Source organism: Vulpes lagopus, chromosome 23 (assembly GCF_018345385.1).
Source record: "Vulpes lagopus strain Blue_001 chromosome 23, ASM1834538v1, whole genome shotgun sequence".
Taxonomy (NCBI): Eukaryota; Metazoa; Chordata; class Mammalia; order Carnivora; family Canidae; genus Vulpes; species Vulpes lagopus.
Window position 1 is genome coordinate 55,484,311 of NC_054846.1, and position 71,346 is coordinate 55,555,656.

General features: G+C 43.5%; 3 protein-coding genes across 6 annotated transcripts in view; 1 reads left to right on the forward strand and 2 right to left on the reverse strand.

Annotated features, from left to right (window-relative positions):
* Positions 1-9,062: 9,062 nt before the first annotated feature.
* Positions 9,063-36,481, reverse strand: VPS35 (VPS35 retromer complex component). 4 transcript variants are annotated; one of them, XM_041738528.1, is made up of 17 exons: positions 36,344-36,481; positions 30,202-30,300; positions 28,676-28,772; positions 27,813-27,936; positions 26,966-27,148; positions 24,479-24,692; positions 23,078-23,161; positions 22,123-22,232; positions 19,284-19,380; positions 19,029-19,177; positions 17,422-17,629; positions 16,669-16,824; positions 14,713-14,835; positions 12,264-12,443; positions 11,541-11,780; positions 10,917-11,060; positions 9,063-10,045 (listed from the first exon to the last, which is right to left on the reverse strand). In XM_041738528.1, exons 2-17 carry the CDS (start codon positions 30,214-30,216, stop codon positions 9,866-9,868), a joined length of 2,304 nt encoding a protein of 767 aa, XP_041594462.1. In that variant the 5' UTR covers positions 30,217-30,300; positions 36,344-36,481; the 3' UTR covers positions 9,063-9,865. The 4 variants fall into 4 exon arrangements, with proteins under 4 accessions (XP_041594462.1, XP_041594460.1, XP_041594459.1 ...); XM_041738526.1 differs by lacking the exon at positions 36,344-36,481 and adding an exon at positions 36,141-36,240; XM_041738525.1 differs by lacking the exon at positions 36,344-36,481 and adding an exon at positions 33,211-33,876.
* A 237-nt stretch (positions 36,482-36,718) lies between these two features.
* Positions 36,719-42,895, forward strand: ORC6 (origin recognition complex subunit 6). Its single transcript, XM_041738529.1, has 7 exons — positions 36,719-36,951; positions 37,695-37,824; positions 39,810-39,973; positions 40,204-40,293; positions 40,878-40,990; positions 41,447-41,515; positions 42,350-42,895. Exons 1-7 carry the CDS (start codon positions 36,719-36,721, stop codon positions 42,469-42,471), a joined length of 921 nt encoding a protein of 306 aa, XP_041594463.1. The 3' UTR covers positions 42,472-42,895.
* A 3,757-nt stretch (positions 42,896-46,652) lies between these two features.
* Positions 46,653-71,346, reverse strand: part of MYLK3 (myosin light chain kinase 3) — a 39,726-nt gene continuing 15,032 nt past the window's right edge. Inside the window, 11 exon segments of the mRNA XM_041738885.1 lie at positions 46,653-48,558; positions 49,432-49,564; positions 50,517-50,669; positions 51,739-51,867; positions 58,503-58,573; positions 66,077-66,218; positions 67,168-67,277; positions 67,667-67,760; positions 68,244-68,349; positions 70,233-70,368; positions 70,371-70,664. Of these exon segments, the coding sequence (XP_041594819.1) occupies positions 48,499-48,558; positions 49,432-49,564; positions 50,517-50,669; positions 51,739-51,867; positions 58,503-58,573; positions 66,077-66,218; positions 67,168-67,277; positions 67,667-67,760; positions 68,244-68,349; positions 70,233-70,368; positions 70,371-70,664 (1,428 nt within the window). The 3' untranslated portion in view covers positions 46,653-48,498.

Genomic DNA, 71,346 nt, shown 5'->3' on the forward strand with positions numbered 1-71,346 from the left:
TTTATTGTGGTAAAATACAAATATAATGAAATTTACCATCCTATTTTTAAGTGTATAGTTCAGTGGTTTTAAATTCATAATGTTGTGCAACCATCACCACCATCCATCTCCAGAACTCTTCATCTTGCAAAACTAAAACTCTATACCAGTTTAAAATTAACTGAGCACTATGTTACTCAACCTTCAGAAAAATCCTATTATCCTCATTTCACATTTGGGGAAACAAAGTCTCCAAGAAGTAAACCAACTCACCCAATTTAACCCAGCACAGCCAAGATTATAAACCAGCCTTATTGGGCAGCACCTGCCTTCGGCCCAGGTAATGATCCTGGGGTCCTGGGATCGAGTCCCACATCAGGCTCCCTGTGGGAAGTATACATGGAATATTATGTGATCGTTAAAATAGCACTGAGGAAAATTTACAGCAATGCTCCTATAGGTCTTCATATGAAAAATATAGAATCCAAATTTCAATGTACACTGCACTGATGATGATGATTAAACTGGATAGATTTTTTTTTTCTCTGCCTATCCTCTAGCTTGGCTAAGAACTGCACCCTCATCCACATGGTTTCCACAGGAGCAGCTGGGTGAGTGCACACATGCACGTACACAAGTGCAATTCACACATGTGCAGGCCATAGCTGGTAAGGTTTTCCTGAGACAACACAACTTTGATGTATGGGCCCATTCAGCAATGCCTCCTTGTAGAAAGATTTTCTCTTTGTCACTATACCATCCCACAAATTATCTGCTTCCTGTGAGTCTTAAATTAAAAATGGGCCACACACAGTCTGGAAAACAGGGGAGAACTCCCTGCTTCTCCCTCTGCCTGTGTCTCTGCCTCTCTGTGTGTGTCTCTCATGAGCAAATAAATAAAATCTTTAAAATAAATAAATAAACAAACCAGCCTTACTCCAGAAGCCACCCCGTTAGACTTCAGCCGGGCTCTGACTCGGGGCTGTGGTGGGCAGGGGACAGCAGAGATTACCAGCACCAGGACGTGGGCTGAGCCACAGAAAGCCAAGAGCCTGGTTGTAACAGGCTGTGCAGTCTTGTCACGGGGAAAATGTACCCACTTTCTGCCCTGAGGGTAGACCTTGGGCTGGAGTCCCTCGGATGCCTTATGACTGAAAGGAATTAGAGCCCGGGGAGGCAACTGTGGAAACCTGCACTTAATTCCACTTGCTTTTTCCAAGAAATATGATTTCTTTGACTTTTGTGTGCAGCGCCTGACCTAACATTTATTCGTTCACTGAGCAAATATTGAGTTCCACCAGGTGAAAACACACAAAACAATAAAATCAAGACAAGCATCAGGCCTTGAAGACAAAGCTAGCTTTCTCATCATTGCCCTTTTAACCCTCCCACCCGCAAATGCCACAAGTAGCAAGATTTCTCCTCCCTCAGCCCTGGAGCCAATATAGCTCTCTTCTTGTTCAATTACCAAATATTTCATCAACTGTTAAGATATTACCTGAACCAGTGCTTCTGGGAAAGTTTTAGAAAGGAGTAGGAGGCCACAGAGCCGAGACATAATACCTGTGCTGCTGCAAACTCCATTAAGGATAAATTATTTATTAAATTGGATGCATTTCCAAACATGCATCAGTGTTTATTCATTACTTATGTAACTATATGGAAAGTTTTTAGAGCTTTCCCCTAAATGGAGACCTAGAAGGTGTACACATTCCTTGGGAGTTTGCTTTCCCTGCCCCCTCCCCCTTATCCTAAGGAAAGAATTTTTTTACTTCTTACTTTCCACTTGTGGCCCATCTCAACCTTCCACCTTCCCTAAGTTGGGATGGCATCCATTATTCCCGCTCTTTTTTTGTATCTTTGCTCTCTTTCCCAACACCAGGTCCTTATGTTATGTCTACACAAGGGCTCAAAACTAACTGCCCTCCCCAAAATCTTCCCAAAGCGCAGTTGCAAGCCTAAGATAGAGCCTACATGCCTTCTTTCTCTGTAGTGCCTTCCTCTCCTGCATTCTTTTTTTCTTTTTTCTTTTTTTTTAAGATTTTATTTATTCATGAGACAGAGAGAGAGGCAGAGGCAGAGACACAGGCAGGGGAGAAGCAGGCTCCATGCAGGGAGCCTGATGTGGGTCTCAATCCTGGGACTCCAGGATCATGTCCTGGGCCGAAGGCAGGCACTAAACCGCTAAGCTGTCCAGGGATCCTGCATTCTTGAAGGCCAGTGGCTCACTCCATCGCCCTCCACTTCCCAGGAGCACTGAGTGCCCAGCACCTCACCTCTGTAGTCTTTCTTCCCTTGGCTTCTGGGTGCTCATTCTCCTAGTCTTCCTTCCTGCCCTTGTGCCCCTTCCTTCCCCTCTGGTTCCCTAAACCTAGGGGTTTCCCAAGGGTATGTCCTGACTTCATCTGTCTCAGGAGGTACCCCAAGTGTGTGAAGAGGGCCAAGTGTGGACTGTGCCAATCACTGTGAGCACATGGGAAAGTGGATTTGCTAATTCACTTGACAAATAATAAACAGAGAATATAGGCTATGTGCCAGGCACTGCTCTAGATTCAAGGGAAATGGGCAAACAAGACAGGTAAGGCCTCTGCGTGGAATTCATCGTCTACTGAAGATACAAGTAAAAAAGCAATTAAGAGTCTATTAGGAAAATTCTAAAAATAAAATAAAGGGGCACCTGAGTGGCTCAGTCGGTAAAGTGTCTACCGTTGGCTCAGGTCAGGATCCCGGGGTCCTGGGATCCAGCCCCACATGGGCCTCCTGCTCAGCAGGAGCAGGAGTCTGCTTCTCCCTCTACCCCTCCCCTTGTGCTCTCTCTCAAATAAAAATACATACATAAAATTTCTTTAATAAAAAGGATATTGCCTGAATCATGAACCATTGAATAATGCCCATAAGATCTTTAAGGTTTATTCAGTTGAATTTTGTTTTTTAACAAATGTAATATTACGATGCTATAAGCCAAAGGCTCAGGGTTAGAATCAAGTGGTTTAGACCATTCCTACCGTGTTGCTACCCAGAGGCCTCCTGCAATCACAGATTCATCATTAGCCTATTTCCTGAGTCAGCGTCACTGAAGGCTACCTGTATTGGGGGCCCCTGCCCCTAGACCAGCCCACTAGTTTCCCCAAGGACAGAAACACGTCTAAGGTGGTGGGTGATTCATGGTGTAGCTGAGAGCTTTGACTCTCTGGGAGACAGGGGCCCACTGTAGGTCCACTATCCCACACCACAGAATGTAACTGCGCATCCACATGAATGAGTTTCTGGGAGCAGACATAAATCAAGGTAGACGGGCAGATTCTGACCAGCGCAGAAGGGTAGGGAGGGCCCCCAGAGCCTGGGAGGAATCCCACTGGGGAAGCTTGTCCCTCTACCTGCTGCTGTAGGAAGCCCCCCGTGGGCCCAGGGTGCGCAGGGATCCCATGATGTTCACTCTGCTGCCGGGAGAGGTGAGATGCTAGTCTCTGCTAATTCTGATTTGAAAGTCTGGGGCCCCATTGACAAAAACAAAGACCAAGGAATAAAGCCAGACCTGAATTTTGGGTTGTATTCTCCACTAGAGGGCGGCTTAAACTTTCAAAAGAAATTAAACTCTTCAGCATTTGGTAAAACGTGGAGTTCTTTATGCAAGTTTCCTCTTGAGATTCCAGGCCTTGTGGGAGGCTCTAGGGATGAGAACGGAACAAATCAATGTAGCTCTTCCCCATGGAGCTCACAGACCAGTGGGAGGGAGACACCCTAAACAAGAGAACACCCGGCAACTGTAGAGTCAGAACCTGCAATCATCGCCGTCTAGGAGAGAGACTCCCGGAGCAGGAACCCGTTTGCACTGGTAGACCTCACTGAGGGGAGGCTATTGGGCTGAAGCCTTCAGGAGAAGACAGAGCAGCCATGGTGGCAGGTGGCAGGGGTTTCAGGAAGATGAGGGGAATCCAGGAAGGAGAGTTGGGGATGCAAGGGGGCGGTCCCCGCTCCGGAGGCTCTGAGGCAGGAGAGTTCCGTGTGTTGCAGAAGCGGAAGATGGTCCGTGAGGCTTTGGCAGAGTGACGGAGGAAGTGGCTGCCAAGAAGACTGCTGGGTAACACAGCCTCAAAGGCTTATGAAGGATGCTCCATGGAAAGTTTAGATATTATTCAACACGTAATAGGATGTCATTGATAAGCTTCAAGGAAGAAGAGGTGATTTGACTGGTGCTCTGGCAGGAACATTCTGGCTGCTATGTGGAGAATGCCTCGTAGAGAGACTTTGGTGTTTGGGTACATTTGCTACCTGCCCACACAGATTGTGTAAAACTTTAAACTTTGCTGCAGTCTTGAGGCAGAATTTCTTCTCTGGGAAACCGTAGTGTTTGCCCTAAAGGACTTCAGCCAATCAGATGAGGCCCCCACCAAGGTGACCTCTTTCACATGAACCCCGGTGACTGTAGATGCTAACCACATCTTCAGAGTGCCTTCACAGGGACACTTACCTTAGGGTCTAACTGAATGACGGGTACCGGCCACGGTGGCGCACACACCTAATCATCGCAGCATAGGCCCCGATAAAGGAGCCAACTACTGGCACACAGGGCAACTGGGAGGACTCTCCGCGGAATCTTGCTGAATGAAAAAAGTCAATATCAACAGGTTATATGCTGTATAATTCCATTCATATAACATTTTTGAAATAACAAAATTTCAGGGTGTCAGGGTGGCTCAGTCGTTTGAGTGTCTGCTCAGGTCATGATCTCAGGGTCCTGGGATCAAGTCCCATTTTCAGGCCCCTGCTCAGTGAGGAGGCTTCTCCCTCTGCCCCCCACCCCTGCTCCCCGCCACCCCGCTGCTCATGCTCTGTCTCTCTCTTGTCAAATAAATAGATAAAATCTTTAAAAGGAAAAAAAAGAAATAACAAAATTTTATTTTATTTTTTAAGGCTTTATTTATTTTTTCATGAGAGACACAGAGAGAGGCAGAGACACAGGCAGAGGGAGAAGCAGGCTCCCTGCGGGGAGCCCGATGCAGGACTGGATCCCAGGACCCCAGGGTCACGACCTGAGCTGAAGGCAGATGCGCCATCACTGCCACCCAGGCGTCCCTAAAATCCATTGACTTTAAATTGATTTTCCCAGTTTTACTTATGCTCATCATGTGTGTATACGTTTGTGTGCGCACATACTAAGTTCTATAAAATTTTATAAGCCATGTAGGTTCATATACCCAACACTGCAGTCAAGATACTGACCAGTTCCAACATTGCAAGGCTCTCCCATGTCACCCACTTAGAACCACACCCCCCTCCTTCCTTTTCTCTTTTCTCCACCCCACCCCCACTCCCAGTGCCCATCTCTTTTTACCACTAATTGCTCTTCCATTTCTATAATTTTATCTTTTAGGGACCCCTGGGTGGCTCAGCGGTTGAGCATCTGCCTTCAACCCAGGGTGTGACCCCGGGGTCCTGCGATCCAGTATCGGGTTCCCCACAAGGGTCCTGCGATCCAGTATCGGGTTTCCCACAAGGAGCCTGCTTCTCCCTCTGCCTGTGTCTCTGCCTTTCTCTGTCTCATGAATAAATAAAATCTTAAAAAAAAAAAAAAAAGTAGGGGGCAGGCCCCAGGGGCAAAAAGAGCCAGGGTCGTGAGGAGTGGTCCACTGTAAACTTTCAAGTTGGGAGGGGGTTAGGGAGAGCGTAAGTCTGAGGAATTTTGGAAGCAAGGCTTCCAGGACCTTGAGGGTTAGCTGTTGTTGGGAAAGGGTCATTTATTACTGTCTAGTGAAACCTGAGTCATGAGACCCTTCCGACGTGTATCGGTGGGTCATATGCTTGGGGTGATTGCCAATCTGTATCTGGGGGGTGGAGATCAAGAAGTTTCCAAAGGGACTATTACATCTTAAAGCCGATTTACAGGATCCTGGAGGGTACGCTCAGATTGCCTTTGGCCTTAGCCAAGCACCAGCCTCAAGGGAGGCAGCCGAGCCCCTGGAGGAATGTCACTCTGCCTCCATCCAGGGGTCAATGGGCCATGAGCAGTAAGGAAACTTAAGAATTTCTCTTCTGCCTTTGTTTCCCACATCAACGAGATCGGAGTTTGTCTCTGCGTCTCTTCGTGTGCTTCCCTCTTTGTCTCTCTGTCCCTGCCTCCTCTCCCACTTTGTCTCTCTCTCCCACGTTATCCAGAATCCTGTTTGGAGGGTGCCTGACCCCAGCCCCCAGGAAGAGGCTTGCCATTCGATATCCCAGCAGAAACCAGCACCTGGGGCCTGGTCACAGAGGAAGAGCCCAAGACTCAAATACCATGTTTCCCTTGCAGTTTGAAGGCTGTTTGTCAGCCCGCACCAAGCACCTGCCTTGTACCCTGCTTGTCATCTTCATGCTGTCCTCATTTATCTGTCCAGATGGAGCAATTCCAGGAGCATTCTTTGGCGTTCGGTGCATCTTTTTAACTTAGTCCTTTTTTCCCCCCCTTTTTTAAGCTGTATGTCTGCCGGACCCCATCCACGTCTTTTTCAGAGAGGTGGTTTTGTTTCTTTTTTTTTTTGGTGGTGGTTTTGTTTCTATGGCAACTGAGGGTCTATTGTAATCAAATATGGAGCCCCATTCAATCGCAATCTTCTCATCCCCCTGCGGTTTGCTCTGATTTTTATGTTGTATTGTGCTGCTTTTCTTCTGCATCCTCAATCAGGCAGTGGCATTAGTTTTGCTGTATTAGGCAGAGGCCGCTCAGAATGCCACCTTAGATGGCTTAAGAATAGGTACTAAAAACTTTGTCTGTCTGGGGCACCTGGGTGGCTCAGTGGTTGAGCATCTGCCTTTGGCTGGGGTCGTGACCCTGGGGTCCCAGAATCTAGTCCCACATTGGGCTCCCTGCGTGGAGCCTGTCCCTCCCTCTGCCTGTGTCTCTGCCTCTATGTGTCTCTCATGAATAAATAAAATCTTTTTAAGAAAATGCTTGTGTCTAATTGCCCTTTAAAAGAGCAAAAACCTCCAAGAACATTTCCCTCAACAACATTCTCTTGTCCTAATAGCATTTGATTTACATATCTGACTCCAAACTGTTCTAGGTCTTTCCAAGCCAACAATAATAGTAATAATAATACGCTACCATTTACTGAATCCATACTATGTATTCTTGTGCTCTCAAAAAAACAAAACAAAAAAACCCAAAACCAAAAACTAGAAGAAAAATGAGGCCAAGGGAGCAGACACACAAAACACAAGCCCCAATTCATTATATTCCACGGACATAAAATTGCCAAACTGGCAAAAGTGTGTCAATTCTTGGTTTCTTTTCTTTGTATTTCTTTCATACAGATAGGTACAAGTTTAACTTATTTCAGTTCATGGAACACACCTGGATAGCCTAGCTCTAGCTATAAAATATGGGACTGCAGCGCAGGTCAAGCATTAGCTTTACGAGGCTGAAAAGGCTGCCTGCCTGTGACTTGAAGTCACACGAGGACTCCTAAAACTCTCTCCAGGCTTTACTTGGACACCCTAGCTCCTTAAGCCCTTCTATGCTTTCTTGGACGTACTCTTATCATTTCTATTACTGCTGGTCTGTTTTTGCCACCAGATTAAATTCTCAAAGCTAGGGACCTTATCTTGTTCACCTTATTCCCAGTGCCTAACTGTGCCTGGCACCTAGCAGGGGTTCAGCTTTTGTTCAATAAAGAAATCTGCAAATTAAGATTAAACCAGAGCTCTGCTTAAAAAAAAAAAAAAAAAAAAAGCAGAGCTTTGGTTTCTTAAATGTGGTCTCTTCACCTCACCAAAAAAATCTGAAATACTTTATACCCCATGCTAATTCTTTTACCTCTGAACCTTCCTGAGCTCAATTCAAGTATTCTTGAGTCACAGCTTTACCTTTCCAGCTGTATTTCACAGAACATCTGAGTAAAATGAACATGTCAACTTCTATTCCACAATCAGGTTTATACAGAATAAAGTGACACCTGCAAAGTACAGAGAGGGTTTGCTGGAATAACATTCTACAAAAAAGCTTAGCATACTTGGTAGACTTTAATGGTACCAATTCTGTAACTTTATAGGGACTTGTTCCTATAAAACCTGGCACCTGTTTAGGCTGCCATAACAAAAAGCCTTAAGCTGGGTAGCTGATAAACACAAGTCTAGTTCTCACAGTTCTGGAGACAGAAAGTGCAAGATCAAGGCACTAGCATGGCTGAGGGAGGGCCCTTTCCCAGGCTGCTTACTGCCAACCTGTGTCCTCACAAAGTAGAAATGGGCAAGCAAGCTCTCTGCCTCCTTTATAAAGGCACTAATCCCATTCATGAGATTCCACCCTCAAGACCTAAGCACCTTTCAAAGACCCCACCACTCAGCATTATCTTTGGGGGTTAGGACTTCAACATAGGAATTTTGGAGGGTCAGGAGGGGCACAAACATTCAGATTATAGTGTTTCACAAGGGCTAGACATTTATGAATGAGGGACGGGGGACAGATGTTGAGGTGTTAAGTGAGGTGGTCATTTGAGAATGTAAGTTTGCAACTTCTCGTACATGGTGTGCAGCTTAATTCCTCTTACCACTGAGTATGAGCTAGACTTAGTGACTCCCTTCTAACAGAATTAACAGTATGTCACTTCCAAGGTCAGGTCATAAAAAGGCATGTGGCCTCCTCTTAGCCCTCTCACGTGGGTCCCTCTGGGTTATCTGCTGCTGTGTCATGAGGACACTCAGCTACCCCTTTTTAAAGGCCCACAAGAAGAGGAACAGAGGCCTCCAGATAACCGTCATGTGAATGAGCTAAGAAGCCAGCCCCAACCAAACTTTCACAACGACCAGCCAAGCTGCTTGCAGATTCACCCAGAAGATGGTGAAATAAATGCTTGTTTCAAGACACTAAGTTTTGGGATAATTTATTATATCATAGATACAGGTGGTGAGCCTCCTGAAAGTTTATGTGGAGGCACCAGCCCGAGAACAGGATAAGGCCAAAGAAAAGCAAATGGATCTAAACAGAAGAGTAGATGGTGCCTTTGAAGAAGCAAGTGCTGTAACTCAACCATGTCTTTATATTAAACTCCACAGGCATTTTACCAGCTCCTTCTACATATTTAATACAAAAGGGTAAAAGTCCAAAATTGTTAATAGCAACTTTATTGTTCCACTGGTGCAAAAAAAAAAACAAAAACAAAACAAAAACATAATTGTACGATGCATTTCCCCCTAAATTTACAATAATGAAGGTTATACATAAATTATATTGATCACAAATTTTCTATTTTATACTAATATTTAGAACAAAATTATTTGGATAAATATGCCCAGAGGACAACATAAGTTCTTAATGGATGATTGAGTCCAAATATGCAAAATATAGCTTTTGGTATTGACCATGGTGTTTCAAAATTCTCAGACATGCAATAATATATTCTAGTTTTAGGGAAAATTTTACACATGGCCTTATCTTGCATTTAGGGAAAAGCCCAAGCTGAATTTCACATACATAGTATCCCTTTCCTCTAAATTATTCTCAAATTGGACTAGAGAACAAAGAGACAGACACTTTCAGGTTAGTACTCCCAAGTAATGAAGGAAATTACACAACCAACAAAACAGAATAAAGGAAGAAGAGCTTCATTAGTAGCTAAGAGGTGGTTTGTCTTTCCTTTTTTTTTTTTTTTTTACAGACCACATGACTTTTAAATAGCAGATCAATCATGCCACCTGGGGTGATAAGACAGATTGAACACTTATGAAGTGAGTAACTTTATTAAGGTCCTGAAGGTGAGTGTCCGGAGGTGCTGGGTAAAACACATCACAGGTAAGAACGGGAAACCTACCTCAGCATTTCTGAAAGGCACAATCTATGGAAGGGAAACCTAGTATAATAAAACCCTTACTGGATGTACATGGAAAAGAGTAGGGTGAGCCTGCTTCCTTTTCAAAGGACGAGACCTTCATAAATTGGACCCTCAGATTCTGGTGATTCCCGCCTCAAACGCAAATGCTCCAATGTGTTATGAAAATGTTTGTTGATCTGCTCTGTTTCTTCACTGGACTCAAGATTTGGGAGATCTTCACGAATCTTTTGGATAAGCTGGTTCAAAACCTGAATTGTGACCTACAAGAGAACATGTACAGTTACAGAATCTAGCATGTACCATATAAAAAAGAAAAGATAATCCAGTAAAAATTTTTGAGGATCTTGTGTTACTCTCACAGTCATTAAAGTAATTATAAAAAAAGAGAGATGAAAACATGATGCCTGGTTCGAGCAACAACTACTGACAATTCACCAAAAAAAGACAAAACAACAAAAACAAAAAGAAAAAAACCAAAAGCTTAACAAAAAATAGAGCATCGTGTACCAATACAAGAAAAGCAAAATTTTATTTAACTGATAAATCTTGACCAACACTGTATTGGTGTTAAAAGGGGAACCCAGGGCAGCCCGGGTGGCTCAGCGGTTTAGTGCCACCTTCGGCCCAGGGTGTGACCCTGGGGTCCTGGGATCGAGTCCCACGTTGGGCTCCCTGCCTGGAGCCTGCTTCTCCCTCTGCCTGTGTCTGCTTCTCTCTGTGTGTCTCTCATGAATAAATAAATAAAATCTTAAAAAAAAATAAAAATAAAAAAATAAAAGGGTAACCCATATAAGGAATTATTATAAACTTACCTGATAACCAATAAGCCTACTATATTTATATATTTTTTCAAACAGTGACTAAAAAATATTCCATAAATATTATAAAATATTCATGAACAAAAGAGATGAGAATTTTCTTGCACATATGAGTTCTTCCCTTAGAGAGATGCATCTATAAACCAAAGAATACTAAAGAATGAACAGACTAGTAGGTGCATTCTCCAAACTCTGACCCTTGTAAATAAAAAAAGAAAGCATCAAGATAATTAAGTTTTTTATGTATCACATCTCTGAAGAGCAGGAAAGAAAAATATTAGTTCAGTAACAATATTTTATTACAGTTACTTACCGCATCATTTTCCTTTTCATAAAAATAGATATATCTGTTCAGAATTTCTATAAAAAGTTGCACTTGTAAAGAGGGGTCCATGCACTGATTTGCTATTTTCAGAGCTTTCTTTAGGCATTCCATTACCCTCTTGCCTCCATGAAGCTAGAATAAAAGGGTGAGGTGGGGGGGAGGGGGAGAGTATTAAAGAGATTAATGAATCACAAATGTCCCATTTCACACAAAGAAATAAGCACAACACTACAGTGGCTCTTTTTTAAGGTGCACAACAAATTTAAATCTCATTTCTTTTTTTTTTTTTTTTAAAGCACGCAGCTATAATTTACAAATAGAATTTATTTTATGTATTTATTAATTAAATGTTTTGGTTTAAGATGTATATTTTTTAAAAAGCAGTGTATAAACTTACTGTATTACAATATACTCAAAGTGAAGCTTCACCATAGGATGTAACTACATCACCATAGGATGTAACATTATACATTACTGTCCATTTCATTTCTCTTAATAAACAAGGCAACTTTGTCAGGCTTCCAAGCCCTCCAGATGTTTCACCTCTAGTGCACAAGGCCGTGGCAGCTATCCCCTTCCTGCAGCATGGTCGGGAATGACCTCCCTCCTTACCTCCTCCCCATTTTTGTCTGTGTTTCTGCCAGACCAGAAGAGATGTGCACAGGTGCTCACAGCTCGGCCCTGATCGGGTTTCTTCAGAAGTTTGGATGCAGCAAGTGCACACTGAGTTCTCAAAGGTTCATGATTCTCTTCACTGAAGCACTTCATCCTCTCAAAAGTACCAATGATCAAGGTGATGGCAGCCAGCTGTGCTTTGGAATCACTGATTTCATCTTCATACAGAGAAAATGCCTGGTGAACAAGAAATAGAAGAGACCTTTACCACCATCTATTGGAGTGTTTTCTAAAGTACTTCCCACCAAAAGCCCATCTGGTGACAGGCTCTGTACTCCCTTCAGATCACACGTTGACCCCTCTCATGGAGAGTCCTAAGACACAGCTCATGCAGGAAAGATACTGACAACCTGCAACAAAGTTGTTTTAACTTTTCCTTAACCCAGAGTTCACAAACTAAATTTAACAAAGGAGCTTTTCACTCCAGGAAACACTTATACCAAGACCCACCCAGAAATCTTAAATCTCATTAGCCCCTAGTGGATGGTCCATTTTCCTGCAATCATTGCAACTAGAGCATTAAGGAGTTCCAAGACGGTGGGAAGGGGTGGTTATACATTCACTGAAGAGGAAATCCACGTGCACTATATCTTACCTACAACAGGTGGCTGCACACAGCAAAACCGATCAGACAACACAGAAAGGAGAAAAGACAATCACCTGGGACATAAATTCATATGCTACCGTTTCATGATTTTCAAAACCAATTTCTCCAGCAGCTAGAGCCCCTTGAAGGAAGAGTCTCAAGGGTAATTCTGCTAGCTCTGCCTTGATCAAAGCACTGATAGTCTGGTGAGCGAATGAAAAAATCTTCTGGCATTTCTTTTCCCATTTGTCATCCTAAAAGAGAAAAAAGTTTAAATTACCTTCCTTTCAAGATGAGCCAGCTCAAGAATATTCATTTTCTTTTTTTTAAGAGTTTATTCATTTATTCATGAGACACACATACAGAGAGAGAGAGAGAGAGAGAGAGAGAGAGAGAGGCAGAGACACAGGCAGAGGGAGAAGCAGGCCCCATGCAGGGAGCCCGATATACGGAATTCGATCCTGGGTCTCCAGGATCACACCCTGGGCCGAAGGCAGGTGCTAAACCACTGAGCCACCTGGGCTGCCCAAGAATATTCATTTTCTTTCTTTTTTTTAATTTTTATTTATTTATGATAGTCACACACAGAGAGAGAGAGAGGCAGAGACATAAGCAGAGGGAGAAGCAGGCTCCATGCACCGGGAGCCCAACGTGGGATTCGATCCCGGGTCTCCAGGATCGTGCCCTGGGCCAAAGGCAGGCCCTAAACCGCTACGCCACCCAGGGTTCCCGAATATTCATTTTATGAAGCTTCTATAGAACAAACAGGGAAAGCAGGAGCGCTGAGCTCAAGGTTCTCCTGTTATCCTCCTTCATCTCATTTATGAAGCACACAAGTCCATCAAGCACAGTATCTTCTCAAACATCCCTTTGTGGTTACTGGCTGTATAATTTTTGAATATTTGGCATTTTGTTTTTACTCATCAGAAACTCAAAACACACCCCAACTGGACAGAATTAGGAAGATAAGCAAATGGATTTTAAACACTGAGATCATCCCTAAATCCACCACCCAGCATTGATCACTGATAACATTCTGATGTTAACATCTTTTTTCCTATGCAAATGTATTATAACTGGGATCGCTATTCTGGTTTTGTTTTCTACTTTATAGTAACTCATCAGAAGAGTTAAATTGGGTTCATACTGCATATACTTGCATCAAACTTCTTTTCCTTCACTTATTTTGTCATAACAATCTCCCTCATGATACTAAGTTCCTGGAAATCACTTTAATGACTAGAAAATATTCCACACACTGGATGTAGCATAATTTATTTAAATATTTCCTTTTGGAAATAATCTGCAATACCACAACGAATGCTAATGTTCCATATACACAAGGTTTTTTTGAATCCCTAATTATTTACTTAGTATAAATTCTTACAAGTGGAATTATTAGATCTTTTAAGGCTCTCCATATTGCCAGTTTTTTATACAAAGACTGTAGTATGTCACATGCCCACCATTACTAGGTGAGAATGCATTCTCATAATACCATTGCCATTGCAAACCTTCTTTCTCTTTTCTCTTTACCAGTTTGATTTCTAAAACAGAGGTTCATTGCTGTAATTACCAGTGAGGTTAAATATTTTATCTATATCTGACCATTCAAATTTCTTATTAAAGCAATCAGTTCTTTTCATTTTTTAAAAGAGGGTAATAGTCACAGACTTGCTATAAGGATTAAATGCAATAATCCAAGTATACAGATAATCCTTGGCACAGTATATGGCACATAGTGAATGCTAGCTGCTATTTCTATTGTTACATTCACCAAAATCTATACATGGAATGCTGGAAAAAGTCCTAAATGAGCAGGTGGCATAATAAAAACTGGCTATGTCATGCTGGCAAGTCTACTGAATAAATCTTGTTTCTCCAATATTGGAAAAGTAAGTTTACTGAGTTTTTATTCTTTAAACACTAATTTGACTATCCAACTTTAGGTACATCAGATTGAAGGATTTCCTATAAAACTATCATCATTGAAGATTTAAGCCATGATTCTGCTTAAGGAATACGTGCATAAAAAAAGTACATGATTCATAAAATTATTCAATTTCAGGCTTTTGGAGAGAGGTTATTATGCAATGCTAGGCAAAACTATCTTGAATTAGATCTCACCTATTATGTACTTGCAACCTCTGCATGAGATTACTGTATCACTTTAGAATTGGTAGAGACTCTAAAGTAAAATCATTCTTAAACTAAAGCACTCTGAGCCAATTTTGTAATAAATTTATCAATGTCTCCAAGTAATCTTTAAATACGGAAAACCTAGCATAAATTTACACTGCTTTAATCTTTCATTTCTAAGTGTTTTTTGTGATCCCTCAGCTAGTATGCAATCTACCAACACTACGGTTAGGAAAACTTAACACAGGATGTATAAAGAATTGAAACTGGAATTTTATTATTCCATAGTCTATTTCTGTATATATTTGAAATATTCTAACAAATACACATAAAGAAGAAGAAAAAAAAGAAAAAAAGTAGTGACATACTTAAATGTAAACCCACCACTTTAGAATTCTCTTTGTAGCGAAACGCCAGCTGGTAGGCTGCAAACACCAAAGGTGGCAGTGTGAAGCGAATCCGTTGATTTCCACCAGCTCCAAAATGTTTTCGTGCGGTGTTTAAAATCTGACCAAAAAAAAATCCCCCCAAAACATTAATCTTTCCTGCACTATGATTAATCATTTATAAAATTAAATGAGGGCTCTAATCATTGTTATTGCTACAATTTTTAATTGCATCTGCTGCTATACCAGGCTTAATGGTAGATGCTTACATTTCTTATTGCACTGAGTCAATAAAACCAACATCATAACCAAAACAGTAACCCTATTTCACAAATGAAGAAGCCGGAGGTTCAAAGAGGCCACATAATGTGCCCAAGGTTACAAGACCAGTCAGAGGCAGAGATACATGTTAACATATTTTCATATACATATGTACAAAGTCGGCTGTGCTGACAGAGATTGCAGGCTCTGAAGACAGACTTCTACTAACATTTACTTACCTGAGTGACCCTGAGCAAATTCTTTACCTTCTCTTAGCTATTAAAGTTTCATTTGCTTTTGTTGTTGGGAAGATCAAGTAATACACATGAAGAGTTACTAGTACCTGACACAAGGCAAGGGTGCCAGGGCTTAGAAAATGTTGGTTATTACTAGAATGCAAAATAGCTATATGTATTTTGTTGGTATGTCTTACCTGCTAATTTGGAGAAAAAAGACAAAGTAAAAGGAAATGGCAATATACTTTAAAAGAGCTACTGTGAAATAAACGTCATATTGTCTCGGAAAAACCCACAAGAATTCATGAAATACTTTTTAATATGTGTGATACAATGTGTGACATATCCAGGTTTTTAAAATTTCTCTGATATAATAGATAAGTGAATGCATTTTCCCTTGGGGAAGTCAGAGCTACTGATCCTCGCCGTAAAGGTCTCTCAGTGCACAAGCATAATCAACTGGCTACATGTGGAAGGGATACTTCCTACTACTACATTTGGAACAGAACAAAAAATGAAAACACATGTAGGCACGTATGTGAGACACAGAAACATAAGGGAATCAATCAGCCAGTCACTATGTACAGATCACACACAGCGCACAGCTGGCCTGCCCAGAATGTTTATCAGTAAGCCAAGTCAAAGAGTATCACACTGCCGACAGAAATCATTCTTCTTCACACTGCTTGTGATGGAATACAAGAGTGTCAACTACAACAAAAAAAGTCACCAGAAGGAGAAAGTCAGGACTCAACCTCAAATGAAAGTGTTCCCCCATCATATCATCAGTCTAACAGCCTACAAATCCAACAAGTTAAACTACACTTTCCCCAAACAATAATTAGATTGCCATCTGTGCTAACTTCCATTAAAATAAATCATCATGCATCAATCACCAATATTCCTACTCAGGCAACATATTATTCATTTCACAAAGATTTATTGAGAACTAATGATAAAGGAAAACTTCTGCTTGTTCTTCACCAGGAAAAAGAGGTTAAGAGAAAGAATTTGAATTTTAAAGTCTTTTCATACATTTTTAAAATTTGTCAACTTATATTTTCAGACTTCAGACACATAAATACAATTGAATATACGGATTGCTGCTTATACTCTAAGTTTTATCCTGATAAAGTTATGACAAACTGGATAAAAGGAGAATAGTTAAAAAAGAAAATGAACATGAAGAAGTACTATCCACTCAACTAAGGAAGATGGGCTTTCTATAATTCTTAAGTCCTCAAAGAAACTAGAGCAACCAATATATTTCCCATAAGCTCACAATTATGCATTTCTATATAAAGTCAAACTCCATGGGTATCACTTAATCTCTTATTCAGCTGCAACTTTTTCAAAACCTTCTAAGACCACAACTGTTTCAGACCATTTTAGGTACATCTACATGGAATTTCGACCTAGGAGCCGTGACGGTATGTGATAACTGAGTTAACTCCTACCAAGTACTGCTGATCTGGGTCCTCAGACCGCAGAAGATGAATGAATCTGCCCACAAGGCTCTGCTCATCAGCAAAGTCTTCTGGATCAGGGTCTTCTATGGGCTGATCTGGCTGATCCTGAATCAATGTGGACACCAAATTCATTATGGAATCCACCTGTAACACGAGAGATGCAGGAACCACTGAAGTGAAACCATCAGCATATAAAGTCACTGTCAAAGCGTTTCTAGTTGTGTAAGTCCCAAGGAGCAAACTCTTTACCTTCTCTTAGCTATTAAAGTTTCATTTGCTTTTGTTGTATTAAAAACATAATTCCTTTTATTGTAAGAAAGTTTATGTATATTGATGTGCATACAGACAAGAGTAGAAAAACACACACCAAATATTAACGAATAGTAGTTATTCTCTTTCTGGTGGGCTTATAGTTTTATGTATATATTTTTTTAGGATTTTTAAAAAAATTATTTATTCACAAGAGACACAGAGAGAGGCAGAGACACAGGCAGAAGGAGAAGCAGGCTCCATGCAGGAAGCCAGACGCATGACTCGAGCCCCCCAGGCATCCCAGATTATAGTTTTATAATTTCTTCTTTATACACCTCTAATTTCTAATTTATATAATGAATAAACTCTTTGTAACCTTTTTTAGTATTAAATTACCGTCTTCTCCCATTTCATATGTCTGCCTCAAGGTCTAAAATCATTACAATATTGTTTCTGTTTTCCTAATATCGCATGTTGGTATTCTCTTACCTGGTCTTGAGAGACAATTTCTGTGTTATAATCCAGAACATTACTAAGCACATAACAACTCATGCTCTTTCTGGACTCATAGTCAAAATACTCAAAAAGTGGGTGAAAATGTTTTAATTTCAAGACTGTTAAGATATTGTTGTAAGTGTCAACAGGTATCTTCAAAAGTCTGGTGAGCTCTTTTGAAACTGCACTACTGGTAGCAATACTACAAAAAAGAAAAATAACAGCCCTTTAATGAGTAAAATTAACTTTCTATATATACAAATACACTCTGCATAAAAACTTGAAGATTTTCATTTTCACGTTAAAGGAAACAGGTCAAGTGAATTACATCACCTCAAAATACTCCAATGACTTCCTTCTAAGAAGATAAAGATGCCTATCTAAATACAAACATGTACTCATCTCTTAATGTTCTATTAATACAAAATAAGACGTAACATTGAACAGGTTATACAGCTGGAGTTAAAATGACTGTCTAGAATTTGACATTTTTAGGAACATATTTTAAGTGATAGTTAAGTTCTTGAGCACCCAGTAAATGATGTATACTCATGAAGAAAATGAGTAGGGAGAAAAATTCATCCAAAACTAGCAACTCCACAAAATAGGAAAAAAACTGCTTCTTCTGCATCAGATGTTGGTGATTTAGGAAAAGCAGGCTGAATTTAAGGTAGCAGCTTGTCGGAGTATTCCGTGCAGTGCAGGATGGGACAGTAAGGGGACTGCTGGGGAAAAGGTAAAGGGATCACAAGTGCCCACAGTGGCCACTAGAGGATGCCAAAGACTAGGAAAGCACAGTTGAGGAAGCTCCCAACTATTGGCAACAAAATGGACTTTCCTTGATGGTATCAAAAACAAAGCTCAAAATAGAAAGATATTTTAAACCAATTTAATTTCACCTTAAATATATATATACATACATATATATATATGCTCCTAATTTTTTTTACAACTTATTCATCTGTAGAAAATCACTTCCTATGAAAATACCGCTTAACATAAACACAGCTGACCCATGAACAACATGGATTCGAACTGTGCAGGCCAACTTATTCATAGATGTTTTCCTACAAATATAGTATGGTACTACAAAATGTATTTTCTCTTCCTGTAATTTTTAAAATAACATTTTCTTTTCTCTAGCTGACTTGATTTTAAGAATATAGTATATACTACATGGAATGTACAAAATATGTGTTAATCAACTTACTGGTAAGGCTTCTGGACAACAGGCTATCAATAGTCAAGTTTTAGGGAGTTGCAGAGTTCTTCAATTGCGCAGAAGGTTAACCTCCACATTGTTCAAAGGTCAACTGTTAATTCCCTTACCAGTTTGAAAACTTATTCATATATTAAAGGGGTCTGAAATGGAGAGACTCTGGTCCATGAAGACTACTTAAGAGTCCATGAATGCCACTATTTGATCATGTACACAGCCAACATATTGGTTGTTACTTTCTGCCCTGATTAATACCAAGCATTATCAATCTAACAAACGCTTAAGACAAATGTAAACATTTCAAAAAGCAATTAAGAAAAACTAATCTAGAATTAAGTAAGTGCTTTATGAGGGTTTTTATAAAAATGTAACTTTGACTTACTGTTCAAGGTTGAGCTTATTAAATATCTCCACTGTAGTTTCTAGAACTTTATCAACATAGTCCACACGATCAGGGTAACACTTCATAGCAAGATTAATTAGAGAGACTTGTAAAGATACAACATCCTCTGAAGGCATGTCTTGTCTAGACTGAAATGTTTAGAAAACCACAGAATTTATTTTAAACAATCACAAAAGGGTCTACCTCCTGAGAAGTTTCAAAGTTTTAAGAACTTAGAAGAAAAACCATACAAACCTGTATTACTGTAGCCACCTGCTGTGAAAATATGTCAAAAAGTTTAATATCTGCTGGGATTCCAGGTCCATCTTCACGGTGAGCAAATAAAGCTAATCTGAAAAAGAAAACAATCTGTAACAAATACAGGGATTTAGGCAGTGGGATCATGGATGACATTTTGTTCTTTATACTTTTCTATATTTTTACAAGGTTTTTCTCCTAGAACACTAAAAAAGATTTTAAAAAGGACTGGAATGGAGTCGATCATTCCCTCAATTCATTTAAAAAAAATTTTAATGGTGTTGTATTAGTTTCAGGTGTACAATATAGTGATTCAACACTTCCACACATCACCCAGTGCTCATTATACAAGTGTCCTCCTTATCCCCATCACTTATTTCTCCCACCGACCTCCCCCCCTCCCCCCCCCCCGTAACAAGTTTGTTTTCTAGAGTAAAAAGTCAGTTTCTTGGTTTGTCTCTTTTTTTCCCCCTTTGCTCATTTGTTTCTTAAATTCCACATGAGTGAAATCATATGGTATTTGTCTTTCTCTGACTTATTTAGTCCAGCATAATAGTCTCTAGCTCTATCCATGTCATTGCAAATAGCAAGATTTCATTCTTTTTATGGCTGAAAAACATTCCATTATGTATATATTTCTTTACTCATTCATCTATTCATAGACACTTGGGCTGCTTCCATGATTTGGCTATTGTAGATAATGCTGCTATAAATATAGGGTTGCATGTATCCTTTTGAATTAGTGATTTGTATTTTTTGGGTAGATATCCAGTAGTGCAAATACTGGGTCATAGGGTAGTTCCATTTTTAAGTTTTTGAAGAACCTCTACACTATTTTCCAGTGGCTGTACCAGTCTGTATTCCCACCAACAGTGTATGAGGGTTCTTTTTGCTCCACATCCTCAGCAACACTTTTTTTTTGTGGTTTTGATTTTAGCTATTCTGACAGGTGTGAGGGGACATCTCATTGTAGTTTTGATTTGTATTTCCCCTGATGATGAGTGACGCTGAGCATCTTTTCATATATGTGTTGGTCATCTAGATGTCTTCTTTGGAGAAATGTCTGTTCATGTTTTTTGCCTATTTTTAAATTGGATTATTTGCTCTTTGGGTGTTGAGTTGGTCAGTTCTTTATATACTTTAGATACTAATCATTTAGTGGATAGGTCATTTGCAAATATCTTCTCTCATTCAGTAAGTTCCCTCTTAGTTTTGTTGACTGTTCCCTTCACTGTGCAGAAACTTTTTATTTTGATGTAGTCCCAATAGTTTATTTGTGCTTTTATTTTCCTTGCCTCAGGAGACATATCTAAGAAAATGTTGCTATGGCCCATGTCAGAGAAATTACTGCCATGTCAGAGAAATTGCTCTCTTCTAGGATTTTTATGGTTCTAGGTCTCACATTTAGATCTTTAATTCATTTTGAGTTTACTTCTGTGTATGGTATAAGAAAGTGATCAATTCATTTTTAACCAGTTTCATCAATAATGTCTTATTTTACTGTATTCTTACAATATGTTCTATTTTGCACCATACATAATTTTTTTTTTTTAAGATTTTGTTTGTTTATTCATGAGAGACACACAGAGAGAGAGAGAGGCAGAGACACAGGCAGAGGGAGAAGCAGACTCCAAGCAGGGAGCTCGATGCGAGACTCAATCCCGGGACTCCAGGATCATGCCCTGGGCCGAAGGCAAGCGCTAAACTGCTGAGCCACCCAGGGATCCCCCCATAAATAATTTTCAACAGCCTGATTTTGCAATATTTTTTGAAGCTTAATCAAGTAGACAAGGATAAAAATTCATTAAAGTGACAAATGTATTTTAACAGCCATGATTTGAAAGAGAAATCTTCAAAAGATAAATCTTATTAGCCTCCATTAAGAATATGTCCAATTCGCATATAATTCTTGCTGCCCAGATTTAAACTGATAATTTGGAGAATGTGCCATATAAATTCTCAGACTTTAATAACTTAGGTATTTAAAATGTAACAAAAGGTATTTGCAGAAATATATCTTCACTTGGGCTCCTGGTTTCACGATGTCAGTGATGTGTAAGCAAACGAGCAGGACACATATTATATACTAGCACTCAGTATGGTTGCCAAGCAGGTACTCATTAAAGCCATTATCAAAGGCCAAGTTTTATACCTGTAACCAAGAGGAATGCCTAAAATAGTAAAATTCAAACATAAGGGGAATTTTCTAAACATATTTAATACTTCAAAATTCTTCTTTTAAAAAATGTGACAATAGAGTGATTACCTAAACATTCTTAATCATACATCTAATAGCTACCTGGTTAAAAAAACAAAAAACAACTCCAAATCAAATCAGTTCCCACTAAAAGATAACATTAATTATTGTAAAAAAATAAAGTTTATTCTTTGAATTTTAAGATTTAAATAATGGATCTGTAGGACATTGCCAATTAAATGTATTTCCATGGGATCTCTGGGTGGCGCAGTGGTTTAGCGCCTACCTTTGGCCCAGGGCGCGATCCTGGGGACCCAAGATCGAGTCCCACGTCAGGCTCCCGGTGCATGGAGCCTGCTTCTCCCTCTGCCTGTGTCTCTGCCTCTCTCTCTCTCTCTGTTTGTGACTATCATAAATAAATTAAAAAAAAAAAATTTAAATGTATTTCCATGCCTCCTGCCTAAGCTAGACAGGCACCTGGAAGAAATTCATACTTACAGAACTAAACTGTTCATAAATGTAATTACTTTACAATCATTAATATAAAAAAGATGTAACAGAAATAAGCAATTCACAAAAATGTTTTAAATTCATTAGTCCCAAGTTGGAACACTGCCCTCTAGTGTTGGAAGCACTTACCTATCAATTAAAGCAATGATTATGTTCTTCACATTTACATTTTGGTGTAACTCAGCACAGGCCCGGAGAAAAGGATTCAAAGTCTGAAGGTGGAATTCATCAGGGAAAACCTGAAAATCAAATAATAATTAATTGATACAAGTAAACGTATTTCACATTATATTTTGGACTTATGGTAAAGTTCATATTTGTTTTTTTTTTGTTTTTTTTTCATTTTTTATTTTTTTAAAGTTCATATTTGTAAAAATAATTGTTTTAATCTTACACAATTAAATTCAAATATATTACTTCTGAGCTTCCTTAAAGCTCAGATAAATATTCCACTAATCAAAATACACCTACAACTAAACTAAAACTAACAAGAACTGGAGAACTTAGAGGCTACTCTTTTCCTACATTTTGGAGGGAAAAACACATCAATACTAAGACTAAGTCATCAGTAAGAGAAAAGAATCCTTTACTCAGGACAGCTGATCTTTTTTTCTTTTCAAAAATTTATTTGGGACGCCTGGGAGGCTCAGCGGTTGAGCGTCTGTCTGTCTTCTGCTAAGGGTGTGACCCCAGGATCTGGGATCAAGTCCTGCATCGGACCCCCTGTGAGGAGCCTGCTTCTCCCTCTGCCTGTGTCTCTGCCTCTCTCATGAATAAAGAAATAAATCTTAAAAAAAAAAAAATTTTTACTTGAGAGAAAGAAAGAGAACATGAACCCGCAACTGGGGAGGGAAGCAGAGGGAGAGGGAGACTCCTCACTGAGCCCAGACTGGCATGCAAGGCTCAATCCCAGGACCCCAGATCATGACCTGAGTCAAAATCAGGAGTTAGCCACTCAACTGACTGAGCCACCCAGGCACCGAGGACAGTTTATTTTCTATTCTATCAAGATTTTTTTTTCAAAACAAAACTATTTAAAATAAAATGAGTCCTTTTAAAAGATGCAATATATGTTCTCACTTACCTGAATAATACACTCCATGAGATACTCTTGAGCCAAAGCATCCCTGCAATTCACAACTTGCTCCAATATGCCAGTCAAAACAATCTAAAAGGGTAAGGGTTAAAACATTTTTAAATGCTAAGCCACGCCTCTAATAACATTTAAGCTATTGAGAATCTTTAGATTTTTCTTTAAAAAAAAAAAAAAAAGATTTTATTTATTTATTCATGAGAGACAGAGAGAGAGGCAGAGGCAGAGGGAGAAGCAGGCTCCCCGTGGGGAGCCTGACATGGGACTTGATCCCAGGACCCCTGGATCATGGCCAGAGGCAAAGGCAGACGCTCAACCACTGAGCCACCCAGGTGCCCAAGAATCTTTAAGATTTTTCCAACCCGGGATCCCTGGGTGGCACAGCGGTTCGGCGCCTGCCTTTGGCCCAGGGCGTGATCCTGGAGACCGGGATCGAATCCCACATCGGGCTCCCGGTGCATGGAGCCTGCTTCTCCCTCTGCCTGTGTCTCTGCCTCTCTCTTTCTGTGACTATCATAAATAAATAATAATAAAAAATTAAAAAAAAAAAAGATTTTTCCAACCCATACTTTTTAAACGAAACCTTAACATTTCATAGAGGAATTTTTAAATAAAAATTTAAATTCTGGACTTCTACTTAGAAAGTCATTTAAGACATTTATCAAATTCATTTTTCTTTTATAATTTGTGCCTTTTGTATCCTAAGAAATCTTTGTCTAATCCAACATTATAGGATTTCCTTTGTGTTTTCTTCTAGAAGTTTTATAGTTTTAGGTTTTATATTTAGGTCTCTGATCCATTTTTTGAGTTTTTCTATATGGTGCGAATGGTCACCATTTAAGGATCTTGTTTGCCCAGAGATGTCCAACTGTTTCAGAAACATTTGTTGAATAGGTTACCACTATGCTTTTATCAAAAGTAACTCATTACATATGTGTGACACTATCCTGGATTATCTCTTCCAGGGGTGAGCAAATCTAGCTCAATGTCTGCTTTTGTAAATCACTTTCATACTGTCTGTTGTTGCTTTTTGCCACAACTTGTCGTTTAGTAGTTACAGACAACAAGGCTTGCAAAATCAAAAAATATTTACTACCTGGTCCTTTTTTTTTTTTTTTTTAAAGATTGTTTATTTATTTACTCATGAGAAAGACAGAGAGAGAGGCAGAAACACAGGCAGAGGGAGAAGCAGGCTCCATGCAGGGAGCCTGACGTGGGACTTGATCCCAGGTCTCCAGGATCACGCCCTGGGCCAAAGGCAGATGCCAAGCCACTGAGCCATCCAGGGATCCCCACTGTAATAATATTTAATAAAAATATTTTAATTAAGAAAATCAGGCTTCAAATTTATCTCATGATGTAAGAAAAGGTAACAAGTAAAAGGATATAAACCTGTTTGTAACGTTCCACATTTACACCTTCCAACTGACTGAGGCGCACCAAATTTGTTCCCACTAAAATTCTCAGTTCTTGTCTTTCTCGTTCTCTTTTTTCTCTATCTCGGCTATGTCCCTGATGTTGCATTCGCACCCAGAGTTTGTTCATCTCCGCAAAGTTAAGTAGTACAAAATCCATGGAATCACTGATATCACCAGTTGTTTCTTCACTGAAAAGAGAGAGTTGAAAAAATCTTTACATCTATTATTTACACTATAGGACCAACTTATTGTTACCATTCTCCTTTGTACGTTTCCTTTTTATCCCTTTAATACATTGATACTTTACAGAAAGACTTTCAACTTCATTGGCTTAGTGTTCAACCTCAAGGGAAAACAGACTTAAGAGAAAAAAATACCAGGGAGAGGACACAGTGCAAGTATAAAGGAACAAAACACTTTCCCCCATTCCCTACCTTGGCCCAACTTATTCTCAGAGCAACTCTATTAATTCAAAAAGCCTAAAAAACACCTGATACGCATAACGTACTGCTAACTACACCATTTTAAAAATATATATATATATTTAAAGGTTTTATTTATTTATTCATGAGAGACAGAGAGAGAGAGAGAGGCAGAGTCACAGGCAGAGGGAGCAGCAGGCTCCATGCAGGGAGCCCAATGTGGGACTCAATCCCGGGTCTCCAGGATCATGCCCTGGGTTGAAAGCAGGCACCAAACCGCTGAGCCACCCAGGGATCCCCAAAAATATTTTATTTATTCATGAGAGACAGAGAGAGGGGCAGAGACACAAGCAGAGGGAGGAGCAGGCTCCATGTAGGGAGCCAGACGTGGGACTTGATCCCGGTCTCTAGAATCACACCCTGGGCCAAAGGTGGGCACTTAACTGCTGAGTCACCCAGGGATCCCCAACTACACCATTTAAAAAAAGATTTTATTTATTTATTTGAGAGAGAAAAAGAGAGCACAAGTAGGAGGGTGGGGCTGAGGGAGAGGGACAAGCGGACTCCATGCTGAGCACAGACCCCGATACAGGGTTCGATCCCAGGATAATGACCTGAGCTGAAGGTAGATCCTTAACTGATTCAGCAACCCAGATGCCCTAACTACATCATTTTATTGTTGAACATTTTCAATTAGAATATAAACTTTGTGAGGGAGGAGACCATATATTTCCTGCTGATTTTCCATCTCATAGGACAGGGAATATAGGCTTCAAAATTTTTTTAATGATTGCCTAATTAAATGTTCAAAATTGACAGTCAAATCATAATAAAACAACCTCATTATCTTCTCAGCATTGTTAAATTTTTACCTTTTCTATATCATTTATCATATGCATGGTAAATTTTTATGTTTTTTTCTCTTAAAAAGAAATTGATACAGATATACTAGAAATTACTGAACTGTATACCTTAGAAACAAATGAATAAGTAAAGTTAAACAATGAGTGCCTGACTGGCTCAATCAGTAGGGGCATACAACTCTTGATCTCAGGGTCCTGGGGTTTGAGCCTCATGTTGGATGTAGAGATTACTTAAAAAAAAAAAAAAAAAAAAAAAAAAGTTTTTTTAAATAAATAAACTTAAAAGGAATTAAGGTCCTCAATCTAGGAAATCTGCATATAAATAGTTCACCTAGTTGTTGTAGACCACAGCTGGTTGACCATCATCTTTATTGTGGGATACAACAAGTGAAATGGATGTGGATACTGGAATATCGGTCACAAGAGACAGGGCTCTCAAAGGCTTTTTTTTTTTTTTTTTGGAGTTAATATGCAATTTGTGTTCACAGATAACTTAAATCACTTCTATCCAGGGCATCTAGCAGTCCATAAATGACAAAAATTGATAACACACTCAAAAAACAATATGAAAATTAGCTACCTCATGGAAAAAGTTAAGCATTTGTCAGTATTTCACTACAAATATAATTTCAAAATATAACTCATTTAAAAAGTCACATCTTCAAAGAATATTTAATGTAATGGAAAAATACTCATAAAATTATGTTTAATGAAAAAAGCAGGTTCTAATAACCCAGACATAATTTTTATTTTATTTATTTATTTAAAGATTTATTTATTCATTCATGAGAGAGACAGAGAAAGAGAGAGGCAGAGACACAGGCAGAGGGAGAAGCAGGCTCCACGCAGGGAGCCCGATGTGGGACTCGATCCCGGGACCCAGGGTCATGCCCTGCGCTGAGCCACCCAGGTGTCCCTAGAAGAGTACATTTTGCATCATACCACATATACTGAAGAATTCTACATCACAAAGGAAATCTCCAACTGAAATGTTACAAGTACTGGTGGGAGGAAAGAAGTAGTACTTCTCCCAAGTCCTGTGGGTGGGAGAAATATTGTTTTTTTTTCTATACACTTTTCTATACTTCTTATATATTCTACAACAAAAAAGTATAACAACTAAATCAAAAAAGAAAATCACAAAAAAAAAAAAAAAAGAAAAAGAAAATCACTTACTCTGTTGGCTCTCCTTCATCAGGTAAGATGTTTCTGGTACACTGAAGAAGATAGTTTCGAAGAAATAAACCTCTTAAGGGATGCTGCACACCACGACACATTTCTACCAAATCTTTTAAGATATCTTTCCTGGACTGAGGAAATGACTTGACATATACAACTCCAACTGTGATCAACAGGTAACTAGGGGAATTATGAGGAAACACTGGATTAAAATATTCATAAATAAATAAAAGACTCAAGTCAAGAATTTGATTATGTACAAACATATTGAACCCAAACATATTAAAGCAAGATGGACCATTCTACATTCCATTCTATAATGAAAATATATCTAATTTAAAATGCAACCACTCACTAACCCTCTCCCCAATCTGTACATATATTTATATACAAATTACACATATACTTACACACATACACAAATATATGTATATATGTAAGTATATGTTGCACACACATACACTTATATACATACATAAGTATCATTACCATCTTTAAGCATACTAGTAAGAGATTAAATGTCATATTAATTTTTCTAGTAGTCAAAACACTAAATAGTATATCTGCTTTTTCTATTTCTAAAATTCCTCAATTATCTATATAAAAAGTAAAATTATACCTTAAAGCCTTAAAAGAAAACTCAGAATATCTACCAAAATGCTAATTTCAATTTGCTAAGAAATTAAATAACCTTAAAATTGGTTTTTAAAAATCAAAGTTTAAAGGCTATATCATAAAGTGGAAAATGAAAAAAAGAAAAAAAAAGAAAAAAAAAGAAATAAAAAAATAAATAAATAAAGTGGAAAATGCAGATATAAAAGCCCTCAGATTCTCAGTTACTTACAGCCTTGGGATAATGTTTCCAGCATACTGTACAAGTTCATAGAGATCTGCCACTTTTCTTCCTTTAGCAAATTCATCTGTCAGGTAGACCTCCAAGTAGTGTAGTTCATCAGAAATAGCCATATCTTTTAATTATGATTAAGGACTGATATAAAGCCAAGCCAATATAAGCAATACTCTGGAATTTGTTGGAGTCATTAAACTATTGGGCAGATACCATAAATGAAGATAGAATTTCAGTTGGGCTTTCCTTATTTTAAAATAAGGGTTTTTATTCACTCAAAACAAATGAGCAAAAAGAGACAAACCAAGAAATAGACTCTTAACTACAGAGAACAAACTGATGGTTACCAGAGGGGACAGGAGTGGGGGGATGGGTGAAATAGGTGATGGTGATTAAGGGAGGGCACTTGTTAAACACCAGGTGATTAAAATAAAAACTTAAAAAATAAATAAAATGCAAAAAAGATAAAATAAGGTTTTTAAAAGATGTCTGGTAAAGCAAAGCAGTAAAAACAAGGAATGCCCAGACTACTAGAGGGTTTTGAAATGGCAAATCATTTTCATTTGAGTCATGCATGACAATATCTAAGCATTAAAGAACCAACTGCCTAACAGCCTCAATATCCCTCATGAAGGGACTAAAAATTGAAATACAACAACAAAGAAATTTAAGCATAAAGGGTTTCTGATATTAAGTCTTTCTTTTTCCTCGCTTACAAAATTTACATGGAGTACTATTTGGTTAAGACAATGAAAAGTAATGTAACACCAGAAAAACTCAACAAGGAAAAAACAAAATATGGCCTTATCAAGAAAAAAAAATACGATCAAAATGGTCAATCCTCAACATTCAAAAGATACAAAGTTCATAGTAGCTCTTTGGTGATAACATAGAAGTCCGGAGTTCACCAAGCATATTAGAAGCATGTTTCAGAGCATCCATAAGCTTGTTTTTGTCCTACAGAAATACCAAGAGAATTGAGGGGAATGTTTAATTTAAATAAAGATGTAACTTGGATTTGTTACACAGTATACAGAACTTAAATTATTTTAATCACATGTCAGGTTTTTTTTGGTTTTTTAAGAGTTTATTTATTTATTCATGAGAGATGCAGAGAGAGAGAGAGGCAGAGACATGGGCAGAGGGAGAAGCAGGCTCCATGCAGGGACCCCAATGTAGGACTCGATCCTGGGACTCCAGGATCACGCCCTGAGCTGAAGGCAGATGCTTAACCCCTGAGCCTCCCAGGCATCCCAACAATCAGATTTAGTTTCACCTTGCCTTCTTCCTACTGAAAGAAAAAGATTCATGGTTTCTCACCAGGACTGTGAAGCTTAGCAAGTCTTATGTACCTAAGACTACAAACTTCCTGGCATAACTAATTTTTTCAACTCCTAATGATTATGAAACTAGTGCCATGAATTCACATGCGCCTGCAATTGAGAGAGCTGGCATACCAATTCTTTTAAAGCAAGCTACTATCCTGACAATGGCTTTGTCATAGGTAAAGACTCTTCAGAGATGTCTGAAATGACCATCCTTGTAAGTATACTTTCCTCCTCACAATGCCCATGTGTCCCACTAAACACATATTATGACAATGCCTTTAGATACAGGAAGCAATATTCATACTCAGAAAGAGACAAAAACAAGCAATATCAAGTTCCATACCCACTCATGTTCTCTATGTCAAGACATTTTTTTTTTTTTTGGGAAGAAAAAAAAAATACAATACATACAATTGGTTAAAACAGCTTATCACTAAGCTTTAGAAATTGTGAGGCACTTTACAAAGGTAAAATCATCATCATCAGAGCAACTTATAACTTGAAGTACCAGCCTGTTTGGTTCTATTTCTTAAATTTTAATGCAGAGAATCTATAGTTTCTACACAGATTACCTCCTACTCTGTCTTTTAGAATATGAAAACACAGAAATTTTCAAGCTGGTTGTTGCAAAAATATATGTCCATTCAGGATGGAAACAAAAGCCTTCAAGATAGAAAAAAGCTGAATAATCCAAAATGAAAGTATTTAAATACATTCTTTCAAAAAATATTTATTCAGCACCCATTTTATGTCAAGTACTCCTCAGGTTTGAGGTATAGAACCAATGAGACCAGTAACCGAGGTCAGATATTGGCACGGCGATAGAAGGTAAGGTTTCTTGTCCTCGTGGGGCTTCTATTCTGAGAGGGAAGACAGACAATCCCAAATCATAAACACAAATGCAAGTAAACGGGGCTCCCTGTTGAAATTGCTCCATGCAGTGCTTGAGGGACATGGGACAGAAGACACTGATGATTACATTCAGCAGAAGCAGTGGTGTTATACAACCTTGCAAAACACACAGACTGCAATTTTGCCTCTCATGTTGATATTCTTACCAGGCATCTCTTCATCTGGAATGACTGGACCTTCACAGCCTGGATGGCTTCATCCAAGAGCTTTTCCTGCTCATCCTGAGGTGACTGCTGTGTTGTAGGCTAAAAAACAACAAAAAACTTCCATTAATGTCTCATTAGCACTCTCTTCCAAAAAATCTGCTACTTCTGTAGTTCTAGCCATAGCCCTTTCCCAAGGCTTTCATAAAAGCCTCATTCCAGGCCTAGATCTTAAACCCATTTATCTATTTTTGACAACTATTTTTTTTTTTTAATTTATGATAGTCACAGAGAGAGAGAGAGAGAGAGAGAGAGAGAGAGAGAAAGGCAGAGACATAGGCAGAGGGAGGAGCAGGCTCCATGTACCGGGAGCCCGAGGTGGGATTCGATCCCAGGTCTTCAGGATCGCGCCCTGGGCCAAAGGCAGGCGCCAAACCGCTGCGCCACCCAGGGATCCCTATTTTTGACAACTATTGAATCGAGAGCTATACCCAGTCACCCAAATTAATAGCATAATAATACTGAAGGGTAACAGTAATGTGTAGAGAATCTCTACTCTCAGAAACTGACTCAACATTCCTGTAGCAGGTTGGTCCCAAAAAACGTGGTATTAGTTTGAATCCAACAACAGAACATGGCCATACAACCAATCTGAATCCTTGTGATAGGTATAGCCTAAACAAAATCTCTAAAATCCTCTTTTTTGCTCTATACTACTTTTCATCTACATTTTAGACTAGTCTTAGATCAAGAAACCAGTTTATGAAACACTGACCTTCTCAGACAATATACGAGACTAAAAAACTAAGAAATAAAATAGCTGAAATTATTAATGACTGATAGGAGAAGACCACAAGGAGTACTCTCCTCAAGTCCCTACGTTACCATTTCATGTAGAGAGGTCTACAGCTATAATGGCTATCTAGATACTCTTCTTTTTGTTATCAGCAAAACCCTGCCTGCAAAATTAATTAGATCTACCAAACGGAATTAACCACGCGATCCTTTACATGTATAAACACCGTGTTTATACCTCTACTGCAGCATGCGTTATTTTGTAATTACAAATTATGGCCATTTTTATGTCCTCAGGACCCAACACACTGCCTAACACATAATAGATGCTTCATAAATGCTCAGTGTATGAATGAAATGAGCTGGTTTTAGAATGTTTAGGTTTATATTTAATAAAAAATGGCTAAAGAATCAACAGATGGGGGTGCCTGGGTGGCTCAGGTGGTCAAGCATCTGCCATCAGCTCAGGTCATGAACTCAGGGTCCTGGGATCAAGCCTGCATCCAGCTCCCTGCTCAGCGGGCTTCTGCTTCTCTCTGCCCCTCCCCCCAAATGCAGATTCTTTCTTTCAAATAAATAAAATCTTAAAAAAAAAATCAACAGACAAATGGTTAAGTTGTAGTATACACATATACATAAATATATATATTGGAATATTATTCAATCATAAAAAGGAACAAAATAGTGATATATGTGACATGAATGAAACTAAGAAACATTATGCTAAGTGAAAGAAGCCAGGCACAAAAGACCACGTAAGGTCTGAGGTCCATTCATAGGAAATGCGCCCCCCCCCAAAAAAAACAAATCATCCATAGAAAGAAAGTAGACTTGTGGTTACCAGAGGAGAGAGTGGGGAAATAACTGCTTAATGAGTACAGGTTTTCCTTTGGGAGTGATAAAAATGTCTTGGAACTGGAAACGGTGGTTGTGTAACACTGCAAATTTACTAATTGCCACTGAATTGTTCACTTTAAAATGGTTCCTCTTGGGACTCCTGGGTAGGTCAGTTGGTTAAGTGCCCTGCTCTTGATTTCAGTTCAGGTCATGACCTCAGGTCCTGGGACTGAGCCCCAGTTAAGCTCTGCGCTCAGTGGGGAGTCGGCTTGAGGATTCTCTTTCCCTCTGCCCTTCCCCTCACTTGTTCTCCACTCCCTCTAAAGTAAATAATCTTTAAAAATATAAAGGGGCTAATCTTATATGAATTTCACCTTAATAAAAATGACTAAAGGTAAGATGCCTCTATACGATGAGATGGAAAGGAGGAAGGCAAAGACTTATGTATAAACATAAAAGTTAGGGGATCCCTGAGTGGCTCAGCGGTTTAGCGCCTGCCTTCGGCCCAGGGCATGATCCTGGAGTCCCGGGATCGAGTCCCACGTCGGGCTCCCTGCATGGAGCCTGCTTCTCCCTCTGCCTGTGTCTCTGCCTCTCTCTCTCTCTGTCTATCATAAATAAATAAATCTTAAAAAAAAAAACCCATTGTGAATCAGAATCACTTATAAAAATGGAAAACTTTTTCTTGGTCTAATTTTGGAAAGAGGAAAAAAAATTAATAATAAATGTCAAGTGTCTCTATTTTTTTTTCCAATGGCAAACTCTAGTAACCTGTGCTTCCCTATGACCACACTTCTTCACAAGCATATACAAATATCAAAGAAAAACGTATGTCTTTTAAACTAAATTTAAAGGGAACCTTAATTTATACAGCAGAACTACTAGTGTTAAAATGTCTCAGAGGCAAAGACAACCCCAGCATCTGAGGATTCTGACTTCATGAAATTCACCATCCATCCTGGACTGGTTCTCTGAGAACTTCAGTGACACCAAGCTAGGGTTTGGATTTTTTTGGCCCTTTATCTCTAGATGCAATAGATTAGAATCTATTATTAGAATCAATGGACTTCATTAGGTTCAGAGATAAATATAGATACATCAGGAAATTTTTATAATTACTTTTTTATTGTGGTAAAATATATATAACATACAATTTGCCATTTTAACTACTTCTAAATGTGCAGTTCCAAGGCATTAAGCACATTCACATTCCTGTACAGTCATCAGCACCATTCATCTTCAGGAGTCTTTCATCTTTTCCAAGAGAAAATATGTACCCATAAAACAATAACCCTCCATTCTCTAGTGCTACCCCACACAACAACCATTTTGCTTTCTCTGAGTCTGACTTCTCTAAGTACCTCATATAAGTAGAATTACATTTTTGTGTCTAGCCATTTCAACTTAGCATAATGTCTTCAAGGTTCATCCATGTTGTAGCATATGGCAGAATTTCCTTTCTTTTTAAGGATGAATAATATTCCATCGTAGGTATATACCATATTTTATCTATTCTTCTATTGATGAGATACTTGGTCTGCTTCCACCTTTTGGCTATGGTGTATAATAACCTTAATACAGCAAATAAAACTGTGGTTACAAAGAGACTACAAACCTAAAAATTTTTGTATAAACTGAATAGATTCAGTGATCTCTTAAGAAAACTTTAGCAGAATTCTTCTATTTTGCATCAGCTGGGTTTAAAATAAACATATAATATAGGCAACTACAGACTTATTACAAGGTAGGCTACAAATGAACTAAAACTATAATAAGGAAATGTTATTTTTAGAAATTACTCTCCAAGGCAATGTAGCTATTATACAAATGTAGCCATTATATGGCTATTCTAAGGGAGTGTCTTGAGGTTCTTCCTGGGAAGTGTCACATAGAGCAAGAGCAGTAAGAAATGTGAGCATGGTTTGTTTGTTTGTTTATTTATGCATGGTCTCATTAAACACAAGCCAGGTAATCAAGGTCTGCTTACTTACGGAACTAGTTCCCCATTTACAAACGGCTTTGTACCTTTTTTTTTTTTTTTACGGCTTTGTATTTAATGTACTTAAAAGGTTACATGGATGAGAGAAAAATAATGGAAACATTACAGAATCAAGATCAAACTAACATGAGGCTCTCTTGAGCTTGAGACTCAGGCCAAACAGTGCTCCCAAGAAGTCTACATAGCCGTCAGGCTCAGAGAAAGTGATCCATCATGAGTGGATCACTCATAAAACTGCTCTCCATTCAAACCACGTGTATTCATTTCCTCTTCTATTAAACAGAGACAGTAAGAGTACTTATATTACTATTATGAGGAATTAATGAAATGACACAGATAGAACTCAGAATATGCCTAGCACTTAGTAATCAAGCACTTTATAAGTGTCACTATTATTATACCTCCCCTTAGATACAAGCCATTATCTCCAGCCATCTAAGCAACTTATTTGGTCCATCTCCTCACTGGTAGGTTGTAGCTGTCATCCAACACGCTGTAAGTCAACTGTAAGAGGAAAATCTCACAGATACAGAACATCATATTCAATGTAAGTACTACTCTTGTAATTATAAGGCACACGATTGCAATTGAAGTAGGGAGCATTAGGATGATGAGAGCTTGGCAACTTCAAAATATGATTTGAACACTAACCTGGCTCCAGCTTCATCTGCCAATACATCTCCCCAGGAATTCTAGGCTGGACACGCCACGAACAACATTCACTTGTCCCAGCGACACTTATTCTTCTCCATTTGGAGAATCTTTTTTTCCTTTTTTCAAACTTTTGCTAATTTGTTTGAGGCACAGCACAAGCAGGAGGGAAAAGGAGCAGCAGACTGTCCCGAGCAAGGGGGCCCGACGTGGGGCTTGACCCCGGGACCCCATCATGACCTGAGCCCAAGGCCACCCCGCGGCCGCTCCCCCGGGAGGGTCTCTGCTTCTGTCGCTCGCAGGCCCTCGCGGGAGAGATCGCGTCACCGCGCCCTTCTCTCAGCTCCCCGGCCCCGCAGCCCGGGCTCCAGCGCCCGCACAGCACCCCTCACAGTTACATCCGGGCCCACAAGCACCGCTCCCGCCTCACTCTCGGCGTCGCTCCAGCGCCCGGCACGCTCCGCTTTGAGGCCACAGGACGCCTGAAGTGACCCGGCTCCCAGAATCCTAGGAGCCAACGCTTGTTTCCAGACGCAAAGGGGAGACTCCAGGATGACGAGCGACCCGCCCAAGTCCGCATCCGGGCTCCTCTCACAGGTGCTCGGGAGCGCGGGGCTGCGTCCAGCTCAACGCCTCAAGCGGGCTCACCCTGCACAGGGCCGAGGCGCAGGAGGCCAAAACTCTGACTGGGGCGCCCGGGGCTCGGCGCTCAGCGCCGCCCTCCGCCCAGGGCGTGACCCCGGGTCCGGGATCGAATCCCGCGTCGGGCTCCCCGCGTGGAGCCTGCTTCTCCCTCCGCCTGCGTCTCCGCCTCTCTCCCTGTCTCTCATGAATAAATACATTAAAATCTTTAAAAATAAAAAATAAATGAACCCCGTGACCGTCACCTCACGAATGCCCACAACAGGCACATCCTAGTCAAACGTTTGCATCGTCCTCGTACCAGCCGCCGACGGTAAGAGTTCTCGGGGGCCCAGTCCCCGCGGAGGCAGGACGGCCCTGACGGCCGCGGGCGCCTCAAGGGGCCCCGCCTCGCAGCGCGGCGCGCGGAGCAGCCGGTCCCCGGGAGGCGAACAGGCCGCGGGCACCGCCTGAGGACGCGGCCCCGCTAAGGAGGCGCAGGCGTGTGGGCCGCAGCCCAGGGCCCGCTGCAGCGAGCGACCCGGAGCCGGCCAACAAGGGTCGGGGCAGACAAGTCGCCCTTTCGTCAGGGCAACGCGCACCACACGGGACGCCCCCGTAAGCAGGCCCCGCAGCTGGCCGGCGGACGCCGCGGGGAAGAGCCGAACACCAGGGCGCCGCTCCGACCCTCCGGCAGGTGGTTCTCGCGCAGCCAGAGGGCGCCACGCCGGAAACGCTCGCCGGCCGGGGCGCGACCTCCGGGCGGCCCCCGGCCCCTCACCGCGGCGGACCCACCTCCGCGACAGGCGGCCGCAGGCCCAGGCACGCCTCAGAACCGGGAGCCGCCGCCCACCCCGGCCTCGGATCAGCCCGCCCGTGGCCTTCCCCGGCCTGCCCTCGTCCCGCAGGCCCAGCCCGGCGGCTCCCGGCCCCGACCGGCCTGCGGGGCTCCGGCTCCGCCCGCGCGGCTCCGCGGCGCTGGGAGGGCGCAGGGGTCGGGGGCAGGGCCGACCGGGCCCCGCGGCCGCTCGACACTCACCATGGCGACTCCCCGAGCCTGCAGCGAGCAGCACCCACCCCGCCCGGAGCCTCCCGCGGTCAGGTGACGCTGCGGCCGCCGCAAACCCCGCCCTCCTTAGCCCCGCCCCCGGGCCCCGCAGACGGCTCCTCGATTGGCCCGCGTCTGGGAACTCAAGTCTCGCGTGTTTATGGGCTCCTGCCACTCTCCGTGGAGGGACGGACCTTAGCGCCAGCCAGTCCGTCCGCGGTGTGTGAGGGGGGCGGGCGGGGGCGGGGCAGCGGGGTATCTCTCGGCGGCAGGAAGTAAAGGCGTCGTCTGAGAGTTTGTTACGACGGGAGGAATGGAAGGAGAGGGCGCGGCCGGTCCAGCTTCCCCTGCCTGGGAGCGTGCGGCCGCGGTACACACGCGCGACAGGAAGACGGCTTGATGGTGGAGCGCTCTCAACTTCTGGTCCCCGCCAGTCCAGATGCAGCAGGGGGTGTGGCCTGGCTCCCGTCCCGGCCAATCCGGAGGCAGCAGGGGGTGGGGCCTGGCTCCGTCCCAGCCAGACTGGATGCAGCAGGGGGTGGGGCCTGGCTCTGCCCCAGCCAGACTGGATGCAGCAGCGGTGGGGCCTGGGTCCCGGCCAATCCGGGTGCAGCAGGGCTCCGTCCCAGCCAATCCGGATGCGGCAGGGGGTGGGGCCTGGCCCTCACTGGCAGGCGCGGGATTTGCGCGCGGCTTTCGTCCGGTTGCGGTTGTTCGCGCGAGCAGGAGTCGGCGCCATGGCGTCGGGGCTGATGTCGTGTTTAGCCGCGCGCTTGGGCATCGCGGAGCCGGAGGTGCTGAGGTGGGTCTGGCGGCGGCGCCGGGCCGGTGAGGCTCTGCCCCCAGGAGCACCTCCCGCGGCGGCCGACGGGGACCCGCAGGACGGGGCGCTCGTAGACGTCGGTGGGAACCGCGTGCGGGGCGCCGCGCGGCCTGCCGGGAGTCGGGACCTGGGTGGTTCCGCGGAGCCTCCTGGCGGCCTGTGCGCGGCGGCGGACACCTGGCCGGCCGCCGCGGGGCGGAGGGGCGGGGGCGCGCCCTGCCGGCCGCTCTCGCGGCAGCGGCCGCCACCTCAGGTTGACGGATGTGTGAGGCGGTCTCGGGCCTGAGCGGGGTGCGGGGTGCGGGTGCGGGCCCGGGGGGCGTGAGGGGGCGGCCCGGGCGGCACGGGGTCGGAAACCCGGCTGTGGCGGCGGAAGGCCCCAGGCCGCCTCGCCCCCGCAGTTTGGGTGCCGTTGGCTTCGAGGAACCGGCGGAAGGAAGCGACCCCGGGGGAGCTGGCAGCCTTCAGGGCGCCGCAGCGGAGGAACGAGAGCAGGTGCTTTTTGTTTCAAGAAACCGAAGAACTTAACCTTTGCCCTAAAGCGCTTGAGCTCGGTGGTGCCCAGGGTCAGGGCTGCTCCATCCCCCAGGACAACGTCGTCCAACCCAAGGATGCGGGCTCCGTCCCACCCCGCGTAAGCCTCGCCGCGGCTGGGCCCCGAGTGCGGGCCGCCCCGCTGCCTCCGTCGTTCACCACAGCGAGCGTGTCCCCCTTATAACCAGGAAAGCAGAGGAGTACCTGCGACTGTCCCAGGTGAAGTGCGCTGGCCTGTCGGCACGCACCACGGAAACGAGCAGCGCGGTCATGTGCCTGGACCTCGCGGCGTCCTGCGGGAAGTGCCCCCTGGACAGAGTGAGTAGGTGCTGCCGGCCGCCGGCAACCTGCTGCAACCGTGAACTGTTTTTAAGAATTTATTTATTTATTTGAGAGAGAGAGAGAACACGCAGGGGGCACAGAAGAGCAGGCTCCCCACTGAGCAAGGAGCCTGAAGTGGGGCTGGTCCCAGGACCCCGGGGTCATGACCTGAGCTCAAGGCAGATGCTTAACCCCCAGGTGCCCCAACATTGAAACTTAAGTATGCACTGTAATTTCTTTTTTGGACTAAACTCAGAACTCTTGTTTTATTTTTTTTATTTTTTTTTAAAGATTTTATGTATTTATTCATGAGAGAGACACAGAGAGAGGCAGAGACACAGGCAGAGAGAGAAGCAGGCTCCACGCAGGGAGCCCGGCCTGGGACTCAATCCCAGGACTCCAGGATCAGGCCCTGGGACAAAGGCAGATGCTTAACCTCTGAGCCACCCAGGCATCCCAGATCCCAGAACTCTTGTTTTAGAATTTTCCTGGCTATTGTCATGTGTGATTACTCTAGATAAGCTTTAAAATCATTTTCAGAGTTGGCAGAAAATTCCATTTACCATCTAGTTTCCTTGGCCACTTCTTTCTTTACTCAAGACCATCTTTCATGTCGCTGCTAGCATCGTGCTAAAGCACATGCTTTGTTTTTTAATTTTTTTTAAAAGATTCTATTCATGAGGGAGAAAGAAACACAGGCAGAGGGAGAAGCAGGCTCCACACAGGGAGCCCGACGTGGGACTCGATCCCAGGTCTCCAGAATCATGCCCTGGGCTGAAGATTGGTGCCAAACAGTGGAGCCAGCTGAGCTGCCCCAAATACCCATGGGTTTTAAAGCATGCACTCTAGGGACCTCTGGGTGGTTCAGCGGTTTAGTGCCTGCCTTCGTTCGGCCCAGGGTGTGATCCTGGAGACTCAGGATCGAGTCCCACATCAGGCTCCCTGCCTGCTTCTCCCTCCGCCTGTGTCTCTGCCCCCCCCCCCCTCTCTCTCTCTCTCTGAGTGTGTGTCTCTCATGAATAAAAATATTTTTTAAAAATGTGTATTTTTCTTCTAGCATCACAGTGGTTGAGAGCACAAGCTAAGGAGTCAGGAAGAGTTAGATGTTGAGACCAAATCTCAATACCACCAGTTATTAGTTCTGAGCTTCTTCTCCTCATTCATAAAGTGGGGATAAGAGTATCCATTTCACTAGATTGTGAGGATTAAACCATATGTAGTACACTTAACAGTGCATATCACTTAATGATACACTCATTAAGTGGTGGCATTAAAAACCCCATTAGCTCCCAGTGGGTTGGCTCCCCATTAGTTCAAGCTTCTCTTGAACACTAACCTCAAGCTACACCATATATTTCCTTAACAGACTATGTACTTTAATGACTCACAGCTTTGTAAATACAACTATTTTTTTTTTCTTACCTGCATTTCTTTTCTGGCAATCTCCAATTTGTCTTACATGACCCTGCCTTGCTGTTACATCCTTTCTGAAGCTTCTTTTGACTTTCTGTTAGAGTTGCTTTTCCTCTGTTGTTTGCCAGTTTCCCCCTCTCGTCCCTCCTCTACACACTCATCCTTCCCACCTCTACTCCGGATACTTCCTTCTTTCCTTTTCCCAGCGATTTCCTCATTGGCACTTTCATTGAAAAACAGATGACCATGTATATATCTCTTGTGTTTTTATTCACAGCTTGGCTGTACTAAACACTTGTTTTTTAAATTATCTGTGCTTATGCATTACTGTCTAGTGTGAACCCCTTGAGAGCAGAACTCAGCTCTGCCTAACATGATTACTGACTTTTGACTAAATGAAGCTAAATGGTTAGCTAGACCCAGCCACTTGTCATAGAATTAATTTTTTTTTTTTTCATAGAATTAATTTTGAAAAATTGACTTACTAAAGTGTTTCAGGGCACCAATGTATAGAATGATTATCATGATTTTTATGATAAGTGCTTTTTTTTTTTTTTTTTCTTTCAAAGGCTTATTTAATTAAACTTTCTGGCTTGAACAAGAAGATGTATCAGAGCTGTCTTAAATCCTTTGAGTGTTTACTGGGCCTGAAATCAAGTATTGGAATAAGAGACCTAGCAGTACAGTTTAGCTGTACAGAAGCAGTGAACATGGCTTCAAAGATATTGCAAAGGTATGAAGCATAAAGAATCTTAATTAAAAATTTGTACTAAATTTGTACTGATACATAAAGCAGAATTATCTATGTTCTATTTTCAGTCTTAAAAAAATAACTGATATGGTAAGGTGGCATACTGTATATCTCATGCATTTAAATAGCTTATAAATTCTGATTTATATTTTAAGTCTCTTTGAAATAATATTTTTTTAACAAATAATTCTGCAAACACTGCTTTCCCTTAGCTATAAATCCAGTCTTCCACAAACACAGCAGTTGGATCTCGACTTATCCAGGCCACTTTTCACCAGTGCTGCATTACTTTCAGCATGCAAGTAAGTGTGCCTTTTAACATTGAGAAGAGTCCACGATTTCCAAATAGATTGCTCATTCTCAAAGAGGACTTCTAATTCAGTGATTTCAACTCAGAACATATTTTCCCATATAAATAATATTAGAAATAGTAGCCAAGTGACTAGATTCTGTTTATCCCACAATATAGCTGACAATTTGGAACCACTGTTGCCAGAAGTTGAGCTGAAAGCAGATGCTCAATCCCTGAGCCCCGCCTGGCATCCCTGAACTGAACATTTAAAAGTGCTATGATTGTCGTTCAGCAAATCAGTAACATCTGAGATTCACAAAGAAAGGATTCTTTAAGGCACGAAGCACTAAAGCAAATGTCTTCTATGTGCCCCTTTTGTTACATAACAAATCTCATATATATTTTTACTCAGTCCAATAAATAACTAGCTTTAAAAGGCAAATATACATAGTTATACCTAATAATATATGTTTGGACTAAAGGGAAAACTAAACAGTTGGGGCATGGGTAGAAAGGAAATAAGTTGATAATCTGGTTGGCCAGAGAAGATAACTATATTGGTCTTAAAAACTAATTTGTCAAATTCTTTTGCAGAATTCTAAAGCTAAAGGTGGATAAAAATAAAATGGTAGCTACATCTGGTGTAAAAAAGGCCGTATTTGACCGACTATGTAAACAATTAGAGAAAATTGGGCAGCAAGCTGCCAGTGAGTATTCATTCCATATTTCAAGAATGTGTCATTTGAAAATGTAAACCAACTGGTAAACACCTAATGTTTTCAAACTTGCAAAATGGCTGCTTTCTGAATTTTGTATTTAATGTGGACCAGGTAAGTTGATAGTGAGAAATTTTTTTGTTTTTCAAATAAAGTAGCTTAATAACTTTTAAAATACCCGTGATTGTATGACTCCATGCCTAAAAAATAGGTTTTTTGTTAACATGCTCCAGTTTGAATGCCAGCCTCCATATACATAAACTGGAACAGGAAAAATTCTTAGGTCTGACAAGAGAAACCAAGGGCAAGATTATTCACCTTCTCCTTAACCTTGTATTTGGTCAGTCATGGTGTCTAATTGTTTCTTGTGATCCCAAATAAGCCCAACTACTAAAATTAAGAATCAGAGAAAATTTAGCCCTGATGACACATTTTTTTTCCCTGAAGGAGAGGCTGGAGATTCAGCTACTCCACCAAAGAAGAAAAAGAAGACAATGGCTGAGACTCCAGCAAGGGGTAAGGTGAACTAACACTGGACAGACTTTGAAATCAGTGCAATGGGATTAGTGTGCAGTGGGTTTAATATGGTGACTAGTCCTGTGCTACTTGCCTGACAAGAGTCGGGTTTTTTGTTTTTGTTTTTGTTTTTTAAAAGATTTTATGTATTTAATCGTGAGAGACACACAGAGCGGCAGAGACACAGGCAGAGGGAGAAGCAGGCTCCCCACAAGGAGCCTGATGCGGGACTCGATCCCGGGAGCTGGCAATCTCTCAACCGCTGAGCCACCCAGGCATCCCAAAAGTCAGGTTTTAAATAAATCTGGACAATCGTTTGGTGAGACCAGTTTTCTAAGCAGTCATTTGCAGAAGTAAACAAAAATAGCTTGTAAATATGAACACACCTGAAGCCAAACTGCTTAGGTTCAAATCCTGCATTATTTACCATCCACTGGCTCCATAACTTTAGGAAAGTCACTTAATTTCTGTAAATCTCAATTTCCTAATCTATAAAGTAGTGATTAATATTAGCAGCCACTTCATAGACTTGTGGTGAGAGTTGAATGACATGATGCTGTTGAAGTACTTGGTACAGTGCCTTGAAGCACAAGATGAGTGCTTGATAAACGCCAGCTACTTTCAGGGTGTTGTGGGGTGCTTGGAGGAGGAGAGAGCAAAAAGCTGATGTTAGCTGCTGGTTGCACCTTTCGTTTCAGCATGATAATCCCTATTTTTTATTAATTAATTAGATACTTGAAACAAGTTTATTAACTAATTAGACACTTGAAACAAGTTGGCTTTTTTCTTGTCAGTGAAATATTTTGAAACACTTTTGAAAATTTTCTCTCCCAGAAACAGAGAAGATAGTAGAGAGCCCACGTAAACTGCAAAAAGATGAAGATCTGACACAGGATTATGAAGAATGGAAAAGGAAAATTTTGGAAAATGCTGCCAAAGCACAAAAGGCAGAGTGATTTCAGCTTCCAAACTGCTGTGAGCTGCAAACAGTACATCTGCCACCTCACTGAAGATGTGAGGGCTTTGGAATTTTGTTTCAACTATTATAACAAGGATCCTAAGACTGTTGCCTTAATAGCAAAGAAGCCAGCACTGGGGCTAAGCTCTTGGCGGCAGGCTGGCTGGTGACACGAGCAACAAATCCTTAGGTCAGGCACGGTGCCTGGTTGCCTTGGCCTTGGCTCCCCACAGGTCTGCATTCCTACAAAATGGAATTGGAGCCATTTTGCTCTTTTGTTCATGCAGGAGACAGTTCCCTGTCCTATCCAGAATAAAATTCAGGCTGAATGGAGTCTTGGGGATTTTACTTAACGTTTTTGTGTAAATTTTTTGGTTTGACTAAATCAATATGTGGTAAAGCCTAAGTTAATAAAATATTATTTTTGTATGCATTCATGTCACCCTTGTCATCAGTTTGGGGGAATCATTGCTATGCCAAAAGCTGTCTACTTTAGTAGAAAAAAGCCATATGCTGAACCATAGTGCTCACCAAAGCAGACTCTGAAATCAGACTTCCTGGCTTAAGACCCTGCTCAACCACTTGCTACCTGTGAAACCTTGAACAAATTAATCAACTTCTTTATGCCTCTTCTATAAGTAGGACTAAAAATGGTGTCATTTCATAGAATAATTTACAGGTATATCTGAGCTGATACATGTAAAACATTTATTTAGCACAGTACCTGGTATAAACCAGTAAGTGTTTAGCAAATGTTAGACTGGAGAGAGAAATTCATATATAAATATCTCACGTGGTGAATTACACACTAGCCTAGTAAAAAGTCAGGTGGACGAGGGTTATTTCCTTTGACATTCCCATACAGAAGAATGTAACCTTATTAAATACTCCTTATTTTGAAACTATAGGGAAGGGCCTTTGTGGAAAATAAGTTGCTAGTGACTCTGAGGCATCATGCCAGGCATGATTTGATTTGATTTGATTTGGTTTATTTTATTTTATTTTTTTATTTTATTTTATTTTATTTTTTATTTTATTTTATTTTTTTATTTTTAAAATTATTTTATTTTATATTTTATTATTTTATTATTTTATTTTTTTATTTATTTTATTTTATTTTATTTTTTTAAATTTATTTTATTTATTTTATTTTATTTTATTTTTTTATTTTATTTTATTTATTTTATTTTATTATTTATGATAGAGAGAGAGGCAGAGACACAGGAGGAGGGAGAAGCAGGCTCCATGCACCGGGAGCCTGACGTGGGATTCGATCCCGGGTCTCCAGGATCGCGCCCTGGGCCAAAGGCAGGCGCCAAACTGCTGAGCCACCGAGGGATCCCCCTAGGCATGATTTTAACTAAAATTAAGAATACATGGTCTAATTATTTCCATAAAGAATGTAGTAAAAAGGGATCCCTGGGTGGCGCAGCGGTTTGGCGCCTGCCTTTGGCCCAGGGCGCGATCCTGGAGACCCGGGATCGAATCCCACGTCAGGCTCCCGGTGCATGGAGCCTGCTTCTCCCTCCTCCTGTGTCTCTGCTTCTCTCTCTCTCTGTGACTATCATAAATAAATAAAAATTTAAAAAAAAAAGAATGTAGTAAAAAGACTACATCCAAATTTTAAAAACCTATTCAGAATGGTATCAGTAATACTAGTGGTTGCATTTTATCTGCTAGAAATAAGGCATGAGGGCAGCCTGGGTGGCTCAGCGGTTTAGCGCCGCCTTCAGCCCAGGGTCTGATCCTGAAGACCTGGGATCCAGTCCCACGTCCAGCTCCCTGCATGGAGCCTGCTTCTCCCTCTGCCTGTGTCTCTGCCCCTCTCTCTCTGTCTCTCTCCTCTGTCTGTGTCTCTCATGAATAAATAAAATCTTTAAAAAAATTGGGGCGGAGGAGCAGGGATTGCCTAAAGCAATTTTTCCAAGTGCCCTCCTAGGGCAGCAATTCTTTTGACAACAGTTTTCTAACACATTTACATTCCCAGTGATGGATGCTTACTACCTAGTGAGTATGTTTCAGTACCATTGTAGAGATTTTGTGGAAGCTCTGTTCTTTAACACCTCATAGTATTTATTCATTTAAGTGATTTGAAAAATTTATGAGAATTTTCAAATGTATAGAACAGTAAGGAGAACAATATAATGAAACACTCTACCCAATAGTTAAAGATTGCTTAACTTACACTTGCTTAAGTGTATTCATTTTTCCTGAAGTCATTTAACCTAGTCATGACCACATTACTATTATCATACCTCACAAAATTAAGAGTAATTCTTTGTATTATTCTTTTTTTTAAGATTTATTTATTTATTTGAGAGAGAATGTCTCAAGCCGACTCCATACTGAGTGTGGAGCCTGACACAGGGCTCAATCCCAGGACCCTGAGATCATGACCTGGGCCAAAACCAAGAGTCCGATGCTTAGCTGACTGCATCACCCAGGCACCTCTGTAATTCTATGTATTATTAAATATAAAATTTAGAATTTATTTCCTTGAATGTCTCTAAAATATCTTTATTGTTAGTTCATATCAGCGTCAAAACAAGGTCCCCACTTGACATCGTATTGCTAATTTTTAATTATAAAAGCAATACATACTCGTAAAAAAAAAAAAATTCAGGGCAGCCTGGTGGCTCAGCAATTTAGCGCCACCTTCAGCCCAGGGTGTGATCCTGGGGCCCCGGGGTCGAGTCCCACGTCGAGCTCCCTGCATGGAGCCTGCTTCTCCCTCTGCCTGTGTCTCTGCTTCTCTCTCTCTCTCTCATGAATAAAATCTTTTTAAAAAATTTCAAGTTAATCAGAAAGTTATAAAGTTAAAACTGGAATTCCCCTCTCCCCATCACCCACACTCCACACCCCATTGCTAAGTTTCTTGCATATCCTAGAAAATTTTAATTCATGTATAAGCATGTGTCCCTCCACAAATGGGATGATGCCAAATATATGTTCTATAATTTTCCTGTAATAAATATGGCTTTCAGCGTATCTACATCTGTTTAATAGCTGCAAGGTATTTCCCTATATTGATGTGGCAAATTTTATTTAACAAAATTCTTACTAATAAGCATGTGAGATTGTTTTCATTCAGCTATTAGCAACAGTGCTACAGTAAACATTTTGCATATTTCTGTCCACTTGTTCAAGTATTGCTGAGAGATTTCTAGAAATGAAATTGCTGGGTGAAACTGTGGGTATGACTTTTATTTGATATATGCCCATCGAAAGTGGAAGAATTCCATTTTTCTCACAAGCATGACAATCTAACAGGTGAAAAAAGTGGGTCCTGACTGCTTTTTAGAGTTTCTCTGCCCAGCAGTTTCCAATGACTATTTATTCATTCAGATGGAGAATCCATTAGAAATAGTTGGTACCAGCACATTACAATCTAAAAATACCAGCAAAGTAGAGAACTGAAAATATCTGTATATTTAAAGCTTTAAAATTTCAGATAAGGGAGGCTAAAATCCCATTACCTCTCTCTTGTGTGGGCTTGACCTAAACAAAGCCCTCGAGGGGACTCTTGGTGTGAGGATTGGGGGGAGGATTAAAATCTGGCAGGTAAAGGATTCTCTCTATATCTGCCTCCCAATATAGAAGCCATTAACCACATGTGGCTATTAAGCACTATTAAGCAATGTGGCTAATGCAACTGTAGGACCAGATTCCTATTTTTATTTAAATGTAAAAAATGGAAACCCAATTATTAGAAAACATTTGAGGTGTTTCAAACAACTTGAATATATTTTTCCACAGTAAGTTTCCTGAACTCTAAATCTAAACAAGCATGTTGATGAAAATCTACTGTCCAAATTGAAATGTTTTTTTTTTTTAAGATTTTATCTACTTGACAGATTTTGTGCACACACCAGCAGGGGGAGAAGTAGAGGGAGGGGTAGAAGCAGGCTCTCTGCTGAGCGGGGAGCCCCCTGCAGTACTCTCTCCGGGACCCAGGATCAGAACCTGAGCCAAGTCAGACTCAACTGAGTGAGCCACCCAGGTGCCCCGAATTGAAATGTTTAAGTGTAAAATACCAGATTTTGGAGATTTGTATGAAAAAAAAAAAGAATATAAAGTATCTCATTAATTGTTTTCATGTTGATTACCAATTGAAACAATGTTCTTGAACTTACTGTGTTAAATTATTGAAGTTAATTTTTACCAGGTTTTTATTTTTATTTTTATTTTTTTTTACTTTTTTTTATTTTATTTTTTACCAGGTTTTTAAAGAGCTATTAGGAATCTTAAGATTGTGTATATGGCTCATATAATATTTCTGTCAGTGCTGCTCTAGATCAATGTAGCTACATTTTTCTGGGGGAGAAGATCCACAGCATTCCCAAGAGCCTGAAGTCCCAAAGGAGGTAAGAATCACAGTACCTGACACAATTATAAGGTAACCCCTCTGGCTCCTTCTGGAGGCTTCGCTCATAAAACCTTTTCAGAGAAGTAACTCACTTTAAAAAAAGGCATTTTTACCAAGTCACTGTACTCTCCCACGAAGGGGAGGTTTTCAGCAGCCGTCTCCTCCGACGTCCATCTACTAGCTGGCCAGCTTGGAGCAAGGCCTAGATGTGGTGGTACTGAGAATCTTAGTTCCTAGCAAGGGTTAGCTTCCTAGAGAAAAGTTACAGTTTGGGAACTGTAGCAGTGGGATTCACCTCGCCACCTTCTGCCTCCCTCCCCACACCCGTGTCCTCTGCCAAAAAAAAGCAGGAGGAGGGGGTCTTTATTTGAACAAAAATCTTGAAAGGCTGTGAAACTATTGCATGGCTAATTAAAAACTGAAAGTAAAAAAAAACCCAAAAAACTAAAAGTTTTAGTAGTTAAACTTAACTAAAAATAATAGTTATACTATTAAGACTGTTGACTTGAGAAGTTCATGGGGATAGCACAAAAATCAGGTTAGAAGTGAGGAAATTAAAAGCATTCTTTACTTTCAAATAATGAAGTACTTCGTGTTATTCAGTTAACTGACAACATCGAAAGTGGTATATCCTAAGAAGCAGTAGCAGAGCAGTTTATTGTCTCATGATGTATCATTGGTGTTTCTTTCAGTGGCACATCATTACACTTTTTTTTTTAATCTTTTTATTTATTTGTTCATGAGAGACAGAGAGAGAGAGAGGCAGAGACATAGGCAGAGGGAGAAGCAGGCTTCCTGCAGGAAGCCTGATGTGGGACTCAATCCTAGGACCCCGGGATCACGATCTGAGCTAACGGCAGACACTCAACCACTGAGCCACCCAGGCATCCCACATCATTACACTCTTAACTCTCTTTTCCATATTGCATATCAGTTCCAAACTTACTAGACCATAAGTTCATAACCAGAGAAGGGAGGTCAGGACCAAGACTACCAATGGCAGCACAGGGCCGATGAGAAGGTGGATGTGTGTATAGATTTTAAAAGCACATTCAAAATGATCATTGTTCTGATTTAGCCATGAGAAGTGGTATATTTTGAAGTTTCAAAGAATATTAAAGGATGCACGACTTCATTCTCAAAAGGAAGCACAAGTTAAAACAAGTTTAGGGATCATTGCCCTAAATCCACATTGCTTTCCACAAGCGCAGGGTAGTACAATAAGATGTCAGCTCACACTTGAGCAAATCCAAGTTCTAAGAATTCTTTGTGCTGGAGGGAATAACACTGAATGTCCCTGTGTAATATTGTCTACTGAGTTCTTCAATCAGAATAAGTCTAGACTTTAAATTGGGCATATATGAAATAGAAGCTTTCCTACCTACCTAAAGCATGCCTATGCTTATCACCCAAAGCAGGTATACTTGAAAAGTAAACACCGCATTTCAACTTAGTATGATCTCAGAAGGCAGAAAAAATTTTGTAGGTCACTTTCCTTACAGCCACTTTTCATCCATTAGGAAGGCAACAGCCATAACCTTCCTTTACAAATAAGTGGAATCAATATTAGTACAAGACCGGATTATCAAAAATCTTGAGTCATCACTTCACCACCAGTCTCAATAACTTCTGGACCCACGGGAGCAGCAGAGTTGAGAATTAGGGACAAGTTGGAAATTTCCTTAGCCTGTTCGCAGCAGTCACCACGTAGAAATGTTTCTTGTTAAGGAGAGAAAAAAAGAAGAAAAAAGTATGCTTTTAGACCAATTGCTTTAAGAAGAAACAATAAAAGGACTTAAGCAAGTTTAGCCACTTGGGGCATCCTGGAGTGAGTATGAAGTGAGAGAATATGGTATCCTGTCCTTTTCACGTGAAAAATGGAGCCCACTGGAACACTGGTTTTCAAATTGTGGCTCACAGTCTACCAGTGGGTTATGAAGTCAAATTGGTGGGTCATGACCAGCACTTTTTTGAATGAAAACAAATATCAATAGAATAGAAAATACCCGAGTGCATTGCACTCCATTTAGCAAAAGTTAGGGTATTTTTATTTCGTATGGATGTGTATGTATACTGGATCTCTCTAGGTCAGGGCTTTTGTTTCTGTTTTTGTTTGTTTCTGTTTTTTAGTGAGGATCCGAGTTGATATCAAAATGTTGGAAAGCCACTTTCCTAGAGGACAGATGTTTCTGAGACAGATTTTATGTCCATGGTATCAAAGAGTTCTGTTTGTAAACAAAATTACAAAGCTTTAGAAACTTAGTATGGTTTTCCCAGCTCCTATTTCTGAAACATGAAGGAATCAGACCTCAGGCTGCAGGCAGGAAGTTCCAAGCACTCCACTACTATTGCCGTTGAAAACATATGCTCAGACTTGAGTCTGTCATTACAAGTGTCCACCCAAGTATGAACTTTTATGCCAGTTGGTTTTGGTCAATGGCATTTCTAATCAAGAAAACAGGTTTTGACATAAGACATTTTTTTTCCTCTAAATAATTTTTCTATTTAGAATGAAAATGTAAGTAAAAGCTACATTTCTTTCAAAGGACATATTAAAAAGACAAATGCTACATTTCCTAGGAAAAAAGATACCTTCCATTTCCTCTGAGCCATGTATTTCTGCAGTAGTAATTGGGATTTGAGACGAACTTTGGATTTTGAAGCTTTGGCAGGCAAATTATTCAACCACTCATGTTTCAGGCACTGTGTGGCACTCATCCTGCAGCTGTGAAATCAAACAGAAGTTGGAACTTTTAGTTAGGGTTGCCTTTTCAGGTTGTCCAGAAGTTGGTTCAGCCGGGTAGGAAGCCTGAGTCAGTGGAACGGATTAATCATTTGGGCAGATCCATGCCACATACTGAAAAGGAACTCTTCGTATCTAAAATTCTCCTCCTTAGAAGTACAAGAACGAGATCAGCAAAATGCTCCCTGCCCTCTATAGAGGGAATGTATCTCGGTGATTAATCACCTTCCCGGAGAGAGCTGGGGAATCAGGACAGGGAGTAGGAAGGCCAGCCGAGCCTGGGAATGCTCTTAAGAAAAGAACAAAACCTTGAAAGAACATGAACCTTGAAAGAAGCTTGTCTCTTGTTCCAGAGAAAAATGTCAGTTTCGTTCATCTAAATTCAAAATACGTTTCCTCCCATGACTTTTCACAATCAGAAAGAATGAAATAGTAAAGGCCAGGGAACTATAGGCTGTCTCAGAGCCCAGGCTCTTGGGCCTCACCCTGGGCCATTTGCAAGTATTTATGTCTGATGAGTACCAGAAAACTCCATGGTTCCACCCATGGCTTTGATACAGCTGCTGAAAACTAAGTAGGCCTTCATTATCAACAAATGAGGTTTTCTGGCCTTTATTCTGGGGAATAATATCTGCATATCTCAGCTTTTATTCAACATTAACCTATTAAAAGTGATAACTTGGTAATAGTACTAATTTATATACGTGGTCCTTTCTAAAACTCTATCAAGAGTTTATGCTCCTAAATTGTTTATTTTACGGTTGATTTCTTTCATCTCTCTTCCTGCTAATTTTTTTGCTCCAAAGAGGTAGCAGACTAAGAAATCTTGGACACAACTGGTCCAGAGGAAGCCCAGCACCAGCCCGCTCTTGACAGCACCCAGATGGGCGGTTACCATCAAAATGGTTTGCGCCTGATGAGCAACGAAGGGTACCTCTTCTCTTTGACAAGCAGGCGGGAAACAAAGTCCTTGGCCTCCTCCGACAGCCCTTCAAAGGTGTCAGCATCAAAATCCCAGCTACAGTTCACAATGAAATTCATGGTCTCTGCATCTGTTTCCCCTAGAAACGGGGACAAACCGCTGAGTCTACAGAAGAGGGAGAGGACCGTCAATGCGCAGAGCTGCATCTGCCGACACGCAGCAAAGGGAGAGAGGTCTTCCCAAGGTCAAGCAGCGTTAACCAGAACCAAGAGGGTTCAAAAGAAAAGCACCCCCCGGAGATAGTCCAGAGGATTCTACTAGGGGAGGAGGTGGCAGGACTGAAAATTTGGAGGCATGAAGAGTGTCTGGATAAACCCCCAGTTGTGCTCACCTACTTGGCTTTTAGCCTGAAGTGGAGGATAAATTGAGACCCAGTCCAGACTGTCCATTTATCAGGTACATCCTGACTTACACATACCCTACAAGTCTCTGAGACAGCCTGGCTAGCTTCACCCCCAGCCCAGGCCACGGGACCAAAGGAAAACTGGTGCATTAGCCTGTCTGGAGTGAGTGCAGAGAGACAGGACTCTACCTGCTGCCTTGGGCCTCAAACTTCCCCCTCCCGAGGCAGCACACACATATGGGGGTGTGGCCCGGGAGCAAAGTACATGCCTTGATGGGGCCTCTGAGGCAAAGCCAAGGGAGGCCACACATCTCCCTTCAGGGCACCCCAACTCTGCTTCCTCGGTCCAGAGAAAGCAGGGGCACGGGGTAGGGAGGACAGCTTAGTAGAAGACGCCCCAGCCGGCGTCCTGCCCGGCCCACCCTCCCGGTCCTGCTCTGGTGAACTCCAGCCCCACCTGTGCCGCAGCACCTGCAGGCCCACCTAGAAGTTTCGGGGAACCAGTGCCCCCCCGAATCAGCTCAGTGACCGCTAAGAGTTGGTGTGTAAATGCCCTAAGTCCCGCCCCTGCTCAGATAGAATGACGGAGGGGCTGCTCCTCAGTGGGTCCCAGACGTCCCTGGCAGGATGAACTCCAGGTGCCCACAGGGTGACTCAGCAGCCTTGCTTTACTAGGGTCTTCCTCCGTCTCGTGTCCCTAATCCTCTGCCCGTGTTTCCTGGGAACATCTCTCAAATAAGACTTGCACTCAAACCTTTGCTGCTCCTAAGGAGACCCAAGCCAAAACCGCCGGCCCCGGACCCCCTGGGAGCCAGGCTCCTGGGCACTCACAGCATGTAGGTAATGACCCCCAAGCTCCACATGTCGGTCGGGAAGGACACAAATTCATAGTTGACAACTTCCGGGGCCAGGAACTCTGGAGTGCCGAAGTTCACCTTCAGCTTTTCCCGAGGCTTGTACCTGGGGAAGAAAGGGTCCAGAGGACCGTGGGCCGAGCCCCTAGAGACGGTGTAGAGGCTGGGACGACTTCAGGCAGGAGCCCGACGTTCCCAGACTCCCGTCTGCCGTGTTGGCTGGACCTCACCTCCCACCACACCACCCAGTGCTTTCCTGGATCATCATACCCCCCGGCCCCAACTCTAGACGTTCCTGAGTCCCTGGGGAGAATCAGAAAAGCATGGTGCTCTTCCTCCAAGCAATTACAGTGTGAAAAGGAGAGACGATCAGTATGTCTCCTTGAGCTTGCCGCCGTGTGAACAAGCGCAGACACAGACAGCAGCTGTGGAGGGCTGCCCTCGTGGCACGAGTGTTTGGTGAGTACTAGAAAAAGTAACCATGCAACTATGATGACCGCTCCTCATCAGGAAAGCACAGATGAAAACCACAAAGACACACTGCACATCGTGACTGCTATAAAACAACCAACCAAACAAAAGAACAGAAAGTAGCAAGAGTCGGCTAGGATGTGGAGAATTGGAACCCTGGCCAGTGGGAATGTAACGTGGTGCCATCACTATGGAGAACAGTGTGGCAGGGCCTCAAAAAAATTAAAAATAGGACTACCACGTGATCCAGCAATCCCACTTCTGGTGTATATCCAAAAGAATTGAGAGCAGAATCTTGAGGAGATATTTATACACCCACGTTCACGGCACTATTCGCAGTAGCCAGATGGAGGAAGTAACTCAAGGAAGAATCTATCGATGGATGATCGCACAAGTAAAACGTGGTAGATACATCCCATGGACTATCGCCCAGCCCTACACGGGGCAGTTCTGGCACACGCCGTCATTCGGGTGAGCCCCCGGGACCTTATGCTGAGCAAAAGAAGTCAGCGGCAAAGAGACAAATACTGTATGGTTCCACTTTGATAAGGTACAAAGACAGAGACAGAGGGTAGAAGGGTGATTTCCAGGGGCTGGAGGCAGGAGGAAACTGAGCGGTTACTGTTTAACAGGTACAGAATTTCAGTTTTGCAAGATGAAAAGAGTTCTGGAGATTGGTTGCACAACAATGAATTCATTTAAAAATGGTCGAGATGGTAAGTTTTTTTTTTTTTTTTTTAATTTATGATAGTCACAGAGAGAGAGAGAGAGGCAGAGACACTGTTTTATGTGTATTTTACACAATTACAAAAAGAAAGAGAATTAGAAAAAAGGTTCTAGACAGGACGATTAATAAAGGCTAGAAAGAGAACTGATGGCTGAGTGAGAAAGGGGGCGGTCAAAGGTGGTTTTTAGAACTTCTAGACTTTTAGAAAGCCTTTAGCTAAAATTTAATGGGCAATGACCAAGATGTCCTTTGGTAGGTGAGTGAATAAATAAGCCGTGGTATATCCAGACAATGGAATAATATTTAATGCTAAAAAGAAATGAATTGGGGATCCTTGGGTTGCTCAGCGGTTTAGTGCCTGCCTTTGGCCCAGGGCGCAATCCTGGAGTCCCAGGATCGAGTCCCGCGTCGGGCTCCCGGCATGGAGCCTGCTTCTCCCTCCTCCTGTGTCTCTGCCTCTCTCTGTCTCTCATGAATAAATAAATAAAATCTTAAAAAATAAAATAAAATAAAAAGAAATGAATTATCAAGCTATGAAAAGACATAGAGGAAACAAGTCCACAGTACTAAGTGAAAGAAGCCAGCCTGGGTGGGCAGCAAACCATACTGTAATGGTTCCAACTACATGTCGTTCCAGAAAAGGCAAAGCCATGGAGACCTAAAAAGATCAGCAGTTGCCAGGGGTTGGAGTGGGAAGAGAAAAGGAGAGATACACGGGGCGAAAAGAGGATTTGTAGGACTTAAAAATACTCTGTATGGCACCATCGATGAACACCCGTCATGATACTTTTGTCCAAACCCTTAGAGTGTCCAACATCAAGAGTGAACGGTAAAGTATGGACTTTCGAGTGATAGTGTCAGCATAGGTTCATCAATGGTGACAAATATAACCCTGGTCAGGGAGGCATGATGGGGGGCAAGGGGCACATGGAAAATCTCTGTACCTTCCCCTCAATTTCACTGTGAACCTAAGATGGCTCTAAAAAAAAAATAGTAAAGTATTAATTTATAAAATGTGATGGGCACTTCTGATTGGCCAGGCTAAAAGTTTTACATATATAATCTCTTCTCGTTCTCACAACAGCCCTGTGAAGTCTGTAAGATTACTGTCCCCATCTTGCAGATATGGCAATTGAGAATAAAATGAATATTTTGCCAATGTGCCCTGCTTCCCTTAAACCAAGGAGGTGACTGGTCAAAGAGTTTTCTCTTCGAAATTTGCCGAGAGCCAGGTCAATGCAGCCCTCGGGCAACACGGCCCATATTCTCCCAGTGGAAGAGCTGCAAGGGTCGTCTTGGTGGCCTTACGTGGGGAGCAGGGGGCGGGAGGAGAGCGGGAACCCTCTGGCAACACGCCGCTGCCCTCTGACCACTGACCCAGGGCCAAGGAGCAGAGCTGAGAGGGACAGCTCGCCCCAGAGCATGCAGCCTGCGAGGCCCTGACGAGTCCCAGGGAAGCCGCAACGTCCTCCAGCACCTCAGGGCCAAGAATAAGAAGAGGGCGAAACGGTATTTGATTCATCATGTGGGGGAAAACCTTTGTTAAATAAATGGATGCAGAGGCTTTGATGAAGATCTTCATTTGGGTTTTGTTGTAAAATAGTGTGTTGTTTTCTTTTGAAAAGGTGCAAAATATCTATCACTACTGACAGGATGTTAATGTTTGGGAAGAAATGAAAACTGGTTTGTTTCGAATACGAGCGCGGATACGCACATTCCAGCAAATGTGTCTGCAGCTGTGAGGTGGGCAGGGCTTTGTGATATAAATGTACGTTTTCAGGGTATACTCTCACTTCTAAAATGCATGTTTTGTTTCACAACTAATGATCTGAAACTTCTCCATCCCCTGTAAATGAAGAAAAAAGAGAAGACCCAGGCTCTCAGCCCCTGGAAGGCACATTCGCGGCCCTGGGCGGTGTTTCCCTGCTTCGTCCTGCCCCACAGGCGCATCCTGATCCGGGACTGCAGCTCACTGCTCCTGCGGCAGCATATGTTGCCCTCCCGTGGATGCTGGGCTTGGCCGCCAGGGCTGTGTGGGGAGCGCCAGTGGGCCCAGCCTAGCCTGCGCTGTCGCTCCCCTGCCATCACCATGAGGAGAGGACGCGCGGAGCAGACCTGTCCTCACTGACCCGCATCTTGGATCCAAGCCCACATCAGCTCAGTGAATGGGAACCAGTGATTCCCAACCAGTGGCACTTGGGTAAATATGGAACAACCAGCTGTCTGATTAGAGCCTGACTGGCAGCAGGGGCCACTTTCAGTGGTGTAAATACTGATTTCACCACGGCTCATTTCAAACCCCCATCATGACGCCACTGAACGCGGAGTCGGGAAGAGATGTGCCCACAGGCACGCCGTTCCACGGCCTTCCGCTGTACGGGTACAACAGGCGCAGGTAACTTCAGGAGCAAAAGTAGCAGCAAGGATTTTAACATTTGAAAATGTGATCTTTGTTTTTATTTTATTTTTTAAAAGATTTTATTTATTCCTGACAGACACAGAGAGGCAGAGACACAGGCAGAGGGAGAAGCAGGCTACCCATGGGAGCCCAATGTGGGAACCAATCCCGGGTCCCCAGGATCACAAAAGCCGAAGGCAGGTGCTCAACCGCTGAGCCACCGGGCTGCCTCTGATCTTTGTTTTTAATATAATTTCTTTAATTGTAAGTTTATACAATTTTAATTTTTAATCAGTGGTGTGTTTTAACAACTGTTTACAAGGCTGCCTATCATGAGCGGCTATGAGGTGGGTCCAGCATACCAGTCCCCCAGCTGGGTCGCAGAAGTGGAGATGAGAATAGATGACTGTCTTGAGCCTCTGCCATCTGGGGTGGTTCGTTACACAGCAGTACTGTGGCAGGACCCAACCCCACAGCTCTGCCAAAATAGCCACCGAGACCCCGACTCCAAATTCCTAGCATAAGGCCCTCTGTGATCATAGGGTCACATATGGGGTTGCAGCCCCACAGCAACCGGCGTGGGCACCTCCTCGCCCTGCCAAAGGATCTGATTCCAATCTGAGCACCCGACTGGCAGTTAGGAAGCACAACCCTGCACCCCAAATTCTGGAGACCAATCTCAAAGAAGATCCTTCCCATTCCAGCCCCATCCTTGACCCTTGACATGTCCCTATTTATTTTTTATTTTTTTATTTTTTGACATGTCCCTATTTAGACCCACGATGGCTCTCACTGCCCCACCCAGTGTGGTGCTGGTCCTTCTTGCTGGAGGTCAGGGCCCCTGAAGACCTGCAGGTCTCCCGTGTGACCGGATGCCCTACACCCACTGCAAGTCTCCGCTGCTCCTAATGGCTGCACCCAGAAATATGCCTTCGCTTTCTACAGTGTGTATTATAGGGCGCAGCTGGCTTTTCCTCCCTCTTTACATTTAATTCTTTGGGGTATAAAACAGGCTCTTCCCCCCCACACACACACATTCCCCCAAGAGTCTTCCTCTCTGATTGTCTCATGCTCCCCAGGGAGCGGACCGATGTGGCAAATCCCACTTTGCCAAATGATCCTTCTGCCGAGGCCAGTGTGCCAGGCTGCTGCGGATGTTTCTGATGTTTTCCTTTTACCTCCCGGCTGCAGCCCGAGCAGGCAGCCCACCCGCAGGATGGGCTCCTGAGCGACCCGAGCGTCACCTGCACCTGCACCTGCACCTGCCCGGCCGCGGACCGTGGGCGGCCTTCCCGCCGCGGTTCCCGCACTTGTTTTCTGCCCCGGGCCCATCGGCAAAATCACCACCACTAACGCCTGTGACCAGGTGAGCAAATTCAGGAGAGTCGGGGGTGGACCTTGACCGCGCCGCCCCTCTCACGCCCCAGGTCACACTGCACGGCCTGGCCTGTTAGCCCTGTTAGCCCCCCTCCTTCCCGCGCCCTCTTCCCTCAATCCCCCCCAGAGCCTGCATCCCCTAGGACACTCCCTCCCTGCTCCTGTCCTGCCCCCCAGTCTGCCCCCCCAGGCTGCTGGGCCCTCCTTCCCAGACTCCGAGCCCCCGCTGCTAACTCTGCCTGAATCTGGTTTGTCACTGTACATGCTCCTATGGCGATGGGACATCTGGGGTGGGGGCGCTCCACACGCCCTGGGGAGGCTGCGCATTCGGGGGGAACAGAATTGCCTGCTGCCTGAACGTTGCCCCCTGGAAGGGCGGAGAAGTCTGGGCTGGGGCCCGGTGGCTCAGCAGGGGAGCATCTGCCTTGGGCTCAGGGTGTGACCCCGGGTCCCCGCGGGGAGCCTGCTTCTCCCTCTGCCTCTGCCTCTCTCTCTGTCTCACAAATAAGTAAATAAAAACTTAAAAAAATAGTCTTAGCCGTTATAGGGCTTTGTGGCCCTTCAGAGGTGCAGGCACATAGGACTTCAGCTGCATGTAGGACACAGGACAGACACAAAGGACCTCTGCGGCACTAAGCTTCACGGGGAGGGGCCCGCGGTGAGGGGAGAAATGTCCACAAAGGCTCTTTGGAAAGTGATAACAGAGACCTCGTTCTAGCATATAGGACATGCAAGTGTAGAGGATGTGGCCAAACCTTATAAGACATTATTTAGGAAAACATTAAGCAATTTTTTACATTATGGATTGAATGTGATTTTGAAGCATTTGGGTTGGGGGGTTTGGTATCGTTCCTGAAAAACCAGCCACTGGGTGATGGGGACCCCGAAGGTCAGGAGGGTTATATACACTTCCCTCTGCCGTTACTCTCATGACCTCACCTTTGGCCTCCCATCCTTAATGTGGACATTGGAAATGTGTCTTTTACCCCTACAAAGAGGTAAGTACATTTACCACTTCATCCCTTGGGAGAGGGACCCAGGAAGACGCTGTGTGGTTTTGATTACTGTTTCTGGGAGGCAGGTCTGGACACCAGAGGCTGAGTGGCTCTGTCTCCCTGGGACAAGGCTTTGCTTTCTTCCCCTTGTGGATGGAGTGGAGGACACCGTTAGTCTTATAAGGCGACAAAGACAACTTCTTTGGGGAAAATGACCACCAGGGTGACAGAAAATTTGAAGAGCTGAAAATTCAGCTGTAGTGTAGGAGACCCACCTAGAAAATATGTGATTCTCAGAGAAATGTCATTCTCGGTGGAAACAGAATTCTGGAGAAAGCCTGGAGGATGGACATACAACTACCCCTGTTTGTAGACTGTGGCTATAAGGCAGAAGTCCTTGCTTCTCCTTGACAGGCTGTGGGATTAATTGTATTTCAAACCTCCTCTGAGCAGGGAGGATGTGACAGTTCAAAGAGCACCCCTGCGTGGGTGTCCTCAGACCCAGTCTGTCTCCACCCCAGCCCTGGAGCCAGGGTGTGCCGAGCTATGTGACATCTAGCACCGTCCCTGCCCCTGGAAGCCTGCAGAGTCTGCAGCATGAAGTTACCCCAGTCCCCAGGGTCCTCTGAGGTCTGTCTGCATACGCAAAGGCTACCAGCCGCTCCGTGACAGAACGTCCTGTGTCAGTCCCAAACCCAAGGATTGGCACATCCAAGACAGTCACAAGGGGTCCCCGAGGAGTTTTGTCAAAGTGCCAGATACAATCCTCTTACCTTCTGGCCAGCCCGAAGTCAATGATCTTAATTTGATGTCCTGTCTGATTGACACACAGTATGTTCTCCGGCTGGGAAAGAGAGAGACATGTGCTTAGCTCAACCGGCAGCCAAGGTGTGCACCTGCCACACTTCTGTCCATAGGCCGCAGTTTCCCAGCCTCCAGGAGAGCCAAGGGGACAGGACAGTCCTACAGGGATATGTAGATTGTAAACGGGAGGAAGGGGGGCCTGAGACAACAGGGAGTGTCATGGCTTGTAGAGAACAGGGGGCACTTCTGGCCTGTGTAAAGCAGCTCCGGCCAGTGGTCACCACATGGAATGCAGGCCCGGTTGTTCGAGAGAAGCCAGACTACAGATTTTTATGTAAAATTCCATGCTTTTAAATATTGACAACCAAATGTAAACATATGTCCCATGTGCAGGAGTCAAACAGAACATCCCTGTGATGTAGACTTGGCCCACAAGCTGCTTGTTGGAGACTGTCGGCTTGGGGTCATGGTTCCGAATGTCAGCTGTGCATTAGAATGATCAGGGGAGCTCTAAGGTCCCGATGTCCAGGCCCTAACCCTGACCCATGACAGCAGAATCTTGGGGGTGGGAACCAAAGCTTCAGGAGTCTGGTCAGGAGATCAGAGCTCTCAATGTCAATTCCCCCATTTTGTGATGACAGCGGTGACCCAAGAGATGGAGGTGGTGGTCCTAACACGCTTCTCCTCTAAGTTCTTCAGATTAGCTCAGACGCCTGGGGGGAGCCTGGCACGATGCTTGCTTCTTGAGCCAAACAAATTTGGATGGGGTTGGGGTGGATGCACATGGAGGGTTTATGGTAGAAAAGCCTTGGAGACCGAGGCCTAGCGCCTGAGGTCTAGGGGTCTATTATCTGCATCCGTGGCCCTGGGCCAGTCCCTTCTCTTTCCTCAGTGTCTCCTCCTGTGCAATGGGAGTAATAACGACTTCCTGCCTTCCTCCTGGGAGGGTATAAGGATCAAGTCACACATATGCTGCTAAATACTGTACAGCTTTCAAAGCAAATGTCGGTACTATTCTCCCAACAGGAGGCTTTATTGTTATTTATGTTATAATGGAGTCATCCAGCTCCTCAGGTAAGAGCAGGAGAATGGAGATTCGCAGTCTCCATATCTTCTCTATAAGGTCTAGAGCAACACTATCCCATGGAAATATAATGTGAACTACATCTATAATTAAAAATTTTCTAGCAGCTACAGTAAAACGGTAAAAAGAAATAAATGAAAAAAAAGAAATAAATGAACTTAATTTTTATAATAGCATTATTGAAAATAAATAATAATATAAAATTCATTTTAAAGTATATAATTCTGTGGATTTTATTTATTTTTTAATTTTGTGGATTTTAATATATTCACAGTTATGTAATGATCATCACTATCTAATTTTAGAACATTTTTCAGTCACTCTCCATCCTTTCCCTAAATCTTGTAACCAATAATGTATTTTCTGTTTCTTTCAATTTACCTGTTCTGGTCATTTCATATAAATGAATCCTACAAAGCCGGCCTTTTGCATCTGCCTTCTTTCATTTAGCATAATATCCTTAAGGTTAATCTATATTGTACTATGTATCAGTACCTCCCTCATTCCTTTTCACAGCTGAAAATTATTCCATTGTATGGATATACCATCTTTGTGCACCTATTCATCTGTTAGTGAATATTCAGGTTGTTTTCACTTTGGAGCTATTATGCACAATGCTGCTAAGAACACTTACGTACAAATTTTAGTGTTGACTTATGTTTTCAATTCTCTTGAGTACATACTTAGAGGTAAAATCACTGGGTCATGTGGTAAGTCTGCATTTAACATTTTAGGATCTGGGGATCCCTGGGTGGCTCAGCGGTTAAGCGCCTCTCTTTGGCCCGGGGGGCCATCCTGGAGTCCCGGGATTGAATCCTCCCTGCATGGAGCCTGCTTCTCCCTCTGCCTGTGTCTCTGCCTCTCTATCTCTGTCTATAATGAATAAATAAATAATCTTAAAAAAAAATCTTAGGATCTGCCAAACTGTTTTCTAAAGTGGCTGCTGGGGCAGCCCAGGTGGCTCAGCGGTTTAGCGCCGCCTTCAGCCCAGGGTGTGATCCTGGAGACCCGGGATCAAGTCCCACGTCAGGCTCCCTGCATGGAGCCTGTTTCTCCCTCTGCCTGTGTCTCTGCCCCTCTCTGTGTCTCTCATGAATAAATAAATAAAAATCTTTTAAAAAAAGGTTAAAAAAATAAAGTGGGTGCTCAATTTTACAATCCCATCAGCAATGTATGAGTTCCAGTTTTATTTTTTGAAGATTTTATTTATTCATGAGAGACACAGAGAGAGAGGCAGAGACACAGGCAGAGGAAGAAGCAGGCTCCCTCCGGGGAGCCCAATGCTGGACTCAATCCTAGGACCCTGGGGTCACACCCTGAGCCAAAGGCAGATGCTCAACTGCTGAGCCCCTCGGGTGTCCGTCATTTTTATTTATTTTAACTTTGTCTAATGTGTGTGAAATAGTATCTCACTGCAGTTTTTATTTGCATTTCTCCAATGACTAATGATGTTGCTAATCTTTTCATATGCTTATTGTCCATTTGTATATGGATATGTATATGGATATGTATATGGATTTATTGGATAAATGTCTTTTCAAATCCTTCACCTATTCAAAAATTTGTCTTTCAATTTTTGAGTTGTAAGATTTCTTTACATATTATAGATATAAGTCCCTTATCAGATATATTGTTTGGAAATATTTCTCCCATCCTATGGGCTATCATTTCATTTTCACAATGATATCCTTTGAAGCCTAAAGGTTTTTAATTTTGATAAAGTCTAATTTATCTATTTTTCTTTTCTAGCTTTTGCTTTGAGTCATGCCCAAGAAATCATTGCCTAGTAATCCAAGGTCACAAAGATTTACTCCTATGTTTTCTTCTAAGAATTTTATAATTTTAGGTCTTACATTTAAGTCTACACTCCATTTCGAGTTAATTTTTGGTTATAGTATGAGTATATGCTTTTGCATGTGGGTATCAAGCTTGGTGTCCATTGAAAAGATTATTCTCTCTTCATTGAATTGTTGTGGCACAGTTATCAAAAAATCAACATCCTGCAAATATAAGGGTTTGGTTTTGGACTTTCAACTGTATGCCATCGAGCTATCTATTCATCCTCATACACATAACTCATTGTTTTGATTTCTGTAGCTTAGTTGTAAATTTTGAAATTGGGAAATGTGTGTCCTTCAGCTTTGCTCTTCTTTTTCTTTCTTTCTTTTTTTAAAATTTATTTATTCATGAGAGACACAGAGAGAGAAAGAGAGAAGCAGGGAGAGAAGCAGGCTTCATGCGGGAAGTCCAACGTGGGACTCGATTCCAGGCCTCCAGGATCACGCCCTGGGCTGAAGGTGGCGCTAAACCACTAAGCCACTACGGCTGCCCTGCTCTTCTTTTTCAAGATCGTTTTTGCTATTCTGCATCCCCTAAATTTCCATCTGGATTTTAGGATCAATGCATTAATTTCTGTAAAGAAACTAGCTGCAATATTGATGGAGATTGTGTTCAATCTGTAGATCAATTATTGCCATCTTAAGAAAATTAAGTCTTCCAATCCATGACCATGGGCTATGCTTCCATTTATAGGTCCTCTTTAGATTCTTTTAATAATGTTCTGTGGCTTTAAGAACATAAGTCTTGCACTTCATCTGTTAAATTTATTCCTGCATATTTTATTCTTTTTGATATTTCAGTAGCACCCCCCTATTCATGGGAGATACATTCCAAGACCCCTAGTAGATGCCTGAAACCACAGATAGTACCAAACCTTATATATGCTATGTTTCTTCCTATATATACATTCCTATGATTAACTTATAAATAACTTATAAATTAGGCACAGTAAGAGATTAACAACTAATAACAAAACAATTATAAAATATATATACAGCAATGTCCACAATAGCCAAACTGTGGAAGGAGCCTCAGTGTCCATTGAAAGATGATGGATAAAGAAGATGTGGTTTTTGTATACAATGGAATATTCCTCAGCCATTAGAAATGACGAATACCCACCATTTGCTTCAACGTGGATGGAACTGGAGGGTATTATGCTGAGTGAAGTAAGTCAATCGGAGGACAAACATTATATGGTCTCATTCATTTGGGGAATATAAAAAAATAGTGAAAGGGAATAAAGGGGAAAGGAGGAAAAATGAGTGGGAAATATCAGAAAGGGAGACAGAACATGAGAGACTCCTAACTCTGGGAAACGAACTGGGGGTGGGTGGGTGGAAGGGGAGGTGGGCAGGGGGTGGAGGTGACTGGGTGATGGGCACTGAGGGGGGCACTTGATGGGATGAGCACTGGGTGTTATTCTATATGTTGGCAATATATGTTCAAATTGAACACCAATAAAAAATAAATTTATATAAAAAATAAAATATACTATAATAAAAATTATGGGAATGTGGCCTCTCTCTGAAAATATTTTATTCTACTATGTTTAGGCTTCTACTTGGGATGACAGGATATGACAAAATGCCCAGTGATGCGGAGTGAGGTGAATAATGTAGGAATTGTGCTTTAGTGTTAGGCTACTACTGACCTTCTAACCGTACATCAGAAGGCAGATCATCTGTTTCTGAACTGTGGCCAACCACAAGTTACTGAAACCATGGAAAAGGAAACCAAGAGGGAGGACTCTTCTATTGTAAATGGACTCTTCTTAATTTTATTTACAGATTATTAATTACTAGGTATAGAACTACAAGTGATACACATTTGTCTTATATCCTTTAACCTTGCTGAACTCACTTATTTGTTCTAATAATTTTCCCTCCAACTCTTCAACATTTTCTACATGCAAGATCATGTCATCTGAGAATGGAGTTTTACTTCTGCCTTTCCAATCTGTATGCCTTTTACTTCTTTTCTTGCCTAACTGTCCTGATTAGAACATCAAGTACAGTGTTTAATAGCAGCGGCAAGAGCAGGCATCCTTGTTTTGTCCCTGATCTTAAGGAGAGAGCACTCAACTTTTTGCCATTATGTATAATGTTAGCTGTGGGTTTTCCATACATGGCCTTTATCAAGTTGAAGAAGTTTCTTTTGCACTTACTTTGTTTACTGTTTTCATCATGAAAAGTTGTCTGACATCGTCAAGTCTTTTTTCTGCATCTATTGAAATGATCATGTGATTTTGTTCTATATTCTATTGATATGGCATATTACATTGATTGATTTTCATATGTTAAGCCAACCTTGCATTCTTAGGATAAATCCTACTTTGTTATATGTATAATCCTTTTTACATGTTGTTGTATTCAGTTTGCTCATATCTTATTGAGAATAATCACAAAGATTATTGATCTTTCCAACCAATCAAGTTTTGGTTTCACTGATTTTCTCTATTGTTTATTCTCTGTTCATTTATTTCTGCTCTACTCTTTATTATTTCCTTTCTTCTGCTGCTTTGAGTTTAACTTGCTCTTCTTTGTGGGATCTTAGATTACTGATTCGAGATATTTCTTCTTAATACTGGGGTTTGCAACAAATTTCCTCCTGGGTTAAATGCATCCCATAAGTTCTAGTATATTGTGTTCTCATTTTCATTCATCTTAAAGTATTTTCTAAAACTTAACTCCATAATATATTTCATGTAACCCAATATGCCCAATATTTTATCATTTAAATAAGTTATCAATATGAAAAACATTGAGATATTTTCCATTCTTTTTTATATTAAGACTTAGAAATCTAGCATGTATTTTATATTTACAACACATCTCAACTCAGATACTAAATTTTCATCAGAAATATTTTAGATGTATTTAGATTTCATGAAATTTATAGTTGAAAAGTAAATTCACATATTGAAGTCATTCCAAATATACTTAAAAGTATGCTAATAACCAGAGTGTCAGTTTTTAAATTTAAATAAATTAAAATTAATAAGATTTAAAATTCAGTTCCTCAGTCACACTAGCCACATTGCAGGTGTTTAATAGCCACATGTGGGCTTGTGGTTATTGTATTAAACAGTAGCTCTGGGGCTCTTTCTCCATGTTTTTTTTTTTTTTAATTTTTATTTATTTATGATAGTCACAGAGAGAGAGAGAGAGGCAGAGACACAGGCAGAGGGAGAAGCAGGCTCCATGCACCGGGAGCCCAACGTGGGATTCGATCCTAACACCTCTAAGAGGTAGATGCGGATTCCCCATTTTGCAATTGATGAGCTTATGCAAGATCAATCAGTAAGATCAAGGAATTTACCCAAGATCTCATGGCCAGAAAAGGACTAAACCACCACATGCCCTGTTCCTGGCTGGGAAATGGGCCTTAGTAATTAATGATTATCTCCTGCTCCAGAGACACAAGGATTGCCCCAAAGGCTGGTCTTTGACCCAGGACCACAGAGCAGAAGCCTGAGTTTTCCCTAACAGCCAAGCTCACAGAGCAGCTTGTCCAGAAGCTCTGGAATCAGTTCTAGTGATCTAGGAAGCCTGAGGCCAATTCCCTACCATCTCCATCATTTTTCCCAGTACTCCAACCTTACAGTCTGAAGTCAATCAGAAAAGATGCTCAGAAGAAGTGATGGACACCCACACAGGTCTGTCCAACCTACTGCACACCTCCTGTGGGAAGCCACTGAAATTCCTGGAAGGTGTTATAGAGAAACACCTTCCTGTTGGCCCAGCAGAGTGGGAAACCACAAAAACAGGCACCATGTACCAAGTCCTGACTACCAGCCAGGCACTGCACCCAGCGCATGGCACTCCTAAGACCATCCTGGTAGACAAAAGAGACTGTAATGCATTCATTCAGTGCAATATCACATGGCCCTTAAAGAGAATGAGAAAAGATGTCCACGATGTACTGTTAACTAAAAAAAGGTAAGTTTAAAAACAAGATGTGTAGCATGAGCACCTGTGTGTGTATCATGCCAAACTGCTAATAGAGAAGACCTCTTAGCATGGAGACTGGATGGGAAGAACTTTCACTCTGTACTTTATATATTTATATTTGTCTATGTCTATATTTGTTATGTTTCTATTTTAATTTTTTAAATGAATCTTAAAATTTTTTATTTAAATTCTAGCTAGCTAACATACAGTGTAATATTAGTTTCAAGTATACGATTTAGTGATTCAGCACTTACATACAATACCCAGCGCTCATACAAGTGCCCTCCTTAATTCCTATCATCTATTTACCTCACCGCACCCGCCCCCACCTCCCCTCCCCTCTGGTAACCATCAGTTCATTCTCCATAATTAAAGCATCTGTTTCTTGGTTTCTCTCTCTCGCTCAAGATATTTTTAAAGAAAAGAAGGCCATTGTATCATTTAATCTTCAAATAACACTGAAAGAGGTACAATTATCCACATTTTACAGATGAGAGAACTGAGGCTCAGAGAGCCAGCATGACTCATTTACTCCGGAACTAGGAGATGGCAGAGAGCCAGGAATGGAAGCCAAGATCGTCTGTTGATAGAGCTCTTAAGGTAAGAGAGTAGCAGACGCTCAGGAGCCCTGGGGGCCAACCCACCACGTGCCCAGGTGGAGCCTGACCTTGAGGTCCAGGTGCAGGATGTAGTGTTGATGGAGGTAATGCACACCCTCACAGATCTGCTTGGTGAACAAGATCACATCCAGTTCGGTCAGCTGGTATTTCTCCTCTGTGATCCGGTCAAAGAGTTCACCCCCGTCCACGCTGCCAGGGCAAAGAGAGGCAGGCACTGACCTAAATGAGGCTCTCGGAGGACTTGTCCACTCTTATCACCAAGAGTCTAGGGAGGCCAACCCAGGAAACCTGAGGGCGCCACTGCCCTCCAGGTCTTATGGAGATCTTTGTTCTGGTCTGTTCTCAGCTCAGCTCAGAGTGCAGGTGGTAAAAAGGAATCGATGGGCCAAAGGGATGACTGGGGATTGTTTTCAGTGTTGATAATCCAGGCTCACTCTGGATACTCTGGGCCAAGATTATAAACTCATTTGCCTACAGGGGCCAATTAGCACCTACATGGCAAGAATTCAAAATGGGGAAATAAGACCAGATGTGAGACAAACGTTTTTGTGAAATACAGCCCTTCATCTATCTCTTGTTTTTTCAGTCTTGGTTGCGACACAACAAGACAAATCTTACCAGAAGGAAAATAGCAACACAAGCACAAAAATAAATAAATAAATAAATAAATGGCCTCTGGGCCCCCGACCTCAGCTTCGGAGTAGTTGGGAATGGTGGGGACTGTGGCAAATGGGAGACTAGTTGCCTGGTCTACAAATTCAGCCAGTAGGAGCTCCAGCACCATTTCCAGCTGGAAATGCAGCTCTAGCATTACTAGATCTTTCACATTTTTTTTTAAAGTAAGATATCTGGGTTTCAGTGTGGAAATCTCCCAATTTCCAATTCTTAACACCTAAACCAAAATCATTAGAAATTGTGTAGGCCAAACTGACACACATGTATAGGTCAGTCAGGTCCACTGCTGGTTTATGACAAATGGCTTTGTCCTCCATGCTCCATACTGGAGGTGATGACATTTCCTAGATGTCACAGAGAGGGGAAGGGAAAGGGAGAGTGTTGCCTAGAACCACAGGCCCAGGCCCCGGCCCTAAGTCCTGGCCCGCAGACAAGTCACCACTCCACCTCCCAAGACACTCACTACTCCATGACGAGGGTAAAGCTGTTCTTGCTCTCAAAGGCGTCATAGAGCTGGATCAGGTTCACATGGCTGAGCTGGTTCATGATGTTGACCTCATTCTTCACGTCCTCCTTGCGGAGTCAGACAGGAGAGGAGTTTCCAAGAAATGGGTCAGGAAGATGAGCCAGCCGTGCCCCCCAAGACACGTGCATGCCCACATCCTCCTTTCTTGCTCTCACCTCAGTCTCCAACTCACCACCCAAACCAAGTTCTCACAACAGAAGGGACCGTAGGTCAACCCACCCTCCTACAGATAGGGAACCTCAGGCCCAAAGAAGGAAGGCTGGAGGTCCAGAGGGACCCTGCTTCCCAGAGTGTGGGAGTCATGGAAAAGAGGCAGGGAAGCTGGCAGGGTTCCTGAGCAGCATGCAGGGGCCTGGGGTAGCTTGGGGCCAGGAGGCAAGTACAGGAGCCCTGAACTTGGTCTGAGATCCCGGCTGGCCCAGGGCAGATGCCTCACCCGGTCCTTGGCACTCTTCACTTTGATGATCTTGGCTGCCAGCGAGAGGCCTGTGGACTTCTCCGTGCACCTGTGCACCTGGCCAAACCGGCCCCTGCATAGACACGATGGTACGGCAGGCTGAAAGCCCCACAGGCCCCCTCCATACATGGTGGGCCGTCCTGCACCCTGGGCTTCCTGGTCCTGCCCTTGGTTCCTAAACACCGTGGAGAGTACCCTGCACCCTGGAGGTGCTATAGTCATCACCCACACCACACGGGTTATCCTGAAACCTAGAGAGGACCTTCTTCACCCTATCATAAGTGGTCTATCCTGCACCCCAGGGGCTGTCCCCCTCACTCCACACCACCCAGATGGCCCTATCACCTCCAGGGCACGGTCCCATGCCCACACTGTGTGGGCCTCCTGCACTCACACACTCTCTGTGGACTATCCTGTCACCTACACGCCGTGCCGTGTGTCCCACTCCTGGCCTCGGCTCCTGATCGACCCCTTCCTGAGAGCTTCCAGGTCAGGTCTCCAGGGGTCTCTGCCCTCCCCCCGCCCCTGCCTCTCATCGAGGCGGAAGCCCACCTACCCTCCCAGGACGTCATGCTGGCACACTGTGTAACCTGCCGCCGTCGACGTCTCCTTGACGCTCACCACCCGGTGTTCGAAAGGGGCTGGTGGGGCTGGACTGTCATCTGTTCGGAGACAATAGCCTGTGAGCCCCCTGAGCACAGTCCGCCCCTCTCAGCCACCCACTTGGTCCTCCCCAAGGGTCACCTCACGGGAGTCACCCACGCGGCGGGGGGGCAAGCTGAATTCGGAGAGGTGAGGTCCCTGGCCCAACAGCCACAGCGAGTCAGTGACAGACGGACAAACCCACGTGTCCCATCACCTCCAATGGTGCTCTTGGCAAGATGGACAATTATACCCAGTCTGTTCCGTGAAGTTGAGAGGGGACCCAGGTGGATCTGTGCAGCCCGCAGGAAACACGAGGCTCGCTCGAGAAGGGCCATCAAGCAGAACTTCATGACGGGACTCTGTTTGCAGGTAGGGGCAGGGCTGCGACCTCACCAGGGCTGGGTGCAGGGCGACGGATGGAGGATCGAGTGCCCTCCCCCCCCGCTCTGCTTTGCACCCTCTCACGTCCTGACCGGGCGAGCAGCCCGCTAGGTAGCCCTAGAGGGTCAGCTTGGGGACGCTGGCCTGGAGGGGGCAGGACACCAGCACTTGGAAAGATAAAATTAGTCTAAGTTTTTTGGAAAAATCTTGCTGTCCAGAGGTGTATGAGCCTAGAAATGGTGCACAAGACAGAGTAAAGTAATAAAGCAGCCACAACGACCGAAACTGCTCTATGTATTAGGGCCTGGGAGACTGGCGGGAAGTCGGTGGCTTGGGTTGGGTTTTTCTGGGCTTGTCATGGTCACTCGGCGCTCCACCAGCAGGTGCGGTGAAAACACTGCTATTTTCTCTAAGTTCATCTTAAGAAGAGCAGCTTGTTGCTCCCCAAAGTCGAAGTTTGAATTTGCCCTGAGAGAATATGGCTCGTTCTTTTCTCGTGTCTGCGAGGGCGGACCTGGGCCCCGGGCCCCAAGGGTGACACGTCTGGGCTGCTGCCACTGCTGTTTTTCTGGGAGCCTGGAAAGGTCAGTGTGTCTCCAGGATTGTGAGTGTGTCTCAAAGATTCCAAATCTAGAGTTGGGCTTGAAGTTTGTTTTTCTGCCCCCTCGGTGCCTTCTGTCCCGAGTGGCTGCCGAGCCACGAGGTTTGCACGCAGGCTTCTGGAGCCAGACGGCCCGGGTCGGATCTAGCCGTGTCCACACTGCCTCCGCAGCCCTGGGCGGGCTCCTTAGCCTCTCCTGTTTCCATTCCTGCTGCCCCCCAAGCCTGTGAGGGGCAAGGCCGGCACAAAGCCCCTGGCTCGGGCCACAGGCCACCCTCAGTTCACGGCGGCTTCATCACTGCCCCAGGCCCCAGAAGAGACCCCGGAGTCTCAGGCTGGTTTCAGGAATCGAGGTTGGTCTTGGTCCACATTGGAACCAGTCACAGGCGGCGAGGGAGCAGCGGGAGATGCCACCAGGATGGGGCCACCGCAGAGCCCAGGAGGGGCAGGGGCCCAGGTCACCTGCAGAACGCACAGCCCTTGCTCGGGGACTTCCCGAAATTCCAGCAAAGGTGGAATTTCGCCGCACGTGGGAAGGGGGCTCAGACCGGAGGGAGGCGACCCCCGGCGCTGGAGGGATGGACGGCGTTTGCGCGGCTCATGGCGCGGCCAACACCCCGCCCGGCACTTGGTGCTCCTTCTAACGGGGCCTTCCCTGGCTGCACCCGGAGCGACAAGGGTGGCGGAGAGCATCCACCCGTCGAGCCCCAGGGCTTCCCCCTCCGTCCGCGTGTCACTCCAGCTCAGCCCGTGGCATCTCAGGGCCTCACTCTCCACCTCCAGAGGCCTGGCGGGTGGCTCCAGGTCGGGGACTCCCCCAGACCTGTGTCCTCGGTCCCTGGAAGCTGCGGGAAGGCCCCCGGGGAGCAGCCCCCCCGCAGCCTGCTGACCTGGGGCGCACAGCGCGGGTTCACTTACCCAGAACCACGGTGCCAGCCTCGGCCCCAGGGGGCCCCCGTCCTGCTCTGCTGCCCAGGTCCCCGGCTGCGCAGTCCTCCCCGGGCTCGGGCTGTCCCGCTGCCGAGCCCTGGTCCCGCGGCCCGTCTGGGGCCTCCGCGTCGCCTCCTCTGGCCCCGCTGGCCCCACTCGGCCCCCCGGCGGCCTCGGCCCCGGGCGCCTGCTCCCCCTCGGCGTCGCTGCGCTCCCGCGGTGGGGGCCTCCCGCCAGCTCCTCTCGGGGTCTGGCCTGCTGACTTGGTGGTGGGGGCCCGCAGGGGGGGCCCAGGTGGGTCCTGCTCCCCCCGAAGGGCCGCAGCTGGGGCCTCCACAGGGGGGTGCGGGGCTGAGGCCGGCCGCGCGCGTCACAAGCAGCTCCCCGGGTGTGTCCGTCTCCTGCACGTGGATGGCGAGCCTGGGGCAGGGGAACCCGCGGCCTTGAGAGCAGGGACTTGCAGTCGCCGGGACCCGGTCAAGCACCCGCCGCCCCCCGCGATCATGGGCCCACTGGCCTCAGTTCCTCACCCGGACGAGGGCTCCGTGGGTAGTGGTGGAGTAACGTACATTGTGCTTAGACCCGGCAGAGCCCACCCGTGACCCAGGCCCCAGGGAAAGGTTGGCCCCGGACGGGATCCCGGCTGCCCTCGGGGGCCTGGAGGCCCGAAGTAACCTGGAGGGACGCCTGGAGGCACCAAACCCTCCCGAGTCCCTGAAACCTCTTCTGCCCAGGAGGCCCGAGCCCGGAGGCAGCACACTGGGCGCCCCCCTCCCTCCCGTAGGCCTCGGTCTTCCTCTCAGTTAAGTGAATAAAGGTGAACCAAGTCAAATATCCCCCTGGAACCCCAGGTGCCACATATTTTATTAAAACCAGGCAACTGCGGGCCGCCTGGGTGGCTCGGTGGGTCAAACATCCGCCTCTTGGTGTCAGCTCAGGTCACATCTCGGGTCACATCCCAGGGTCGTGGGATGGAATCGGCTTCAAATACTCTCTCTCTGCCCCTCCTCCGCTCTCTCCCTCTCTCTCTCTCAAACAAGCAAAATCTTGTTAAAAAATCAGGCTCACAGAGTCCTCGGTCCTCATTCCCCACACCGGGCTC

What these genes read in the sequence shown, in the direction of transcription:
- VPS35 (XM_041738525.1), bottom strand. An exon ending in TCATGGAGTGTATTATTCAG is followed by an intron (nt 22,233 to 23,077) that starts GTAAGTGAGAAC and finishes TTTGATTTTCAG; the next exon opens with GTTTTCCCTGATGAATTCCA. An exon ending in ACAAAGAGAATTCTAAAGTG is followed by an intron (nt 12,444 to 14,712) that starts GTGGGTTTACAT and finishes TTTCTCTTTTAG; the next exon opens with GATGACAAATGGGAAAAGAA.
- ORC6 (XM_041738529.1), top strand. Translation starts at nt 36,719, where the DNA reads ATGCAGCAGCGGTGGGGCCTGGGTCCCGGCCAATCCGGGTGCAGCAGG. An exon ending in GCATTACTTTCAGCATGCAA is followed by an intron (nt 40,294 to 40,877) that starts GTAAGTGTGCCT and finishes ATTCTTTTGCAG; the next exon opens with AATTCTAAAGCTAAAGGTGG. An exon ending in AATTGGGCAGCAAGCTGCCA is followed by an intron (nt 40,991 to 41,446) that starts GTGAGTATTCAT and finishes TTTTCCCTGAAG; the next exon opens with GAGAGGCTGGAGATTCAGCT.